The sequence below is a fragment of the Carcharodon carcharias genome, chromosome 20, assembly GCF_017639515.1.
Source record: "Carcharodon carcharias isolate sCarCar2 chromosome 20, sCarCar2.pri, whole genome shotgun sequence".
Lineage (NCBI taxonomy): Eukaryota > Metazoa > Chordata > Chondrichthyes > Lamniformes > Lamnidae > Carcharodon > Carcharodon carcharias.
The window spans coordinates 72,921,056-72,993,144 of NC_054486.1; the positions used below are offsets into that span (position 1 = coordinate 72,921,056).

General features: G+C 43.5%; 1 protein-coding gene across 1 annotated transcript; it reads left to right on the top strand.

Annotated features, from left to right (window-relative positions):
* Positions 1-13,913: 13,913 nt before the first annotated feature.
* Positions 13,914-18,873, top strand: LOC121292816 (exocyst complex component 3-like protein 2). The gene is made up of 4 exons (XM_041215247.1): positions 13,914-13,948; positions 14,040-14,192; positions 16,190-16,311; positions 18,349-18,873. Exons 1-4 carry the CDS (start codon positions 13,928-13,930, stop codon positions 18,545-18,547), a joined length of 495 nt encoding a protein of 164 aa, XP_041071181.1. The 5' UTR covers positions 13,914-13,927; the 3' UTR covers positions 18,548-18,873.
* Positions 18,874-72,089: the final 53,216 nt, after the last annotated feature.

Consider the following 72,089-nt stretch of genomic DNA (forward strand, 5'->3'; position numbering starts at 1 on the left):
ATTTTAAATAATTCAGAGTGTGCAGTGGTGATGCACACAATTGAGCCATATCATGTAAGATCTTTTCTTTTAAACAGGAATTTTTCTCAGATAATTTGCAAGATAACAAGTGTAAAGGACACTGAGTAGAGCACTCACCCCCTCCACATTGTGTGAACTCAATGTTATTATTATTATGCAGCTCTTCCTTGAGGCTCTGTAATTACAAAGCTGAAAAAAAGAAATATTTTTATTAGGAGCTTCCATCTTACTGAGGAGGCTTTAGGGTATTCCACAACCAACAACCTGCTGTGAAAACTCTGCTCACATTTTGACAAAAGTGACAAATTCCATCACAGCAACTGAGACAATCAACAACATCCTAAATTAAAAACAATCCACAGCTGTCTGAAAGAAAGATCAATTCACCCTATCTCTCAATGTTAATGGACCCTTTAAAACATTCCAGGATCTGAATCTGGATCTTTGCCAAAAACTAATCAGTTCTTCCTTGGGCCGTATCCTATCTGTATCAAGTTTAGTTGAAATCTGTCCATTAGTTTTTGAGAATCAGACAAACAGACTAACAGCCTAATAAACAGCAACAAAAAACATTACCTCTGCCCAGATTCAGTGGCTGAGGGAATTAATTTGGAAAAAATAAGGTTTAAAAAATCTAAAACTCAGAAAGGGGAATTTTACAGTCTATGATGCCAGCTGGAGCCTATCCTGCTGGTGATGGCTAAAAGGAATTCAGGCACACATGGGCATGATTCAATTATAGTGGAAATTCCTGGAATGTTTTTATCATTGGAACAACATTTCATCTACATAATGTAGCTTTGTATATGCATGCAACTCCTAAAATTAAAAAATATATTCTTGCTACTTTTTGCCCATGAAGTTATCCGGAATATATTGAGAAGTCCAAGGATATGTCTTGCAGCAAAGGCTTGGAGATTATAATAAGTTGTATTTACTTCAGAGATCTTGTGACAACAATAGCACACAACACAACTGAAGATACTAGAAAAAGTTTGGCTGTACTTATGGAAGTAGAAACCAAGAAATGTGACCAACTATTAGAAAAACTCCTTTACGATGTCAAGGTACAGTATAGATATTTTTTTGATTGGCAAACCAATTACATAGGCATTACCTTGCAATATTATATCTCTTCATAAAATAATTTTGCAATCAGGGCAGTGGCTGCATTAGTTACTGGTTCTAATAGGTCTGATTACCTCCGCTCTATTATTGATTGTTTTGATGTCAGCCGATTTTTCATTAAACCACTAGGAGGAAATCTTGGACAGTTTAACATACAATTCAGTAAAAGCCTGTTACCTATGTTCTTTGGTGGCAGGAAATAAGTTGTATTATCCACCCGTATCACCCCTTCTTCCCCTAACACCACTTGTTAAATTATTCATTTCCATTAAGAAATACAATCATAATTTCATCTCACCCATTTTCTTAAATTCCTTAACATACATTTCAGTGGAAGTCCTTTGCACCAACCAACTCTATTTTTTGTTTCTTAACCTTTTACTATCTTTTCTAAAATTGTACAATTGTATAAAAACCTTATGATATTGAACTGGCTGATCGATTTGTGTCCTCTTATTTCATAATGCTGGAAGATGAAATATTTTGATATTTAGATCAGTAGCATGGACTTAGCCGGCAGTGAATTTTGCCATTTAAATATTACAAGGTTCAGCATGCCCATTAGTCTTCCGCTGGAGATCACACTTATTGAGTCAGGTGTCCTTAACCTTACACATTATAAGGTGGATCTTGCACTGTTATGTTTGTGCTTAAGTTCCTGGTGTGGGATTTGATTCTGCAACCTTTTGACTCAGATGAGAGAGCTGCCAATCAAGCCATGACTGCGACTTAACTGAATAAAATAGACGTAAAGTCCCAAGTTTGATTTTGGGAAAGATACACAAATGCAAATTAGTAGGATTAGTGCTATTATTCTGGGAATCCTTATCTGTATTTGATTATATTCATTCAGGCAAGTAGAAATAACATCTCCAGAAATGGATGGTTCTAAGACACTGGTCACATTTACTGCTCCCACTGTGCAGATTCCCTAATGTGACATGAACAGTTGGATTGTAAATACTAGTTTGACATGAATCATTCTTGTTCACTATTATCAGCTCTCAAGTAGAAGGCCCAATTTGTTGATGCTTTAATATTTTTCTTTCAAACTGCAGCAATGCTACAGGCACTAGCGATGAATGACATGGTGCTTTAAAGTAAATGAGCCAATAGCTGCCTCTGCCACACCTCAAGTTGTGGTTTCCACCTCTACACTGTTTTCTGCAGATGGATGGGCTTTGTGCTCAGCCCTTTGTAATGGCCAGTAAAGTAATTTGCTGATTGACATTTTCCAACCAGAAATAAAAATAACGACTTGCTCCTGTTTTTGGCTGTGCTTACTAGTATCGTGGAATCTGCCATGAAAAGTGGATGAATGATAATCCACAGCTCTATGGTTCAGTAATTTATAGGGAATATGACAGCTAATCATTTCTAAATTCAACTCAGTCTAATTTAGATTTGAAAGGTTTCATGCACCCCCTTTAAATTTATTCTAATTTAGGCACACGTGGTAACTTAAGAGCAGCTTCAAGATTTATTTTATTTATTTGTTGAAGGTATGAGGGCATCATTGGCTGGACCAGCATTTATTGCCCATCCCTAGTTGCTCTTCAGAAGGTGGTGATGAGCTACCTTCTTGAACCACTGTATTCATGTGGTGTAGGCATACCCACAATGCTGTTAGAAAGGGAGTTCCAGGATTTTGACCAAGTGACAGTGAAGGGACCGCAATATAATTCCAAGTCATGATGATGTGTCATTTGGAGGGGGAACTTGCGGATGGTGGTATTCCCATTCATCAGCTACCCTTGTCCTTCTCGGTGGTAGAAGTTGTGGGTTTTTAAGGTGTTGTCAAAGGAGCCTTGGAGAGTTGCTGCACAGCATCTATTAGATGGTACAAAGTGCTGTCACTGTTTGTTGGTTGTGGAGGGAGTGAATGTTGAAGATGGTGGATGGGATGCCAGTCAAGTGGGTTGCTTTGTCCTGGATGGGGCCAAGCTTCTTGAGTGTTGTTGGAGCTGCACTCATCCAGGCAAGTGGGGAGTATTCTATCACACTCTTGACTTGTGCCTTGTAGATGATGGACATGGTTTGTGGAGTCAGGAGTTGAGATACTCACTGCCGAATTCCCAGCCTTTGACCTGCTGTTTTAGCCACAGTATTTATGTGGATGGTCCAGTTTAGTTTCTGATTAATTCAATTCAATTCAAATAAATTCCAGGATGTTGATTGTGAGAATTAAGCTATTGAATTTCAAGCAGAGATTGTCTCTTGTTGGAGATGGTCATTGTCTGGCATTTGTGTGGTACGCATCTTATTTGCCACTAATCAGCCCCAGCCTGAATATTATTCTTGTCTTGCTACATTTGGACACAGACTGCTTCAACATCTGGGGAATTGAGATTGGTGCTGACCATTGTGCAATCATCAGCAAAACATCCCCACTTTTGACCTTATGATGAAGGGAAGATCATTCATGGAGCAGCTGAAGATGTTTGGGCCTAGGATACTATCCTGAGAAACTGCTGTAGCAATGTCCCAGGACTAAAATTTGACCATAAGTAATAGTTTGTAGCATGGGGAAAGCTTCAGATTTAAACTTTGAGTTGCCTGTCATATTGTGGGTATGATCGAGTGACCTAAATGTGACAGCGTCCAGACTGGGCTGCACCTGCTCTATATGTGGCTGCACAGTTGTTTCCTGTGATACACTACATGTACAAACAAATTGCAACTGTTTGCCAGTGCCCATTTGTGGTGTGCTAATGCACTTTTATGTCATCAGGCACATTTGCATCCTGACATTATTATAAGGACTATTGTGCATTTATTTAATGACTTCTGGCAGCAATCAAAAAGAGGTAGTAGAGAAAAAGCACGTCTCCTTGATCATCATTCTTCAAATTCTGCCAATTTCAAGATGCAGTCATCAATGACTATGTGAGAATCACGCATCAGGAACCCAGAGGCACAAAAGCAATGCAATAAGCTCTTTACTCTTTACTCAAATTTGCAGTCATTGAATTTAGAGCATAAAACACTGCAGTGTTTGATTCAGATGAAGCTGGCTCACATGCCTAATACAGATGAGTTCATTTGCCTTCAACAAAAGCAGTGATTATTGCCTCCCCCACAACAATTAATCCTGATGCAATTACACAAATGGAAATGTTTAGCTAGGAATTTGGAAACCTTGGAACTCATAGTTAGTGTTGTGAAACTGAAAGACCATTTCTTTTAATTTAGCATGACAATTGCAGTGTTTCTGTATTTGCTGTGGATTTGTTTAGCATTTGATGTGGTCAGGAAAATGTCATGGAAACATTTGTGGCTATGCATGAAGTTTTTGGTAAAAGACTAAAAGGCCAATTTTTTATTCTCTTGTTCTACATAGGAACAGGAGCAAGCCATTCAGTCCCTCAAGCCTGTTCTGTCATTCACTGAGATCAAGGTTGATCCATGTTTTAACTCCATCCCCCTGTCTTGGTTAGACATCCTTTTATACCCTAGATAAACAAAAATCTATTATTCTCAAATTAAAAATGATTTATTGAGCTAGCGTCTGCTGCTTTGTATGAGAGAGAGTTCCACATTTTTCATGAAAAAATGTTTCCTAACTTCTCTTCTGGTTGGCCTGGCTCTGATTTTAAGGTTATGTCCCATTGTCCGAGGCTCCCTCACCAGTGTAATAAGTTTCTATCTATCTTATTAATTCTTTCAAAACCCTGAAAACCTCAATCAAATTTACCCATTATTACTTCCACCCGCTCACAACAGACATCAAAGGCAAGTCTTATGCAAAGGCAGTGGTTAAAGCGGCACAAGCTTTTTAGCTAGGTTAATTGTTTGGATTTTTGCTTAAACCTTTACTAACAATTTGGTCCGAATACAGAAGAAATAGTCGTGTTGCTATACTAGCTGTGAAATTATTGTTTCCAACATTCATAAGGGTAATTAAAGATGGACAACAAATGCTGACCTTAATAGGGACACACTTCTCATGAAGCAATAAAAAAATGAGAGAAGCTGACAATAAAGTCTTTTCAAGGTTTCAGAAGAACAGAGAGATCCTGAAACAAATTTGTAAAACGGCCCCTGTAATAATAACTTTCACTTCTCTTTTCGGGTTGCCAGATCAAGTCTAGTGCCATTCAGCACTGTGGATTAATATTGAGAAATGCATTAAAATAGTTCAATGACAATTTTTTGACAATATTCCATGCTCTTAAGTGCTACAAGAGGTGAATATAACAAAGCTAGAAGAGCAGAAAACGACATCCAAGAAGGGTACATAAAAGATACATAAATCCTTAGCAATTGGTGGCAAGAAATTAAGAAGGTCGAGAAAGGAAAGTTATTCTATCTACATTTACAACATGATGAAGCAGCTTCACCTTGACACTACCATTTACCCCAAGTTGATGAATATTGTGAAATCCTTTTGGAGCAATATCCTTGAGCACATCTCAGGTGATACTTCTTGTCTGGTCCATTATACAGCCACCAGCTCCAGGGAGGTGCAGGGTGATATTTGCCTCCTTCTGTTCAGAGAGCAAGCTGATCACACCATGTTGGAAAGAGCAAAGGCTGTACACAAGTACAACTGCTTCAAGTAAAACTCCCCAGTGTACAGCGAAAACAAAAAGAAGCTGATTAAAGAAACCTTTTTAAAATTCTTTCATGGGATGTGGGCATCACTGGCTAGGCCAGCATTTATTGCCCACCCCTAACTGCACTTGAGAAGGTGGTGGTGAGCTGCCTTCTTGAACTGCTGCAGGTATATCTACACCGCTGTTAGGGAAGGAGATCCAGGATTTTGACCCAATGACCAGTGAAGGAACAGCAATATAGTTCCAAGTCAGGATGGTGTGTGGCTTGGAGGGGTACTTGCATTCCCATGCATCTGCTGCCCTTGTCCTTCTAGGTGGTAGAAGTCACAGGTTTCAAGGAGCCGTGGTGAGTTGCTGCAGTGCATCTTGTAATTGGCACACACTGCTGCCACTGTGCATTGGTAGTGGAGGGGGTGGATGTTGCAGGTGGTGGATGGGGTGCCAATCAAGCGGGCTGCTTTGTCCTGGATGGTTGGAGTGTTGTTGGAGTTGCACTCGTCCAGGCAAGTGGAGAGTATCCCATCACTCTCCTGACTTGTGCCTTGACAGGCTTTGGCGAGTCAAGAGATGAGTTACTCATTGCAGAATTCCCAGCCTCTGATCTGCTCTTGTATACCACAGTATTTATATGGCTGGTCCAGATCAGTTTCTGTTCAATGGTAATCCCCCGGATGTTGATACTGGGGGATGCAGAGATGGTAATGCCACTGAATGTCATGGGAAGATGGTTGGATTCTCTCTTGTTGGAGATGGTCATTGCCTGGCATTTGTGTGGCGCAAATGTGATTTGCCACTTATCAGCTGAAGCCTGAAAGTTGTCCAGGTTTTGCTGCATAGGGGCATGGACTGCATCAGTATCTGAGAAATTGTAAATGGTGCTGAATATTGTGCAATCATTAGTGAACACCCCAACTTCTGTCCTTATGATGGAAGTAAGGTCATTGATGAAGTAGTTGAAGATGGTTGGGCCCAGGACGCTACCCTGAGGAACTCCTGCAGTGATGTCCTGGGATTAAGATGATTGACCTCCAACAACCACAACCATCTTCCTTTGTGCTAGGTAAAACTTCAACCAGTGGAGAGTTTTCCCCCTGATTCCCATTGACTTCAGTTTTGCTCCAGCTCCCTGATGCCACACTTGGTCAAATGCTGCCTTGATGTCAAGGGCGGTCACTCTCACCTCACCTCTTGAGTTCAGCCCTTTTGTCTTATGACTAAGGCTGTAATAAGGTCAGGAGCTGAGTGGCCCTGGCAGAACCCAAATTGAGCGTCAGTGTCCATATTATTGCTGAGTAAGTGTTGCTTGAAGCACTGTTTACAACACTTTCCATTACTTTGCTGATGATCAAGAATAGACTGATGGGACAGAAATTGGCCTGGTGCATCTTGTCCTGCTTTTTCTGTACAGGAAATACCTGGGTAAACTTCCACATTGGCAGGTAGATGCCAGTATCGTAGCTGTACTGGAACAGCATGGCTAGTTCTGCAGCGCAAGTCTTCAGCAGTATTGCTGGAATGTTGTCAGGGCCCATAGCCGTTGCAGTTTCCAGCATCTTCAGCCATTTCTTGATATCATGTGGAGTGAATCAAACTGGCTGAAAACTGGCAACTGTGATGCTAGGGACCTCTGGAGGAGGCCAAGATGGATCATCCAATTAGCACTTCTGGCTGAAGATTGTTTCAAATGCTTTAGCCTTGTCTTTTGCACTGATGTACTGGGCTACCCCATCATTGAGGGTAGTGATATTTGTAAATTGTCTAATTCACAACTGGATGTGGCAGGACTGCAGAACTTAGATCTGATCCATTGGCTGTGGGATCACTTAGCTTTGTCTATCACATATTGCTTTCGCTGTTTGTTTTGCAAGTAGTCCTGTTTTGTAGCTTTACCAGGTTGACACCCATTTTTAGGTATGCCTGATGCTGCTGCTGGCATGCCCTCCTGCACTCTTCATGAACCAGGGGTGATCTCCCGGCTTGATGGTAATGGTAGAGTGGGGAATATGCTGGCAATGAAGTTACAGATTGTAGTTGAGTACAATTCTACTGTGCTGATAGCCCACAGCGCCTCATGGTTGCCCAGTTTTGATTTGCTATATCTGTTCGCAATCTATTCCACTTAGCATGGTCATAGTGCCACACAACATGATGGAAGGAATCTTCAATGTGAAGACGGGACTTTGTTTCCACAAGCACTGTGCGGTGGCCACTCTTACCAATGCTGTCATGGACAGATGCATCTACGACAGGTAGATTGGTGAGGATGAGGTAAAGTAGGTTTTTCCCTCTTGTTGGTTCCCTCACCACCTGCTGCAGACTCAGTCTAGCAGCTACTAGGACTTGGCCAGCTCGGTCAGTAGTGGTGCGACTGAACCACTTTTGGTAACGGCCATTGAAGACCGCACCCAGAGTACATCTTGTGCCTTTTCCACCCTCAGTGTTTCCTCCAAGTTGTGGTCAACATGGAGGAGCAGGTGGTAATCAACAGGAGGTTTCCTTGCCCATGTTTAATCTGACGCCATGAGACTTTATGGGGCCCAGAGTTGATGCTGATGACTCCCAGGGCAACCCCTGACTGTATACCACTGTGTCGCCACCTCTGGTGGGATGCTAATGTTGGTGTCTGGAACATTGGGCAGAATTTTGCCTTTGTCGGGCGGGCTCGGCGGGCGGGAGCGGGAGCAGTCGGGAAGCCAACCACCGCCCGTGATTGGGCCATGGTCGCGATTTCACGCTGGCGGGCAAATTAAGGCCTGCCCAGCGTGAAATGTGCGTTGCAGCGCTGCCTGTGTGATGGGAGGGGGGAGGGGGTGTGTGGGGGGGCTGTGGAGGCAGGAGGGTGAGCGGGGAACTTCATGTATGTGTGCGGATGCGCACAGGAAAAGTTCCCTGAGGCAGATGAAGATTTAAAAAATTAAAAATAAAGGATTTTAAAATATTAAAAAATATGTCCCCTCATATGACTCTCACGTGAGCAGGCACATGTTATTAATGAAACATTAAAATTTTAGTTTAATTTTAAATAGCTGTTGGAAACCTTATCCTGCCTGTAGATGAGGTTTCCTAAAAAAACCCAAAGACCGCTTGGGCTTTTCGTCTGCCCGCCAACCATAAGGTTGGACAGTCAGTGAAAAATTGAATTTGATAATTACTTTCCTGGCCTTAATAGGCCTTTCAATTGCTAGTGGGCTTCTGCCGACTCCTGCACGCATCCGCTGACTGAAATATCACGTGAGTGCACAATGACCGCATGCCTGCCCGATGAGTGAAAAGTTCTGGCCATTGACTGTAAAGTATGATTCCGTGAGTATGACCATGTCAGGCTGTTGCTTCATTAGTCTGTGGGACGGCTCTCTCAATTTTGGCACAAACCCCCAGATGTTAGTAAGGAGTACCAGGGTTGACAAGACTGGTTTTGCCAGTATTTTGCCAGTATTGTTTCTAGTGCCTAGGTTGATGCCGGGTGATCTGTCCGGTTTCATTCACTTTTGTAGACTTTGTAGCGGTTTTGATACAACTGAGTGGCTTGCTAGGCCAGTTTAGAGGGCAACCATTTAAGAGTCAGCCACATTGGTATGGGTCTGGAGTCACATGTAGGCCTGACCAGGTAAGGATGGCAGATTTTCCTTCCATAAAGGCATTTGTGAACCAGATGAGTTATTACGACAATCGACAATGTTTTCATGGTCACAAGCAAAATGTTTTAGTTGCTGGGCAATATGATCGGCGCAGGCTTGGAGGGCCTGTTCCTGTGCTATACTTTTCTTTGTTCTTTGTTCTATTACCGAGACTAGCTTTTTAATTCCAGATTTATTAACTGAATTTAAATTCCACCAGCAGCCATGGTGGGATTCAAGCCCATGTCCCTGGAGCATTTGCCTGGGCCTTTGGATACATAACTACCTCACCACCCCCTCCCCCAAGCACTTAACTCTGTACTAGCTGCAAGAACTCTATGGATCGAGGGTAATCAGTAATCCCAATTTACTGCCTGATAAGTGCATGTGGGTAATCTGTTTTTAGATAGGTGCTTAGTAATAGCAGCATTTCATCCATCACCCCTGTCAACAACAGCAATAATAAGTGAAGAGGATATCAGTGGAGTGCATACTTCCATCACTCTGTGTTAACTCAGCATCATTATAATTATGTAGTTCTCCCTTGAGGCTTTTCCCTGCATGGTTGATACTATGTATCTACAAACAAAAAAATGTCTTTATTCAGAGCTTCTATCTCACCAAGGACCAATCCCCATCCAACAATCTGCTGTGAAAACTCTGCTCACAATTTGATAGTTTTGACCAATTCTTACACAACTGCTGAGACAATCCATAACATTCTAAAACAATCAACAATATTTTAAATAAAGCAACCCACCCCATACCCCAATGTTAATAGATCCTTTAAAAATTTCCAGGATCCGGATCTACATCTTTGCTAAAAACGAAGAATTTCTTCCTTGGGCCATATCCCATCTGTGTACCAAGTTTCTTGAAATCTGTCTATTAGTTTTTAAGATAAATTGTTTAAAAACAGGCTAACAAATGGGTGAAAACATTGCCTTTGCTTCACCTTCAGTGGCAGAGGTAACAACGAGAGAAATATCCATTTATTCTCATTGTCTTATGTTAATCTCCAGTTCTCTAACCTTGTGTTATGGACAGGAGTATGTTTAATTTAAAGCAGCCCCGATTTCTCTTCTCACCACCCATCCATAAATAGAAAGGTGTTATTGATTTTGATTTTTGATTTCCCCACTTTTTATAAGTGGTGGCATATTTTCCCCAAACCTTCAGATGTGGAGTGATCTAATCATCTACACACACATACACACAAAATATGGGAAGGGGTTTCGTAACATCCACCCCTTTTTGCATTCATACAATCAAAGAGGGATAGGAAAAGAAAAGGGTTCAGGGCAAAAACCACGATAAAAATAAATAAGAATTATTGTTTCACGTGAGTCCTGAGTCCAATAAGTCACTGTCCAAGGAATGCCCTTTCAGTTGGCTTTGTCTGGCAGAAGTACTCATTTCTTTCCTAGGAACTCGGTTGAAGGCTGGGGCAGGTGAAAGTGCAGCAAAGTATTCTTGCATTCTGAGAATTAGTTCACTTTGTTGGCGAAATGCAAGATTCTTTCCAGAGACCAGGATTCTTTCCAGAGACCAGGCTTTGAGAGGGTTGGAAGTTAGAAGCATGCTGCTATAGACTGTAGTCCCGTTATCTCTTCTGAGGTTAAACAGTAACTGATGATGAAACCCGCAAACTGTATCATTAAAGCAATTCAAACAGCTCAAGTCTCAGTCATGTGACAGGGTGGTTTTGGGTTGAGCTATTTAGCTAATGAGGCCCCTTGTTAAAACTCATTGTGTTTAGATCAGGCAACTGTAGAACCATTAGGACAATGATGAGGAATCACAAATAGCTCTGCCTTTGTCCAAAACTGGCTGGTGCATACATCTCATCTACTATCCTTTGCATTGGTTTAGCTGGAATGTTTATACAATGCAAGGAGTGTTACATTCCAGGGGTTGGATGAGTTAGCCTTTGTCCATTTTTAAACTGCTCAGAAACTCCCAGAACTACCATCATGTGGTCAGCAGCCGCCATTTTATCAGTTCAGCCATTTGTCCATGTTTTTAAAAAAGAATTTAAACAAGAGAATATGGAAGAGAAACAAATTTCTTTTCGATTTTTTTCTTCTTCGTGCCATCTCAGTGGGATTCTTGAAATTTAAAATTCTCATCTCGATGTTTTAATTCTTTCGTGGACTTGCCCCTCCTTATCTATATAATCTCCTCCTACTCTATAAATCCCATTCTTGCCTGTCTCAAACTCTCTATTCCTCTGACACTGACCTCATCCTCCCTCCTTTTTGCTCCATTATTGCAGGCTGTATCTTCAGCAGCATAAGTTCAACTCTCTGGAACTCCGTCCATAAACCCCTCTGGCTCCCCACCTCTTTGTCCTCCTTTAAGAACAGCCTGAAAAATCTATACAACTTTGGTCACTCTTCCTGGTATCTCCTTCTTTAAATTGGCATTTATTTTTTGGTTAACCCTCTATATAGCACCTTGGGACAAGTTTCCGTGCAGACCATGCGCAAGAAAGCTCCTTTAGGCTACTGTGCACTTAAACAAATTGTTTGCACACTCCAAAAAATAATTAGAGGGTAATTGGTGGTAATAGTAGTTTGTTTTGATATCTGAATCTTGTCCAGTGACAAGAATAAGTGAGGTGGCTGACTGTTATGACTTATGACTGAGATGGTCCTCTTCATTCTTGTGCTGGATCATGAGATGATTCTACATTAGTGCCACAATGCCTGATGCAGCCATACTTCTGCTGCTGAGTATTGCTCCACATGTCCACTGACCTTCTGGGAGCACACCTTTAGGTAACTATGAGGGCAATGAAACCCCTGCATAATAACTTTCCTCATCTGACTCCCTCCAGTTAACTAAAACAATTCTGCTTAAGTGGTCAAAAAAGACTGCACATATGTGGCTTGTGGACCCTTTCACAATTGCTACCAGACCTTGCAGCACACCCTGTTTACACTCAAAGGACTGCATTAAACATTAGTACTCTGATAGCAAGCTTTTATTGTATGCCAGCCCAATGAGGTGCAAATCGATGGGGCTCTATAGTTAAGGAAGGATTTAAACTGGCCCTGTGGCCAACAGGTTCCTGTTCCTCCACTGCCACAACCATCGGCTCCTGTGAACACACGTTCCATGATTCATCCAAAGCCTTCAACTTTGCTCCCACTTACTCTTCTACATCTTCAAAATGCACTGAATGGCAAGGTTATCTGTGGGATTCTCCTCCCAGTATTTCTGTTTCTTTCTGCTGTGAGGTGTCATCAGGTATCAAAAAGTCAATGTTGACATGGTGGAAATGTAAGCAGTCCATAAACAATACCCAAACACCTATCTCATTGTGGATGTGAGGACTGGGTGTGGATGCTTCATCTTGTTACAGGGGGAATGGCCTAGATCTTCACCAGGTTGGATTTACTCAGGAGCCCTTTAAAAATGGTGGGGGGTGGGGGGGTGGCGGGATTGGTGGGGTGGGGGTCCAGACTCTGGGATTCCCAACTCCATTCCTGGGCTGTCTAATTTTCAGGAAGGCCTTTAAAGGGTGTGAGCTGGCTGCTGTTAAAAGTCTGCATCTGGCATTCCCGACCTGGCCAGCTCCATCGTGGAGATAGGTATCTCCTTCTCCTCTGCAATTTTCATGGATAAGGGCCAGGTCTTTAAAAAAATCATGGTTCCTGACCCCTTAGAGGAGTCATTAAACCTTGTGTGCATGAGGGGACCTTTTAAAAGGTAAGTTCAAATGACCCCCTATGCCATGTCACACATCCCCCAACTCATACCCTATGCCCCCCTCATTATATATTGCTTAGCTGAGAGCCCAGACAGCTATTATAATATGAGAACAGCTGCTCCCCAGAGGAAACATTGTTTGATTGACGGCTTAGGCTCTCTGATTTCAGGGTAAATTTCATAATGTTTGTTTATGCACGTTAAGTGGTATCAAGGGTTTGTGCTTTTTGAAACTTCAAAGGATCTGAATAATTGGCACTTATGTTAGCTTCCACTTCAGACTTTTTTTTCAAGCATAGGAGACAGTTATCAATGGATTACACTTTTTCAAAGCTTTTTTTTAACACCACTCACTATATACGATGATTCTATAAAGTGTACATTGGGTCAATGGGCATGGAAGCGCCCGAGCTTGGCATAGGGAGTGGTTGGGAATGCATGAGGTTGCATGAATGGAGCATGGCGAGTGTTTGGAGGGTGAAGGGGTGAGGGCTGGATGGCCTTTGTGTTTTCTTTTTACTAGGACACAGCACCAAGGAGGCCTTTTAAACAGCCGGCCTCCACACTTCTTCCGGGGTCAGCTGACCCGATTCCAGCCTGCACTTAACCTCCAGCAACGAAGATCCCACCTTTGCGGCACTTTCTCTTGAGCCAGGTGGGCCGAGCAGGGAACTTTCCCGACTCCCCCCCTACCTGGCTCGAGGATGAAAATCCAAGCCAGCGTACCATAGGGATATGGATTATCAGCTCCAACATAATTACATTTTAATTTTTTTTTTGCTTTTAAAGATTTGCTTGACAGACAATCTGAAGGACGATGGACTTTCCAGGTCACCGAACATGGAAGAAGTGAGGTCTTTAATAACATGTTACTTTGCTCAATTTTCCAATATGAATAGAGCAGCCTGTAAGGTAATGTATTTGATTTATGTAAATATGACATATGTTGTTAAAGGCCATCCATCTTGTGGAAAATAAAGTTGAATTTTATTTTTTTTTGCAGACTTTGGTAGAGAGGGCACACTGTAAAATTGTTCAGGAATACATAACAGTCCTTATTAACAGTTCTCTGAGATGTGCATCAAATAACTGGTATCAAATATCTGATAAAATTATTCAGGACTCTAATCAGCTGCAACAATTTTTTGCAGAGCAGGTAAGCAGATTGGGCTAACTATCTTGTTAATTTTTCTTATATTTAAGAAGAAAAGAGCGATAAGAAAGAGGAGCAGGTGTAGGTCATACTCCTTGAACCTGCTTTGCATGTAAGGATTAACTAAGCATGCAGACCTCTTACCATAATTTAATTTAATATGGATTGAAGTGACTTTTTCCTTTTTCATTCTTTTTAAGTCCCCCAATCTACCATCCACTATTCTCTCATTAAAAGTTGAGCAGATGACCAGCTTTATGGCCTTTGCTGAACATTTAATTAACCAATTACTTGGAATACTGTGAAATGGTTTGCTTTGAATTGCTCTGTGATTTTATTCTTCCCTCCCTCCATTCCTGCCCAGGAAGCCTGTCAGAGATCAGGAGCTTAGCACAGTGTGACTGTGTGTCCTACCACTCAGTAGCACAAAATGGTGTACCAGTGATAGCACTGATAAAAAGTTACACACATTACAGATTTTATTCGTAAACATTCTGTACCTGTAGATGTGATTTCTTAAACTCTTGAGGATATAATAAATGCCATGCAAACCAATATGTACTTTTAAACAGTTACAAATGCACTTTTCTACCACATGGTTTGCGATATTCCCAAAAAAAAATGGAACTGTTCTTGGAAAAAGGCTTATTATGAAGTAGAAATGGGCAATGGGTATGGAAAAGTCCAAAATAAGGACCATCCTGTTCCATTGAAACTGCTGGGAACTGAGAGGTGTGTGTAATGAGAAATGAAAGTTAGAAAGGAGAAACCAATTTATATAAGATGCCAGTAAGTTTTTTGGAAACAACATGATCCTGAGAATCCACGGCTGCTCCAGCAATTGCTCAAAGTAACTTTGGCAGGAATGTACTGGCGTGGCTGAAAACTAGTCCAGGATGTGTATATGCTAGGTACTGCCATATTACTGAAGTTTCCGGTAGGGATTGCCATCAATGAGGTCTCTGCCCTCTCCAAATATGGTCAATTGATGTAAGGGCAGGTGGGATCAGGAGTGGAGACTCCAAATGTTCCAGTTTCTGCTTCCCAGTCCTTCACTGGGGATGATTGGCAACATGTATGAAGTTTACTGACTGACTGAGGGGCATATGGGGGAACAACCTAGGGATTCAGGCCACAATCCATCCAGTCGACCTGCTTCGGATTTATTGGATTTGTGACAAAGGGAAGTATCACAAGTATCTCCCTAGTGTTTAGGCACCCTCAGTGGTAAGCAAATAAAGAGGCCTCCTGCAGACACAACAAACTTTGACAGGGTCAGAAATAGGGTTTGGGGCAGATGCCAGACATAATGCCTCACTGACTTTCAGGACCCATCAGTTTACCTACAAAGGCTAAATTGATGCAAACACTATAGACATGACAAAAACAGAATTACCTGGAAAAACTCAGCAGGAATGCCGATGCTGCCAGACCTGCTGAGTTTTTCCAGGTAATTCTGTTTTTGTTTTGGATTTCCAGCATCCGCAGTTTTTTTGTTTTTATCACTATAGGCATGTGTTGTTTTGTGTAGTTTAAGTGTATTATCAACTCTATGTTTGGACTTTGTAGGAGGTTGTGCATATAGTATGTAGGGATAAAGAATTGGGGGAGATGTAGAGTAAAGGGTTAACGCTAATAATAGCTGCTGAGCATGTGCGTAAGGAACTATCTCATAATGATGTCTCTCAGAGAGACAAAACTGAGGAGAATCTAAGAGAGGAGCAGTAGCTCTGTCCTAATTTTCTGTAATCTTGTAGATAGTCAATTATGTAAATAGAAGTACTTTGAAGAAAGGATCTTTGCCTCCAATCAGGTCTCTTACTAAGAGTAAGACACCCATCATCTTCCAAGAGAACCCAACCATAACAAAAACTTCATTCTTTCTCTGAGCAACTTTAGATTTTGTAAATCCATATCCAACCATGTTCTTATGTATGGTATTGTCATTACAAAAGTGCAGTGATAGTCAAAAATATTTTGTCTGTCTTTAATATTTTCAGCAATCTAGTGCCGCTTGGCTAGACAAAGCCATTCAAGATGTGGCAGAAATAATAAAAATCAATGATATCGATGCATTAAAGATAGAGGTTGCTGCATTTGTTACAAGCTACCCCGATGTAAGGTAGGTAATCATGTGGAACTCAATATTTTTAAACATTTTTTCTGAGGTCTTAACATGCCAACTTGAAAAAGCTGACTGTTTCAAAAAGGCTGACAATATAAAAAAAAAACACAATTGAAAAACAGCCCTGATTAAAGACCAATGCCCAAAGCCATGCCTTCAAGGTGACAAAATAAATAAAATTGCATTCTATTGCTTTGGAATTCAGGACTTGTGTTAGTGTCATGCGTCACCTTCTGTTTGTTTACCTTTGAAAACGGAAACTCAAGTATCTTGCCTATGACATGAATGCAGTGGAATATGAACTTGTCATGAGGTTAGCTGTAGCGATATACGTAAAAAGTTTCAATGATTAAGAAGACATAGGCAGGGAGTCAATTTTGTTGGCCTGGTCTGCACTATGGAGTCTGACCAGACACATTATAGTTTAAATAATTGATTTAGATGCTAACAGATCTTGGTGTTCAGATTAAAGAAATATCCATTAATGTGGGAGCAGCACTGAGAAATTTTCAGGTCTGCAAACCACCATACTAAGAAATAGATGCAACAAAAAAGGACTTGGTTGAGGTTATTGGGCCACATAGCTAGGACATCCCAGCCCAAAAAAGGTAACTCCTTCTGAGATTTTATGATGCAAAGGTATCACAACAACCATTTTCAAAATAAGCTAACATTTGATGACCAGAAATAATAATAAGTTACAGCTTAATTCCATCAAAAGATATAAGGGGAGGGATTAATTCACATAGCATCACCAGCAGAATTACCTCAGTTCATTAGGGCAGGCAATGTGTGGGCCACTACCTGCCCTTTAATGTTGCCCTTTATTGTTCTTAAAGGTAACAATGCAGAAAGCTGCTTGAGAGTTGTGTAGGAAGCAGTCTGTGGCACTGTCTGCCCCAAGGAATCAACACAAGTCTGCATTGATGCACCATGTGAACAAATCTCTCCCCCCACCTTCACTTTCCCCTTTTGAAAACAAATTTAACCCTGAACCAGGTGCTTTCAAGTCACTTTGCTGTACAAACTTATTCTACCCGACAACTCATGCCATTAATTTCTGTTTGGGTGCTCCCAATCATCAACCATAAATTCTGTGGAAGATCCAGAAATCCTAGAGGAAGGTAAATATTGAGAAAATCTAGGCTGAAATTCTACTCCAAAGTAAAAAGGCAATTGAAGGTAAGAGATGGTAGCTCTTGGTTGAGCTTCTGAGAAATAAGAAGAATCGGCAAATGTTAAGAATTGAAAGAAGCAGTTTTTTATTCTCCTTTGAAAAACTTGGAGGAGATCAGGATTCAATGATTTAGCCATTACACAAGGCAAATGGAAGTTTTGTGTACTGTGGTCATGCACTCTGAGGAATGCTGAGTAGAATCGCTGTCAAAAGAGCAAAATGGGGAATACAGAGTAGATGGGAGAACAAAATTCTTAGAAACCCATAAATTGATGAAAATTAAGTCAGAAAATGATCCATTAATTGCAGTAAAGAAAGTGCATTTTGCAAGTAAACAAGAGACCTATGAATAAAGCTTTGGTAAAAGACCATTTATGACAATAACTCTTTAGCTGTGCATGATGCCAGAGCCTGTCAAAGACTTTGTTGTAAAGCCCAAGGTGACAACAAAATAAATTTCTAAATATCCTAGAGGTGCATACTATGGGAAAGAATATCACCAATAGAATGGCAGGCCACAATCATAGTGGCAATTAATTATTAGCACTCTCAGTGATCAATTGAGAGTTAAAAGAAACTTACATAACTTTAGTAATACTTTTGTAAAGTTAATAGGGACATATTTGAAAGGATCAGAAAGGTCATTGGTATAGGATGAAATGAGAAAATTTTCCAGGAAAAGGTAAGGTAGTGGACAATAAAGGAGACTGCAAAAATAATAAAGGACAGTCATAGATGTAGAGGTACTCAAATTTAGAATAAAGGAATAAAGTAATCAGGACCAGTGATTCTAGCTGAGTTCAGAAAATAAAGGATTGCTGTGTAATTTGTAAAATACTTCAATTTATATTTTAAAGGAAGGAACACATCAGCGCTATTCTGGACGTCAAAGGGAAGATTTCCAAAACAGATAGGCGGAGCATCCTCAAACAAGTGGATTATATGATGGAACTCAATGATAACCTTTTATCATGCAACAAATTATTTCAAGGGATAAATGTCTCTAAAATCCAATGGAGGAAGAATGGTTGTTGTATATTGTGCTGCATAGTATAATCAGAGAACAAGTAAGAAAAACAATCATTAAATGACAGCAGCATTGTGTATAAAGGGCATTTGAATCTAAACAACGCACAACATTGACTGAGCTGCAACCTCACTGACATTCGGATCAACACTTTTAATGTTAATTTGAGTGATGTTGCTGACATCAGAAGTGCACATATTTCAGCCTGTTCTTTAGAAGCTAAATAATCAGCTTTTTAACAGCCAGTGATGACAGACATCAAGATTCTGTAATAAGCACTTTTGGTTTTTGTACTAGCTAGCACCAGGCTGTGACTCTTTGGATATTCAGTTTCCGTGTCATGGGAATTTTATTTCTGGGCGTTTCTGCCTGGGATCTAGTTACATAAAGAAATAATTAACTAAATTTGCTGAAATGTTTCAATGGTTGAGATCTTGTAGGTGACTGTAAAATAAAAAATACAATTGTACAAGGTAGAACGATGGAAGTACCTATAGAAATATCTCACATTGTGACAGACATATTGCAGACATTTTGTTTTATTGACTGCATCCCTCTCCCTGGCAACAGTCTGAGGTTAAGCCAGTCTGTTCGCAATCTTGGTGTCACTTTTGATCCCGAGTCAAGGTTCTAACCTCATATTTGTGCTATCAATAAGAGCCCTGCCTATTTCCACCTCCATACCATTACCCAACTTTGCCCCTGTCTCAACTCATCTGCTGCTGAAACCCTCAGTCATGCCTTTGTTACCTCTAGAGTTGACTATTCCAACACACTTCTGGCTGGTCTCCAATATTTTACCCTTCCTAAACCTGAGGTCATCTAAACCTCTTCTGCCCCTGTTTTAACTTGCTGCAAACCCTGTTTCTTTATCACCCCTGTGTTTGTTAACCTACATTGGCTCCCAGTCGAGCAACATCTTGACTTTAAATTCTCATCCTTGTTTACAAATTCCTCCATGGCATTGCCCCTCTCTACCTTTGTAATCTCCTCCAGCCTCACTACCCACCGAGATACCTGCGCTCCTCTAATTCTGGCCTCTTGTGCATTCCCAATTATATTTGCTCTCCATTGGTGGCCATGCACTATCACTTGCTTAGGCCCAAGCTCTGGATTCCTTCTCTACAACATTCCACCTCCCTAACTCGCTTTCCTCATTTTAGGCATGCCTGAAAACCCATCTGTTTGACCTAGCATTTGGTCATCTGGCCTAGTATCTCCTTATGTGGTTCGGTATCATACTTTGTTCTATAATCCTTCTGTGAAGCATATTGGGACATTTAATTATGTTGAAGGTGCTATATAAGTTTAAAGTGTTGTTTGGGCCCTGCTATTCAGTGCTACTCTGTATTTGAGATTGCAGTATTTTTAAATTTGAATGAGCGTTGTAAACTAAGAAGTGTTTACCCAAAGTTTGTATAGGTATACATGAATTAAAAATATTAAACTGACAGTGAGTAGCTCTTTATTCTGATTTAAGACAGAAGTATGATCCAAAATATGAAAGCAAAGAAAATACAATAAAATATCTTGTTAGATATTTTTACCATACTCATTCACAAAGAAGAATTCAATTTAATCTTTGATGCAATATTATTTGTCCCTGTCCAATTTTATTTTTACAATAATATCTTAAGTAAAATTAAGATTCCATCCTTGGCTGAATCAGGAATCGTGTCATTGCGAACAAAAATCCATTTTGACAGCAATGACCTTTTAAAAGACACTGATAATACAATTGGTTAAAAGCTGTCTTCTTTAGAAGGCCCAGCAGTGGCAGCATTCATGTGAAGCACTTTACATCATCCAAGGGTTGTAAAAGATGTTATATAAGTGTAAGTTCTTTCTCTCTATAGATAGTTTTGCCTACAGGAACATTGACGATGAAAGAGAAAAGGTTTTGTACTATTTGGTCTTGTATCTCTTCTCACTTAAAAACTCCACAGAAATATACACACACACATCACTCACTATTTTCCAAATGCAAACTGTGTTTGAAGGAATCTCTTGGAGATAGTTTCTAACATATTTTCCTAACATGGTGTGGGCTTGGAAATGTAACCCACTGGCACTGCCACTGGGACAGCAAGGCAGCAGCTCACAGCATCTTGCATCACTATCACTAATGTTTCAAAGCACCATCACGGTTGTACACACCACACAGATACAGATATTAAACTTCAGGAGGTACCACTGGATGAGACAGAGCACACAGTTTGGGAGAGGCAAATTATGGTGTAAGAGGACCAGCAGGAATTTGTTGGATACCTTCACTGAACCTCTGTACTTACTGAAATGCAGTGATGTGGCAGTTGTGACATATTTCTGTGCCTTTTCAATGGGAAGTATAAATGATACATGATTAGCCAGTCAATATATATTTAGCAGCATATTAGCTGAGACTGTAATGCTAACTTGGAATGAGCCAGAAGCATAAACATTGAGGGAATTGGTGGTCTATGTTGCTGGTATCCTTTCAGAAGATGGCAAGTTCCTGCATCAACTACTTTTGGTCCAAATAAATTCCCATTGTTAATTTTATCTTGCTTGTTAACTGTTACAAGACTCTGCCTTCTTGCCTTTGTGGTGCCCCAGTTTCCATGGTATGTGGGAAGGCAGTGTAGTGATATTGTCACTGGACTGGTAATCCAGAGGCCCAGGGGATTGCTCTGGGGGGCCCAGGTTCGAATCCCACCATGGCAGAGAGTGGAATTTGAATTCAATAAAAATCTGGAATTAAAAGTCTAATGATGACCATGAAACCATTGTCGATTGTTGTAAAAACCCATCTGGTTCACTTACTTTAGGGAAGGAAATCTGCTGTCCTCACCTGGTCTGGCCTATGTGTGACTCTAGATCTGCAAAGTGGTTGACTCTTAAATGCCTAGGAAGCCACTCAGTTGTATCAAACCACTACAAAGCCAATAAAAAGGAATGAAACCAGACAGACCACCCGGCATCAACCGAGGCACCAGAAACGACAACGGCAAACTCAGCCCTATCAACCATGCAAAGTCATCCTCACTAACATCTGGGGTCTTGTGCCAAAATTAGGAGAGCCATCCCACAGACGAGTGAAGCAACAACCTGACATAGTCATGCTCATGGAATCATACACCACCATCATCATCCCTGAGTATGTCTTGTCTCACTAGCAGGGCAAACCCAGCAGAGGTGGTGGCACAGTGGTATACAGCGAGGAGGGAGTTGCCCTGGGAGTCCTCAACATCAACTCTGGACCCCATGAAGTCTCCTGGCATCAGGTCAAACATGGGCAAGGAAACCTCCTGCTAATGACCACATACTGCCCCTCCTCAGCTGATGAATCAGTATTCCTCCATGTTGAACAACACTAGGAGGAGGAAGTGAGGGTGGCAAAGACACAGCATGTTCTCTGGGTGGGGGACTTCAATGTCCATCAGCAAGAGTATCTGGGTAGCACTATTACTGACTGAGCTGGCTGAGTCCTAATGGATATAGCTGCTAGACTGAGTCTGTGGCAGGTGGTGAGGGAACCAACAAGAGGGTAAAAGCATATTTGACCTCATCCTCAGCAGGCTGACTGCCACATGTGCATCTGTCCATGACAATATCAGTAGGAGTGACCACCACACAGCCCTTGTGGAGACAAAGTCCCGTCTTCACATTGAGGAAACCCTCAATATTGTGCTGTGTGGCACTACCACCCTGCTAAATGGGAGCCTGTTTCAGGGTTGGGCTCTGGATACCTTTTTTTGACTGCGCCATATGGTTGGTGGCTTGCATCTGGTTTGTAATGAGCGTGTATTTCTTGCACAGCATTTAGAATGCTTGGGAGCTATTTAATGTCTGAAATGTCAACAAAACCAATAAATACTACATTAGCAAAAAAGTAGAATACAAATTAGGGGAAGTCATAATCAAGTTGGAAAATTCTTTAGCCAGACCAAACCTTCAGTACTGTGTCAAGGTTCGAGAAAGAAGGGTGACATTGGAATGTTGGAAGGAATCACTACCTGAAAACTTTCAACAGAGTTCTGCGTGTAAATTGTTAATTTTACACTTGGTGCAATATTCTCCATGCTGAAGCAATCTTTTAGTCATCATTCGACATTTGAAAACGATCAAGTGAAGTCACTGACTTGAGATGAATTCAAACCACATCAGTTATGAACATTTATTTGCCTGCAAGCATTTAGCTGACATCATTGGTGTTGAAATGGCCTGGAATGATACCAAATCAGTTCTCAGCTAGCTTCAACTGTGCTCAGAGGGGTTGTTTAAGTGCTCAAAGATAGGAATGTATAAGTCCCTTGAGTTGTTGGAAATTTAACTCAGTCCCTGGTTTAAGTGCAGGTACTAACAATTATTATGGGCCGGCCTCTACACATCCGCCTCCCAATTCCTGGTGTCACGGAAATGTACCCACCAAACCTTTGACATACCCCACTACTCCCCACTGACCATGCAACCCCACAACCCCCCAAACTCATCCCCCTTCCCCCTCTTATCTCCACTCCCTAACCCCTCCTAGCCCCGACCCCCTACGTCACTTCCTACCCCCTACCTCCCACACCCCAACCCAGTCCTTTCTTCACATCCTCATACCCCCTTACCTTCCCAGCCCCCTAACCCCCACCTCTTTGCTCCTCCTACCCCAAAACCTCACCCTCCTAATCTCCAACCCTCACCCTCCCTATCCACACCCTCTTCCTACCCCCTCTTCCTACCCCAACTTTCCTACCTCCAAACCCCTACCACCAATCCACACGCTCTCCTCTTAACCCCACACCCCTACCCCTCCTATACACGACTCTCTCCTACCCCAAACCCCCTTCCTACCTCTCAACTTTCCCATCCCCTACCTCCAAACCCTTCCCTAGTAAACTGGAACTTTAAAATTGATATCAGGAATGATCAACACTTCGACTGAACTTGCAAGTAGATGGGAAGGCTAGAACCCTAGAATGGTATAAGAAATAATTAGAAACATCAATGGAACAAGTCTAAGGATATTCCAGATTTTAATATGATATATTTTCACCGTTTTGCAGGATGCATGCAGAGTAGTCTGATGATATAAGAGGAAGCAAAATGAAACTGAAAGTTATATATGAGCGAAATGTAGACAGTAACTCATGATAAACATTGATAAAGATTGCCATTTCTGAGTCTGAACTTGCTTAATTTTAGCTAGTTGTAAAACAACAATAATATATTTGATTACTTTATGGGTTCATGATAATTTCTGAATTCTGTTAATGCAGGAATTGACATATCTGCCAAGCCCCCAGTCTTAGTGTGATCCAATTTTCTATTAATAACCCCACAGCAAACTCGAGATGGGATAAACTTAGAACGTTAGTTTGTTTTACGCACACACTCAAAACATGGGAAAAGGGTTCATGACATCCCCCTTTCTGCATTCATACATTAAAAGAGGGATGAGGAAAAGAAACAGGTATAGGCAAAGACCACAGAGAAAATAAGAATTATTGTTTCATGTGAGTCCAGAGTCCAGAATCAAAAGCCCAGTGGTGTATTCCTTCACAGAGGTCAGCAGACTGAAACTGATGCTGGATAATCTGCTTTTCCAGTAGAGATGATTTCCACGATGAAATGAGCATGTGGAGGTGAATTAATCTTGTAGGAAATAGTACAGAAGTTCCAGTAGAAACAGCGTAGATGGGGCCAGGCATTCAAACCTGGACAGAGTCCATTTTCTGAGCTGCTGCTTTGTTGATAGAAGATGGCCAAGCTTTGCAGCTTCATAAGGCAATATTACAGGTTCCACCAGCTTGGCCAGGAAAGGGGGTGGTGCGTAGGTGTGGAGGGTGGGGGTGGGGGGGTGGGTGGGGGATGGAGTTGGGGGTGGCTTCATGCGGCTTACACCTATTCACTTTGGCTTTGGCAAAGGATGTATATTCCTTAGTCTGGATTCTTGAGATTGTTATTGTTTTAACCATTGAGAATTTCAAAAGAGGTTTCAGGGTCCTTTGTCCTATCAGACCGGTAGTCTCCATTGGCTAGGCCTGACTTAAGTAACATAAATGACCTTTGTATAATTCCCTTTGAAGTTGGCCTTAAGCAGCTCACCGGATTGTTAGTGTCTCTTCTGAGAGAACGAGGTGGCAGATTCTCTGAATGCCAGAAAGTTCATTTTGATTGAATAATAGACAGCCATGGCTTCAGTCATTTTAGAGAGTGAGGTCTTAGCCCCCTGGCACCTCCTATTGAACAACATTGTTTGAGAAGCGAATTTGATCTGGCAAAGACACAGAAATGGCACAGCATGGCTTAGTGTGTTTCAAGATTCTCAGATGTAGCATCAGAGACCTTAGTGCAGAATTTGGAGAAAGATCCTCTAGTCATGGGGAAGAGAAGGCCCTCCAGACAAACTCTGAGAAGGTTATGAGACCAGATAGCCCCAAAGGGCAATTCCAGCCCCAAGGACCTGGATGCAGTGCCGAAAGAAGTGTGGTCATGAATGGTAATGGTTAGTAAATGCAGTTTCAAATGCTTTATCCCCCTACTGTGCAACTTGCCTCCACACACTGCACAATTCACCATCACCCTTCATTCACCTATGTCCATCAATCTTTATCAATCATGACTCACAACTCACATTCATAGCTTCACCTCATCCTCACATACTACAATAATGGCAAGCACCGACAGTATCACCATTATTAGTACCATAAAATTCAGGCCATTGTGAAAAGTTGGTGGTGTTCACTACTGCTGTTTATCATTCCTCTTACTGTTTTGTTCAATTCTTATGTTCAGTGCACAAAGAGCTCTATATTAAAATAGAAAGAGGTAACATCTCTGTAGACATTCTGCCAACCTTTGGCTTAAACTCTGGGCAGGATCGTCCCAGATTTGCAATAAGTATGACATTTTACCCGCTGGCTGTGCTGGCAGGTTTTCACACCGTATCATCCCAAACTCGTCACATTATTTATGCATTCGTGGGAAACATGCTGTTTCCATGGCGGGCGGGCTCTCATTAGTCTATCTGCCATCACCATGCCACTTCATCATTCTGGGCGCCATATTTAAAGTCCAGCCATGCACACACATCTCAGAGCTTCCAGCCCATGACTGCTGCAGGGAAGATGTCCATCAAAGGCAAAAAGACTGTTGCCCCAGGTTCAGCAACGTGTCACTGGAACGCCTTTTGGATGCCACGGAGTCCTGCTGGGATGTCCTCTACCCCTGCTCTAGCCGCAGGATGGGCAGCAGCGTGATCAACTAGGTTTGGGAGGCAGTGGCAGCAGTGGTCAGCACCAGCACTCTTCAAAAGAGAACAGCCACCCACTGCTGCAAGAGGATGAATGATCTACTTTGTTCCACCAAGGTAAGTCACTCTTCTCATCACTCTTAACTCACACACTCAGAAACCCAACACATATCCACAGGGCCCTCACTCACTGCCAGTTCAAGGGACATCACCATTCGCTCCCTCACACACACCATTATTGTCAGCATCCTGTCCATGGGACAACTCACCACTCACACATGCCAGACGTACCTATCATCTGGCCTGGCAGGCATGCTGCTTACACTTTCTCCATCTCTATTCATGCAGGATAAGTTGGCACACAACAAGGAGAGGTCGCAGACCAGTGGAGGAATGCCTGAAATGATGGTCCTCACGGACTTTGAAAACAGAGCCATCCAGCTGGCCGGCGAGGACCTGGACCATCCCTGTGCTGACAGTGAGGTCAGCGCTTCTCTACTAGTGAGGGTTCAGCAGTGCAACATCCATCAGACAACCATGCTGTGAGTGATGTGCCTTGTTTCACAGGTAACCGCCATGCACTAATTATCTCTCCTTGCTTCTGCAGGCACATCTGGAAAACAGCCGACAGTCCATGACCCAGGGCTTCCAATCAAGTCCCAAAGAAACCTCTGAAGAGGAATCTGGAGGTATCCTCCTGGAAGTCCTGTCACAGTGCTCACCCACACCCTCCACCAGTGCACAGACACACACCTTGGAATAGCTTTTGAATAGCCTCAGGATCACAATCTGGTGAGCACATCACACGGTCTGATCCACAGCAGGCAGTGGCAGAAACTTCCCTGGCATCCAACACTCGGAGGACTGCTGGAGGCCAGAAATTTGCTGAGTCTTAGTCAGATGCTGAGTCTCTGGACTCGGTCATGTCACAGTTGCTGGAGCTGCAAAAGCAAGTCCGGGGACCTCAGGAAGGGATGCATTCCTGCAGATTGCAAGGCACAATGGCAAAGTCTGTCTGCCTTCAGGCTGAGGTGATAGCACCGACATCACAACACACCAAGGTCAACACTGGTAGGGTGGCAGCTGCCATGAAGATCTTGGCCCAGGACATTGCTCCTACACTGCTGCCTCGGCTCAACTCCATCGCTGATGCCATCATTGGCCGCCAACAGTGTGTACGCAAGAAAGATGCCGGGTAGCTCGATCCCTCTCCAGCTACCCCTTCTCCTCAAGGGGTCAGCCTAGGGCTCTCGGGCATCCATAGGTAGGAGGATCAGCAGGTGCACAGCCTTAGGCCTCCATCCAGGAGACTTCTGGGGGGGTGGTTGGCCCATCCAATCCCCTCTTCCTGTGACCCACGCAGCTCCAGCTCCACAGACCGAGCACACATAGCTGGACCCCGAAAGCAGGCCGGGGCCCTCCAGGTCTCGACCCTCCAGACGATGCCCGGCAAGGTCATCACAGGCAGGATGTTGCATTCAGCAGGCTTCCTCCACCTCTGCTGTGGATGTCCTGGGAGCAGCAGGGTTAGGAAAGTTAAGAAGAATTAGTTTCACAGCCTGGGCATTTGTGTTAATTGCTTGTACGTACTGTTCACTATCGTCAATAAACTCCCAAGAATGTCTCTCTGCCTATAGCTCCTTGTTCTGATGAACAGTGTTCTTGTCTTTCAGATATGAAACCTTTCTGCACAAGAAAAAGGCAGGTATCTCAGTCCAGGGTCCCTTCCCTGTGTTCTGTACAGCTTTCTGACCAAAGTGATGGTCCAGCCTCACTCCCTGGACACATTACTGATGCCTGCACCTCGGCAGTGCTGGTCACTGTTGCCAGAATGTAGTGGGCAGGCACCACAGAGCTCCATCATTCTCTCTGTGTGCTCTCAGCACCCTTAAGGTGGGGCTGGCCCCATCTCTTCAGCATCTGTGACCAGTGACGCTGTGTTCCTGAAGGGCGCAGGTACTGAAGGCAGACAAAGAATCAGATGCTTTTAAAGTTTCATGGCTGCATCTCTATGATATGACGCTGATCACAGAGCGCAAGCAAGCTGCCCTCGGCCAGAGGCTATGTGAAGATCTATGGAGTTTCCTCACTGCATGTCATTATCATCCTCCTGCAATTGAGCGACAATTAGGGCCTCCACTGTGTCTCCACGACAGGAGCATTCTCGCACAGGGTATGTGCGCTGCCATAAGCCAGACTGGATTCAAACATTCACAGATGCAATGTGAGGATCTATGGTGTCTATCACTGCATGTCGTCATCATCCTGCATAAATCTTGCAGCTATGAGGGCCTCCTGAACCCGCCTGCATTGTCTAGCCAGTGCGAGGGCCTCAACCCCTTCATTGTTGCCATCGAGGGCCTCCTCATCCTCACCCTCATCCCTGTTGGTGTCCTACTCATCGGAGGAGACCTCCAGCTCCTCCATCTCCTCCTCAGCCACTCGTCTTCGGGGGAGAGGGCACAGTTGTAAAGGGCACAGCAGACGACGATGATGTGTGATACCCTTTGCGGACTGAATTGCAGGGCTCCACCAGATCAGTCCAGATCGGACCAGGCACCGGAATCTCATTTTCAGCATCCCAATGGTTTGCTTCACCAAGTTATGATTGCAGCATGAGTCTCATTATAGCATCACTCAGCTGCAGTCTGAGGCCGCTGCGCGGGTGTCATGAGGCATGGACTCTGCAGGTAGCCCTTGCCCCCGAGGAACCATCTCTGCAGCTTCTGTGGACCCTAGAAGCCTTCATGGATCTGTGATCGACTGAGGATGTAGGAGTTGTGCACAATCCCTGGAAACCATGTGCACACCTGCAGGATGTGCTCCTGGTGGTCACACACAAGCTGCACATTTGGTGAGTGGAGTGGGGAGGTGGTGTTGTAGTGGTATTGTCACTGGACTGGTATTCCAGAGGCCCAGGGTAATGCTTTGGGGACCTGGGTTCAAATCCCACCATGGCAGATGGTGAAATTTGAATTCATTAAAAAACTTGGAATTATAAGTCTGATGATAACCATGATACCATTGTCGATTGTTGTAAAAAAGCCATCTGGTTCACTAATGTCCTTTAGGGAAGGGAATCTGCTGTCCTTACCTGGTCTGGCCTACATGTGTCTCCAGACCCCACAGCAATGTGGCTGACTCTTAAAATGTCCTCTGAATAAGGGCAGTTAGGGATGGGCAATAAATGCTGGTTGGCGATGCCCACATCCCATGAACAAATAAAAAAAACATCCTTGTGGTTGATATAGTTCACCGTGTGTTTTGATGGAGATCTGAGCGCCACGTCAGTGCAGTCAATGGCACCCTGCAGCTGGGAAACCCAAGATCTGAGCAAATCCAATTGCTCTTGCATTCTGGCTGTCCACAAAGTTGTGTGCCCTCACATAGATGGCATCTGTGACATCATGGATGCATTTGTGGGTGAAGGTTTGAGCGATCCCACAGAGGTCACCTGTGGAGCCCTGAAAGGAGGCAATGGCATAGAAATTGAGCGCACAGTCACTTTCACAACCATTGGCAGTGGATTCCCTCTATGTCCCTGTGGCACCAAATCCTGCAGTAAATGGCAGATATGAGTGACCAGTTCCCTAGACATATGCAGTCTTCGGTCATTTGCAGGAATGAAAGATGGTGTCTATACACGCTGGGTGTTGTTAGGTGCCCACCAGTGATGCCTCATTGTGGCTCTTTGGCGGTGTGCATGGGAGTCCCAGCCGTCTCTTCTTCCTGAGGCTTCTGCTTCTCCCTCTGCACAGCCAGCAACCTCATATCTGTTGCCTTCACTCTCTGTAGGCCATCAGGCATATAGCTAGTTCACAAGCTCTATGATCCTGATGTACTCCTCCTGCAAGATGTAAGAGAGACAGCCATGGTTAGCGTGGATTTAATAAGAGCCTGTCCTGGTTAAGTGTGAAGGCCCCTTAGTGCTTCCCGGAGAGTGTGGGCCACCACTTGCATAGCCAGAGATTAGTGCATTGCATGGCTGTTGTAATGGCACAGCTGATGGTAAATGATGAGCCTTTCAAATCCGAAAGGGAAACTTGAAACAATTGCCACAACTGTTTTGCAATTTGTATAAATTTCGAGATGCGTGCATTGAATTCAGTAGTAATAAGGCCACCGAGTCTTATAGGTTTCTTACAAAACTAAATTAAAGCTTTATTAATAGAAAAAATGATTTTATGTACACACATAGATCTACAAATTACTACTATAACTTCTAGAACCCCTAGTTAATCTAACTCCCAGTTACACTTCGATAAGGCAACAGTAAGACACCTAGATTTTAAAAGACCCAGGCAAAGAAACAAGATACCCTGAACAATTGAATGCAAAGTGAGTTTTCTTAACTTCAGTTCTTTGTAGGCAACAGCTTGAGACATAGATGCTGAAGGCTTTTTACACTTGTTAGATCTTAGAATGCCTACCCTTACACACAGCTTTCACTCCTTATACATATTTTCTCCTTTGATTCAAATTCTTATTGTTTCACTATGTCCTTGGAGTTTATCTTTCTAATAATAAAAATCTCTCATAGTACCAATTTTACCAGTAATCTTTGGGAAAAATAAACACACTGTTTCTAAACTTCCCCTGGCTAGGTGTAATATTTCACTCCATCTTTTGAAATCAATCTAGTCTGGTTTATTTAAAAATACAAATGTTCCCTTGACAACTATGTTTACCTACATAACATTTCAAACCTAGCTTATCTTCTTTTGCATCAAAGTTTTCAGACCAGCTGCCTTTAATTTAATTAAGTCCCACACATACACATACACACAGACCCATAGACACAGACCCCACTATTACTCTACCTCTACCTTATAATAAATTCCAATAATATTATGAAAATTATCATATCTTCCTGACACTGCCCGAAACATCGCCCACCTCTGCCCCACTCTGCCCGACCGATTGGCGGCAGCTTTTCCCATTGCACTGCAGACTGTGTTCTCAGCTCTGGCACAGGTATTCTCCTAACCTGTGCTGCAAGGCTGCATTGTTAGCTTGAACCATGGGGGAGACTGGTCCAAATCAAGATGCTGACATTGCAAGGGGCTGTGAAGCCCTCCAGCAGTGAATGCTCCTGGCCAGCTTTAGCAAGGAGATTGTACAATGTGCCCAGTCGTCCAACTGTTCTGCAGTCCACTAAAACACTCATGACTTTGCAATCTGTGCTGCAGGGGTGGCAAAAAGCTTTAGAGCACTTGGTGGCACTTTGGTGCCTCTGCGTTGCTTGAGTGAACAGATAAGCCAGAAGCCTAACTCCAATTATATCAATGTGGCTGCATCTGAACTGTCTCAGCTGCAGAGGAATGGTCATTTTGTACAGGTTTCCCTAATGTGTGGCTGCTTCCCTCGCCCACCCTTCCCCTGCCCTGAATGCTTGTGTGCTACTTTCTACGATAGGGCTGCCCCTGACCCCTCCCCCCAAAACAAGTCACCTCAATGGCAAGGCTGCCCTTCCACCCCAACCCACCACCAATGCACCTCAAGCTTGAAGTCCAACAGGCGACCCTGGTGAGTGCTGCACATTGTTGCTGAGCGCCCCCAAAGTGCAGCTCGCCAAGTGCATGCCTTTTATGTGCCATTGTGAAAAGCGTTGGCGTGCTTTCCTGCCGACGTGGATGGACAATCCAGTAGGGGGGAGGGAGGGGTCAATTCTAGCAGGTTGACCTAATAATGATACGCAGATGTGTTAGAATAAGGGAACCGATGTCGGATTGCGGGAAATGTGGCCCGCCGTTGACAGGCTGTGTGGATGAACGTGAACTGGTTTCACACTGTCGTGAAACTGATCGCACCATATTTCCAGTTCATGCCACCGAACACGCCCGATGTCAGCGGGCACGGAAAACCCTGGCCTCTGATTCTATAGAGTCTTGACAGCCATCCACTAAAGTTATGCTGAGCGAACCCTTGTGAGAATAACATCCTGATACGTTTCTGATGTTGGGCATGTGTTATAGGAGTAACAAAATATTCAGGCAACCACAGCCTTTTCTCTATTTGCTTCTTATTTAAGCAGGATCACATGTTCCCTATAGGATTGATTTTGATTACGTGGGGCTGACATGAAAAGTTCATATTTAAGCCATAAGACTGGTCAAATGAATGGTGTGAAGAATTTTCCCCTCTCCAGCTGGACGGTATGTACCATTGGCCATTTCCTATTCCTGAGGGCAAGCGTCTTGAAAGCACCACAGCATTATGCACTTGTACAATTAAATATATTTGTAACATCTCTCTCGTTCCAGAAATTTGGTCAACTAATTTCACATTATAAAGAGTGCACAGAAAGTGTGTGGGAAGGAATTATTTGGATGGTCAAATGAGAAGAATCTATACCCTCTTTGTAATGTTTCTATTTTGCTCACCTGGTGTTTATTGCTGTGATTATGCTGTATATTTAGGCCAATACAGCACCTCGAAAATCTCACATGCCATTCTCTGAATAAAGTAAAGAAGTGTTGGAGTGAATGCAGTAATGCTGTGCAGATGGGTCTTTAACAGTCTAAGAATGATTCTATGGTTCATTGCCCCATAAATTGAGGGTCCTTGCTGGGGGCATTGCTGAATTTTTCATGCAAGTTTAAAACATATTTTAGCACCAACATCATGACACAATGATAAAAGCAAAATATTGCAGATGCTGGAAATCTGAAACAAAAATAAAAATAGCTGGAAAAACTCAGCAGGTCTGACAGCATCTGTGGAGAGGAATACAGTTAATGTTTCGAGTCCAAGTGACTCTTCATCAGAACTGAAGAAAAATAGAAATGAGGTGGAATATAAGCTGGTTGAGGGGGGTGGGATAGGTAGAGCTGGATAGAGGGCCAGTGATAGGTGGAGGCAAAGAAGAGATTGCCAAAGATGTCATAGACAAAAGGACAAAGGGGTGTTAATGGTGGTGATATTAGCTAAAAAAAGGTGCTAATGGTGACATTAAGGGTAGAAAGCAGGATGAGCAAGTAACAGATAGCCCTAGTGGGGATGGGGTGGGGGGAAGGGATTGAAATGGGCTAAAAGGTGGAAATGAAACAATAGATGGGAATACATTTAAAAATAATGGAAATAGGTGGGAAAAGAAAAATATGTTTAAAAAGTTATAAATTATTGGAAAAAGGGGGATCGGAAAGGGGGTGGGGGTGGAGGAAAGAGTTCATGATCTGAAGTTGTTAAACTCAATGTTAAGTCCGGAAAGCTGTAAAGTGCCTAGTCGGAAGATGAGATACTGTTCCTCCAGTTTGCATTGAGCTTCACTGAAACATTGCAGCAGGCCAAAGACGGACATGTGGGCATGAGAGCAGGGTGGTGTGTTGAAATGGCAAGCGACAGGGTGGGCTGGGTCATGCTTGCAGACAGACCAAAGGCGTTCTGCAAAGTGGTCACCCAGTCTGCATTTGGTCTCTCCAATGTAGAGGAGACCACATTGGGAGCAGCAAATGCAGTAGACTAAATTGAGGGAAGTGCAAGTGAAATGCTGCTTCACTTGAAAGGAGTGTTTGGGCCCTTGGACGGTGAGGAGGGGAGAAGTAAAGGGGCAGGTGTTTCACCTTCTGCGGTTGCATGGGAAGGTGCTGTGGGAGGGGGTTGAGGAGGGGAGGGGGTGATGCAGGAGTGGACCAGGGTGTCCTGGAGGGAACGATCCCTGCGGAATGCCGCTAGGGAGGATGAAGGGAAGATGTGTTTGGTGGTGGTATCATGCTGGAGTTGGCGGAAATGGTAGAGGATGATCCTTTGAATGCAGAGGCTAGTAGGGTGATAAGTGAGGGCAAGGGGGATCCTATCATGGTTCTGGGAGGGAAAGGAAGGTGTGAGGATGGATGCGCGGGAGATGGGCCGGACACGGTTGAGGGACCTGTCAACCACCGTGGATGGAAAACCTTGCATAAGGAAGAAGGAAGATGTGTCAGAGGAACTGTTTTGGAAAATGGCATCATCAGAACAGATGCGACGGAGATGAAGGAACTGAAAGAATGGGATGTAGTCCTTACAGGAAACGGGGTGTGAGGAGCCGTAGTTGAGGTAGCTGTGGGAATCACAACTACTGGAGTGCCACAAGGATAAGTCTTAGGTCCTCAATTGTTTACTATCTATATTAATGACTTGGAGGAGGGGGCGGAGTGTAATGTATCCAAATTTGCTGATAATACAAAAATAGTTGGGAGGGCATGTTGTGATGAGGACATAAGGAATCTACAAGGGGATAGAGATAGGGTGAATGAGTGGGCGAAAACTTAGCAAATGGATTTTAATGTGGGAAGTGTGAGGTCATACACTTTGGTAGGAAGAATCAAAAGGCAGACTATTATTTAAGTGCAAAGAGTCTCCAAAAAAGTGCAACACTGAGCGACCTGGGTGTTTTTGTGTATGAAACACAAAAAGTTAGTATGCAGGTGCAGCAAGTAATTAAGAAGGCAAATGGAATTTTGGCCTGTATTGCTAGGGGGTTGGAGTTTAAAAATAGGGAAGTCTTGTTACAACTGTACAGGCTGTTCGTGAGGCCACACCTCAGTTCTGTTGAAGGGTCATGAGGATTCGAAACGTCAACTCTTTTCTTCTCCGCCGATGCTACCAGACCTGCTGAGTTTTTCCAGGTAATTCTGTTTGTGTTCTGGAGTACTGTGTACAGTTTTGGTCCCCTTATTTAAGAAAAGGTATACTGGCATTGGAGGCAGTTCAAAAGGTATTCACTAGGCTGATTCCTGGGATGAAGGGGTTGACTTATCAAGAATGGTTAAACAGGCTAAGCATTTATTCATTAGAGTTTAGAAGAATGAGGGGTGATCTAATTGAAACGTACAAGATTCTGAGGGGGCTTGACAGGGTAGATGTTGAGAAGATGTTTCCACTATTGGTGGAATCTCAAATTAGGGGACATAGTTACAGAATAAGGGGACACTCATTTAAAACTGAGGTGCGAAGGAATTTCTTCTCTCAGAGGGTAGTGAAGCAGTGAAGTGTCTGGAATTCTCTACACCAGAGAGTTGTGGAGATTAGCTCACTAAAAGTATTTAAAGAGGAGGTAGATAGATTTTTGAAATACTGGGGAGTTGAGGGCTATGAGGAGCTGGCACGAAAGAGGAGTTGGAGCCTGGAGAAGATCAGCCATGATCTTATTGAATAGTGGGGTAGGCTTGATGGGCTGATTGGCCTATTCCTGCTCCTATTTCTTATGTTCTATGTTGTTAAGTACATGCCTTAAGAGTTTTATGATTCCACAGAAGATTTTGAAAATATATTAAACAGCATTTAGATGATAATGTTGCACCACCAGTCTAATGGTGGGAATATATCCATGATTTCATGGATATAGCCTACTGAAGTTATTTTTGAAGTAAGAAAATGCAGAAAGCTTTGTTACGAAGAAAGTTTATATCAAATGTTGATTTTTAATCCATCTGCTGGAAACATAAAATTGGACTTTTAAAAGACAGACTTTGTTAAAACAGAGGCTGGGATTTTCCATGCCCGCTGCCGATAGACATGTTCAGTGTCGTGGGTGGGCAATATGGCGAGATCAGTTTCATGACAGCGTGAAACCAGTTTGCGATCATCCGCTCAGTCCACCGATGATGGGCTACCGGATGTCGGGAACCTCATTGTAATGCATCAGCATATCATTATTAGGCCTGCCTGCCAGAATTGTACCCACTGCCACTGGATTGTCCACCCATTTTGGCGGAAAACATGCCGATGGGTTTCACAGCAGCACATTGGCAACGTGCAACCTGGCGGGCTGCACTTTGCTCGGGATTTCAAGATTTGTTTTGCCTACCTTGCTTCGGGCAGCACTCGCAGTCATCAGCGCCAGGCTTCACAGACAGCACCACATCACTTTTAGGGGGGCTCACGACAAGTCTCTATCTACCAGATCAGCCCTAAGATAGATTTTAAAGATAGTTCTCCATATGAGCTAACTGAGTTACCATCGAGATATACAAGTATGTTTGAATTACTGGCAGTTGGAGAGAGATCACATGACCAGTCCAAGTCCCTTGTGTGATTTAAGGGCATGATGTTCTTAGCAGAACTGGACTAGCAGTTCAGCTACGTGAAGCTTCTATTCTCCCTCTTTTTCCATCCAACTAATAAGTTTGGACTCTGTCTATTAATTTGTCTTCACCTTCATTCTGCAGTAGACAGAGATTTTAAAGAAAGAACTCAACTCTGTGTCTCCAGAAGAACAATCAGATCCAGCGTCTACATCTTTAAATCAGAAGCATCAAGACCATTGAATTCATCCTGAAGCCAGTAGACTCCAAGATACGAACTGTGGACTTCATTTATTTCTTACAGAATCTAATTTGGCCAATTTATCTTCCCCTACTCTGTAATCTGTATTTGTGTGTGTAGACTTCAAGTCTGTGTATGTGCGTGTGTGTGTGCGTGTGTGTGTGTGTGGTGGTTGAAATATATTTTATTACTTTACTCAAATCTTAAATAGAATATAACTAACCTCCTTCTTTGTTAAACTCAAGAAAATCTGTCCTATTGATTCTTTCATGATCACAGAATGTAAACGGTTATTAATTGGCAAATATATCCTTTTCCAAAACAAAAAAATTATATGTTGTGGTCAAACGACAATGGAGTAAAGAGGGGAACACTTCAGCCTCTCCTCAGCTCATTGTAACAACTTATCCACACAGCAGAAATTTATTCATCTTCCAGCTGATGGATCATCTCGAGGGAGCAGATTGCTCCACATTTCCTTAACTTTGTTTTTAGAGTGTGTGAGAATTTTCTATTAATATGAAGAACTAAATTATACCGTAAAATATTAAAATGAAACTAAGTGCTGGATTTCTTTTCCCTACAGACTTAGGGGGGCTTATACTTGGTGCTTATCCGCACTTCGATCATACCCATTCTCCTGGGTCTGGAGAGGGTGCAATTACATATTCATAGGCCACTCCTGCCTTAGGTGCTAGTGATTCCAAGCTATATGGTGGCAGTGCTTAAACCTTCCAAATGTTAGGAAAAGTATTAAAGGGATGCCAAAGCCTAAAGACCACCATATTTCCCACTGAGAGCCTTGGCTGAGACTGAGAATGCTGATACTGAGGCCATGAGCAGGTAAAAGCTAGGGTGTAAAATTTGGTGGGGGAAGTCCTTTTAAACTACTAATCCTAATCTTTTTCAATACTACCAATTGTACCATTAACAACATAAGGTATTTCATGAGTTGAAGATCATCCTCAACAGTAAAGACTAATTCAAAGTACTTATTTAATATCTTCCCAATACCCTGAGAATATCATCTAACCTGTGCTAGAGATTCCTTTAAAGGCCCAAAAAGTCTTGATGGTCCTCTGAATCCTAATGTAACTAAAAATCCTTTTCTCATTACTACCAATATGTCTACTCTCCCCCTTTTCATTAATCTTTAACTGATCTAACAGAAGCTTTAGTTTTCTGTAATCGTGTATGGTTCTTGTGTTCATTGTCCTGGCAACTATCTGACTTTTTGCTTAAGCCTCATTTGTCTTTGTATGTGATCAATCAGCCATCTTGGCTTATTCTTGCCATATTCCCTTCTTCTGACTTTAAAGACGCATGTGGTTTCTACGTCTTATGCAACACGCAACATCTCCTGCAAAGCTTATCGCTAGAGGAACCCTGCACCGTTGCAGATCTTGTCGAATTCAACAAAAAAGCGCAAAAATGTGTCCAATTCTTGCTGGGCCATGTATAGACTGTCCGTGGACATGATAAGAAGAACAATGTTCTTAAATGCATACCATTTACATTCAGTATCAGTCCTGTCTCTACTCAGGAGAGCTGACCAACTGACCTGTTTCCTAATCACTTCATGGCTTTCAGATAGCACCTAGAAGCATGACAATAGGCACCCACACAGAGTACCTCCTCCTTCGTGTCCCTGATATTGGATGGCCGGGGAGAGGGAGGTCTGGAAATCTGCCTACACTCTGAAAAGCTTTCAGAAGCAAGTATAGGTGTCTGTAGGCAAAAAAATTCCTACCTTCACAAGTCTTCAATAGAAGATTTCTAGCCTCCTTTATATGAGGTACACCTCACTTCTGTCTCTAACAGCAGATCTTCACAGCTGCTTCACTTCATTGAAACAAGTGTAACTTAGTTCAATTGCATAAGTGAGGTGAGTCTAAGCAACTCCCATGCATAACACCATTGGCTCTTGGGCAGCTATATGTATATGAGGCTTGTGGCGACTAGCAGGCCGAATACAAAAACACGGGAAAAGCATTAGTGACAAAAATAATTTTCCTGTGAGTTTCTCCCTGGAAAATTACCAACACTGTTCCCACGCTCTACAGCTCTGGAAACTGTGAGGCAATTCATCTGCAAAAGGTACAATTTCATACACTGAAAGTAACTTGGGAATTTTTGTGTTTTATGGCTTCCAGCACAAGCTATTGCATTAGCTTGAGCTGTAGCAACCTTGGCAATTGCTAACAAATCATCTCAAGGACAGCTGCTACGCTAAGGCTACGCATGTGTTAACTTTTAACAGCTTTGCCCTGGCAACCAGAAAAAGTGTTCCAGCTCTGGGAACAGTTAGCAGCAGCAGTGGGCGAGCCAATGATTTTCTAAGGTGACTCAAGTTCAAGTCAGTATTGGTTTTGCTTTCAAAAGCAGCTTCAGCTGAACTAATAATTAAAATTCCTCTAAGGCACTCCTGATGGAGGATTAAATAAATTGCAATGGTTGGAATGTCTTTCTAAATGAGAGACGGCTGATATTTCAGCTCGCGGTTCCAACTAAAAGAGACATGTAAGTTCACTCTTGCTCTGCTTGGCATGTGGACTGGGAATCTCATTGCCTGGAGCAACAGTGGCCTATGATGCACCTTATTCATATTTTCAAAACAACTCGTTTGAACAGAATGAAAATACATGGGTCTGAAATTCTGTGTGGGTCAGGGAGGAATCCCTTCAGCTCTCTGGTGTGGGGACAATATGTGACAGAGTCCATTGTCATTGGGGTTCTGCCGCATTTTGTGCCTTCTCCCCTTAAATATGAGTGCCAGTTATGGATGATGGGCAGGCTCCTGATGCAGCCTGCCCAATCTCTGAACTGGCAGCTCTAAAGCCTCAGCAGTGCCACAAGGAGAGGTAGTCGCTGCTGAGGAACGCAGGTAACCTGGCATCTTTCCCTTGCGGCAGGGGTGTGATCAGTCTTCTGTCAGCAAAATAAAGGGATTCCTCCCTGTTTCCAGGGGAGGCAATGGCATTGTGGACTAGTATTCCAGAGACCTAGGGGAATGCTCTGGGGACCTGGGTTCCCATCCCACCATGGCAGATGGTGAAATTTGAATTCAGTAAAAATCTGAAATTAAAAGTTTGATGATGCCAATTGTTGCAAAAACCCATCTGGTTCCACTAATGCTCTTTAGGGGAAGGAAATCTGCTGTCCTTACCTGGCCTGGCCTACATGTGGCCCCCAATCTCTTCAGTATATTCAACCAGTTCCTGAAGGGGACAGGTGCTGAAGACTGATAAAGGATAAGGTGAATTTAAAGTTTCACAGCTGTGTCTCCATGATATGACCCTGGTCACAGAGCACAAGCGAGCTGCCCTCAGCCAGAGTCAGACGTTCACAGAAGCTATGTGAAAACCTATGAAGTGTCCTCGTTGCATGTCATCATCATCCTCCTGGAACTTAGTGACTATTAGGGCCCCTACTGCATCTCCATGACCTGAGCCTGAGCACTGAGGGTATGTGCACTGCCATCAGCCACACAGGAGTCAAACGTTCACAGATGCAAGGTGGGGATGTCAGGACTGTCCTCACTGCATCTTGTCTTCATCCTCCATGAATCTTGCGACTATGAGGGCATCCTGAGCGCACCTGCCTTGTCTGGCCAGAGCAATGGCCTCATTGCTGGCATCCTTGCCATTGAGGACCTCATCATCAACATCCCCTTTGACATCTTCCTCATTGGAGGAAACGTGCAACTCCTTCATCTCCTCCTTAGCCAGGTCCTACCCCTGTTGCAGCGCTAGGTTGTGGGGCACGCAGCAAGTGACACCCTCGGTGGGCTGTATTGCAGTAATCCACCGGACTTGTTGAGGCACTGGAACCTCATTTTCAAAATGGGGAGGCTGTGGCCTAGTGGTACTGTCACTGGATTAGCAATCCAGAGACCAAAGTAATGGACCTGAGTTCAAATCTCACCACAGCAGACGGTAGCACTTGAATCCAATAAAAATCTGGAATTAAAAATCTAATAATGACCATAAAATTGTTGTAAAAACCCATCTGGTTCACTATTGCCCCTTTAGGGAAGGAAATCTGCTGTCCTTGCCTGACCTACATGTGACTCCCAACCCATAGCAATTTGGCTGACTCTCTGATTAGGGCAATTAGGGATGGGCAATAAATGCTGGCATAGCCAGCAATGCCCACATCCCATGAACGAATTAAAAAAAGCCAATTGTTTGCTCCATCAAATCCAGGTTGTGGTATCAGGCTTGTTATACTGTCACTCCGCTGCAGTCTGAGGCTGCTGCGTGAGTGCTGTAACCACATCCTCTGTGGATAGCCCTCCTCCCTAAGAAGCCAACCCTGCAGCCTCTCTTTGCCCTGGAAGATATCAGGGACCTGAGACCTGCTAAGGACATAGGAGTTGTGGATGACCCCTGGGAATTGTGCGCGACCTGCAGGATGCATTTGTGGTTGTTGCACACCAGCTGAATATTCAGTGAGTAGAAGCCCTTGTGGTTGTGATGTATTTGACTGCTTGTTGCCATGGAGATCTTAGCACCACATGAGTGCAGCCTGATGGCACCCTGCACATGTGGAAAGCCAGAATCTGAGCAAATTCCAGCATCGTGGTTTTCCTGATCCTAGGTGAAATTCACAATGTTATGTGCCTTTGATTTTTGATTTCCCCCTTTATAAGTGGTGATGTATCTTCCCCAACCCCTCAATTTTGGAGTTATTCAATCCTTTATTAATAACCCCACAGCAAACTCGAGATAGGGTAAAATCAGAGGGTTAGCTTATTTTACACACACTCAAAACACTGGGAGGGGTTGTTGCTACATGTCCTCCAATGCACTCATACACTAAACGAGGGATAAGGGAAAGAAGGAAGTACACGGCAAAATAAGAATTATTGTGTTATGTGAGTCCAGAGTCAAAAGTCCAATGGTGTATTCCTTCAGAGTCGGCCAGCTGAAGACTGATGCTGGATAATTCACTTTTCCAGTAGAAATGATGATGAGATGGGCCTGTAGGAATGAATTAGTATTGTAGGCACTGGTACAGAAGTTCAGAAGTTCTCATAGAAACAGTGTAGATGAGGGCCAGGCAATTTAAACCTGGACAGAGCTCTGGTTCTGCTGCTGTTTGGTTGATGGAAGATGGCAGATTGCCTCTTTCAGCTACACAAGTCAATATTACAGGTTCTAGCAGCTTGGTGGGGGTGTCATGTGATAAAACTCCCACTTCTCCATCTTGATTTGGACAAAGGATGTATATTCCTTGTCTGGATTCTTCAGATGGTTAAAGTTTCATCCATTAATAAGTTTCAGGGTCCTTTGTTCTCACAGGTGGATCATCTCTGTTGGCCAGTGCCTGGCCTTAGAAATGTAAATGGTTGTTGTACAGCTCCTTGGGATTTGATCTTGCCAGTCACAAGGGGCATTCGCACCTCTCTAGCGATGTCGAGGTTGCTGCTATTTCTGTAGGCCAGAAATTCCTTTTGTGTGAGTCAGAGCCAGTCCTGGCTTCAGTCATTTTAAAGGAAATGTCCAGTTTTATTTAAAAATAATTTTATAGATTAGCCAGGATGATATCTATATTTTTATAAAAATATTGCTAGGTCTTAGCCCCCTGACAAAAGTCATATTTTGATTTTCAACAGATCAATTGGACTATTATATATTCAAAGGTTAGCCAATTTGTCACTCTTCCATATCCAGTCTTTCACATCTCAATGCCCCAGTTTACAAAGGCATCCTATTTCCCTCTGGATTATGTTTATAGAGATGGATGTACTCTATCAAACTTCCTACCTTTTCCAGGCCATAATGGCACTCCTCTCTCTTTCCTCCTCAATTCAAGCTGGTACAAGTCTTTTCTTCCAACCTAATTGAACTGGTCCATTTCTTGCCTTCTTCCAGTTCATTCTGATATTCTCCCAGTCCACTCTTTCTCGTTTTTTGGGAGATGCCCCTTTGTTTGACTCCAAGATGCCACTCCCAGATTTTGCTCTTTTCTTATGGAACATTGTTCCTAGGTTCTGTCCTCTTCCCTTTCACCTTCTTTACTATCTGTTCCACCTGCCCTTCAGTGCTATCCATTTCCACGCCTTCCCTCTCTCCTTCATCTCCCTGCTTTTCCCCTTTATTGCCCAACATTCTTTTTCTCATTTCCACCGCATATTCCATCCTTTAATGGCCATTCATTCCCCTTTTGCTTCTATCAGCCTTGGCCCAGTGGTAGCACTTTCACCTGTGTCAGGAAATTGAGGCTTCAAGTCTCATTCCATAGATTTCAGCATTTAATCTACAATTCAGTATATTGCTGATGGAGTGCTGCAGTGGTTGGATGTCTTTTTGTCAAATAAGACATTAAAGTGACATCCTGTCAGCCCCCTCAAGCAGAGGTGAGAGAGTCCAGGGCATGATCTGAATAAGAGTAGGGCGGGCTTTTGTCCATGCAGGTTGATGTAAGTTATGACTAAGGGCAGGATTTTGGTCTTTGGAGTTGGGATTAACATTATTTTATGACAGCCTGAAATAACTAACATGAACGTTTAGCGTAGTTCTAACCTTCACTGCTGCTGGCACTTAGTGTTGATGGTAGAGGCAATTTGTAGTTTGTTTATAAATTAGAACACAATCCTGATTCCTTTGTAAAGCAGCGATTCTCCCAAGTCAGGGGTGAGTAGGAGCACCTATGTTTGTATATTTTTGAGTGAGGGTAGTGGTAAGTGGGTCCACGCAACTCCAGCCTCTGTTGCTCCCCTTAGATAAAAGCAAAATACTGAGGATGCTGGAAACCTGAAACAAAAACAGAAAGTACTGGAAAAACTCAGCAGATCTGACAGTTTCTGTGGAGAGAGAAACAGAGTTGACGTTTCGAGTCCGTATGGTTTACAGGCTCGAAACATCAACTCTGTTTCTCTCTCCACAGATGCCATCAGACCTGCTGAGTTTTTCCAGCATTTTCTGTTTTTGTTTCTGCTGCTGCCCTTCTTGTTTCTCCAAAAAGCAAACATTAAGGGGCAGACCCAGAGAAATGTGCTTGGGAGGCAAGGGGAGGAAAATGACAGCAGAGTACACACCAATGATGCAGTGGTCAGTAACAGCAAACAATCAAAAAGAGCTGAATAATGAAAGTTTTAATGAGTCCTTTAATAAAAGCTGCTGGCTATTTTAAATTGATCTTGGCATTTACTGTTGTGCCTATTTGGATGTCCAGTTGACACAGGGGGTAATGTATACTGAATAGTAATCAGCCAGTAATAATAGACTGAGATGTATAACTTCATCAACGTTACTACCATTTATTTTGAATATGTCCATCCATTTTAGGACAGCTGATGGCAGTTGGAAATGATGCCACAAAATTGGAAAAGGGTTTCTGGGCATTATTAAGAAAAATATTCAAGTTTATAATTGTCTTTCTGCTAGCCTTAACTTGTTTTACTTTTGTGTGTACATTTGAAATTGTTATAAAATAACGATTTTCCTCTGCAACATATGGGTTCCTATTGGGGGCATGTTTAAATATGTGAACTCCACATTCTTTGCAATATTCAGGCTCAAACTTGTGTCCTAGTACATCACAACATTTCTATTTCGATGCCAGGTCTGCAGGTTTTTGGCCCCACCAGCTCACTGTTATGAATTATACCAAACGTACACATCGAGCCGCTGCAGTAGGGCCATAACTCGTGGGACCGTCCTGAGAGCTGCTCTTTAGAATGGCAGGGTCAGCAAGCTTCTTCAAGTGGCTTATTTGAAGCCAATTGCAGCAAGCACATTTTCTGTGACTGCACGGTCGTAGATAAACGGCAGAATGATTTTCTTCTTTATAGATAACGTTTTACACTTTTTGCATGGAGTGGTGTAGTAAGACACAATAAGTAGAAGCAATGTGTTGAGTTAAACTTCTAGGTAGCTTCATTATACATAAAAATCAAATATACATGTATTTTGCAATGGAAAGAACATAAATGCCTACTAAATGATGTGATATCAATGGACAACTTGTAATTGTGCTTGGTCAACTGATTGGTCCTATACATAGATAGCGAGATTTTCCTCAACATTAATGCTGAGATGACAGTAGGTAAACCTGGTAGGATTCCTTGAGATCAGCCTGACTTACTTAATCAACAAACATAAAAACAACATAGATTTATATAGCACCTTTAACATAGTAAAATGCCCCAAGGCATTTTGCAGAAGCATGATCAAATAAAATTTGACATTGAGTCAGATAAAGGGATATTGGCCTGGACTTTCATGTTCAATGCAGGTAGTGGGAACTGAGAAAATTCCCAGCTTGACCTACCCACCTCGGGAGAAAGTGACTGCAAAGGTGGGATCTTCATTGCCGGGGAGGTGGGTGTGAGCTGGAGTCAGGCCAGTTGACCTGGAAAAAAGGTTGGAGGCAGCCACAAGGACTGCCAGGCGTCGAGGTGGGTTGTTTAAAAGGACTTCCTCTAAGTAAAACAAAAACACAAAGGCACCCCAGCACTCACCACTCACACCCCCTCACCCTCCAAACACTCCCCATGCCCTATTCATGGCACCTCATGCACCCCACCCATTCTGCCATGCCCCCTATGCCAAGCTATAGCACTTCCATGCCCATTGACCTATTATACACCATGCAGAACTAATGAATCTTACAGTGACAGTATACGTTAATAAAAGCTTTATAAAAGCAATTCATTCATAGCTTTCTACTATGAGTAAAAAGTCATTGCACTTAGAAGGCAATAAAAGTGTCAATCATTCAGACTCTTTAAAGTATCAATAAAAAAAAAACACAAATACTTGAACCCCCCAACTTAACATTGTGTAAACAAACATTGTGAAATTGAGAACAGAGATCAGAGAGCTTGAGCTGTCAATCAAACAGTGTTTTCCTGGAGGTGCAGGTGTTTCAACAAGCACATTAGATATTTGGGCTCTCAGCCAAGCATACATAATGAGTCTCACAGTCAGAATGTGATGCACAGCCTCTCCTGCAATTATGTGGGCTTACAGCAAGCTAGCCCTCTCTGGCAGGCTGTATTATATCCAGCCCAATGTTTCAGGCTGATGGCCTTTCATCAGAACATTGGTAGCATTTGCTTTTCATCTTGAAGGGTTGGAAGGCTGGTGGAGGTTAGAGACAGGAAGGGGAGGGATGAGGCTATAGAGGGATTTGAAAACAAGGGTGGGAGTTGGGAAGGATTTTTTTAATCCACAGGCAGGGAAGGCTGCCTTGTGGCCCCAATGATTTCCATTGAGGGATTTCCCCTCCAGCAATTGGCCTCTCTTTTTTCCATACCTCCTGAATGCAGCAGGCCCCAGCCTGCCTTTTTATTGGCCACCACTCCTGCTGACACTGCTGTAGTTGCTGAGCTGCTGGTCCTCTGATTGGGCCAGCAGCCCCTGGGGCCGCTGGGCATCCTGAGTAGGATGGCAGCTACCTAATTAGCTACCACCTCTAAAATTAGGAGGGAAGTCCTGCTTGCCACCCTTGCGTGTCGCTGACATGCATTTCCAGCCATTGTCGGGCAGGCCCCGCACACCGACATGTCAAATAATGCGCAGTGCATCCTGATGTTACCGTGCACCATTCGGATCTTCTGATTAGTGGGTGCGCACTGGAGTCAGCTGCACACTGCCGAACAGTCAAAGGCCTGTTAAGGCCGATAATAAATTAATTAACGTCATTGTCAGGGCTGCCCATCCAACCTTAAGGTTGCCGGGCAGGCAAAGAGCTCAGGTGGCCTTCGCATTTTTCATGAAACCTCGTATTTGGGCACGATGAGGTTTCATGAAGGTTTTATTAATATAAATAAAAATTTTATCCAAATTCATAAACATGTCCTAGCTCATGTGACACTGTCACATGAGGGGACATGTCTGAATAATTTAATTTTTTATTTATTCCAACTTCAGCACTGAATTTAAACTCCATGAGGCAGGCCGCGAATGTCCCCCCTCCCTCTGCTCGCACAGGTAGCGCTGAGCGCTACTGGGCACGCGTCACACTGGGTGGGCCTTAATTGGCCCGCCTGCGTAAAATGGCGGTGTGCAGCCGATCACAGGCAGCGATCGGCTCCGAGCCCACCCACGCCTGCTCCTGACCGGCCCGCCCGATGGGGAGAAAATTCTCCCCGCAGCAAGATTTCACATTTTATGACTTTTTACTGTAATAAATGATTAAAATGCCAATAACTAAACATTAATTTTGTGGGCCATACTTTAAACAACAGAAAGGAACTTCTATACTTATCACACATTAGGGTGACCAGATTTTCAAGAGTCCAAACTAGGACACATTGAAAAGCCTTGAGAAGTCAAGGGCTCTGTGATGTTGTGTATATTGGGCGAGGGTTGGGGGGGGGGGGGTGGGGGGTGGTGGGTGGGTGGGGGGGGGGGAGGGGGGGAGTGTGGGGAGGGGTTGCGGCGGGGCAGTTTCAGGTAGGAGGTCAGATGATGACATCTCCCAGAATATGTCTACTCAGAGTTGGCAACCATACTAAAGCACCCAGTTATTTAAAGCAGCAGTTACAAACCACAGACTTTTGTTTCAATGACAATTCTGCCTCATTTTCTTAAAAAAAAACTGATCAAAGGCTTTGTTTGTCACAAGATACCAGAATCCTCTATTCTGCTCTGACTTTACTATGCATTGCATCACTCTATACCGCCAATCAAACAACATTTCTAGAAAGCATTGGAGGTTTATTCAACTCCTTCTGATGAACAGGCTGCAGATTCTGATATGGTTAAGATGGCTGTGATTAATGCATATACGTTGGTCCCAGAAATGTACAGGCAAAAAATTAGAAATCTGGGAAACAGACTGAATTAGCTTTTTGTGGAATTTGCTAGAGAGAAAAAAAAACACTCCAAAAAAACAGTACCAAAACCATCTGTAATAAAGTCATCCAATGTTTTTTAGACATTGTAACTTTGTAACAATTTCTGAAACAAGACAAAATACATTTCAAATTCTTCCTCACTGTATTTAAGCAGAAAATGAATATTCCTTGAGAAATTAAAACCGAGAGTTAAAGCTGACCCCTCTTCAAATCTACTTGTTGCTACCTGTCCACGCAGCTGTGATATAGGGAGTGACAAGGTATTGGAGGTGTTGGCAGGCTTAAAAGTGGACAAATCTCCAGGTCCGGATGATTTGTGTCCCAGACTGCTGAGGGAGGCAAGGGAGGAGATCTCAGGGGCTCTGACCCAGATTTTTAATTCCTCTCTGGCTACGGGGTAAGTGCCAGAGGACTGGAGAACAGCTAATGTGGTTCCACTATTTAAGAGGGGTTGTAGAGAGAAGCCAGGGAACTACAGACTAGTAAGTCTCACGTCAGTGGTAGGGAAACTATTGGAGAAAATTCTGAAGGAGACAATCTATCTCCACTTGGAGAGGTAAGGCTTGATCAGGGATAGTCAGTATGGCTTTGTCAAAAGGAAGTCATGCCTAACAAATTTGAATGAATTTTTTGAGGAGGACCAGGCGTATAGATGAGGGTAGTGCAGTTGATGTAGTTTATATGGATTTCAGCAAAGCCTTTGACAAGGTCCCACATGGGAGACTTATAAAGAAGGCAAATGCACATGAGATACAGGGTAATTTGATAATGTGGATTCAAAATTGGCTTAGATGTAGGAGACAGAGGGTGATGACAGAAGGATGCTTTAGTGACTGGAAACCAGTGTTCAGTGGTGTACCACAGGGGTCTGTGCTGGGTCCCCTATTATTCGCCATTTATATAAACGATTATGTGGGGGGTAGGATTAGTAAGTTTGCGGATGACATAAAGATTGGTTAACAGTGAGGTTGAGTGTCTTGGGCTACAAGAAGATATAGACGGGATAGTCAAATGGGCAGATAAGTGGCAGATGGAATTTAACCCTGAAAAGTGTGAGGTGATACACTTTGGAAGGAATAATTTGACAAGGAAGTATTCAATGAATGGCATGACACTAGGAAGTTCTGAGGAACAAAGGGACCTTGGCATGTGTGTCTATAGATCTCTGAAGGCAGAGGGGCATGTTAGTGGGGTGGTGAAAAAGGCATATGGGACACTTGCCTTTATCAATCGAGGCATAAATTACAAAAGTAGAGAGGTCATGTTGGAGTTGTATAGAACCTTGGTGAGGCCACAGCTGGAGTACTGTGTGAAGTTCTGTTTGCCACACTATAGGAAGGATGTGACTGCACTGGACGGGGTGCAGAGGAGATTCACCAGGATGTTGCCTGGGATGAAACATTTAAGTTATGAAGAGAGGTTGGATAGACTTGGGTTGTTTTCATTGGAGCAGAGAAGACTGAGGGGTGACCTGATGAAGGTGTACAAGATTATGAGGCGCATGGACAGGGTGGATAGGGAGCTGCTGTTCCTCTTAGTTGAAGGGTCAGTCACAAGGGGACATAAGTTCAAGGTCAGGGGCAGGAGGTTTAGTGGGGATATGAGGAAAAATGTTTTTACCCAGAGGGTGGTGACGGTCTGGAATGCACTGCCTGGGAGGGTGGTGGAGGCAGGTTGCCTCACATCCTTTAAGAAGTACCTGGATGAGCACTTGGCATGTCATAACATTCAAGGCCATGGGCCAAGTGCTGGTAAATGGGATTAGGTAGATAGGTTATGTGTTTCTCACGTGTCGGTGCAAACTCGATGGGCTGAAGAGCCTCTTTGGCACTGTGTGATTCTGTGATTCTGTGCTGACCTCCAGCTCTGGGGGGAAGAAGATTTTCAGTTGGAACTGAAGAATGGGTGTGAATTGACTTTCACCCATGAAAGGTACCAGCTCTTTAGCATTGTGATCCTCTGTGGATTCTGTCTTGGACTCAGGCAAGTCATCCTCTCTAGAAGATTCTTCATGGACAACAGGAGATAGGCTAGACAATACATTAGTAGATTCAATGGAACTAAGATCTGAATGCTACTCCGCTATCTAAAAACACAGCTGACTCCTCTAAAAATACAACAGAGACTTCATAAGGTGCATTTATCAAGGGGAATGATGAATCATCTTCTAGGACCCAAGACACCACACAGTACTGCAAGTGGTTCTGCCTCATCATTCTCTAGGAAGATTCAATTCAGGCCCAGCAGATCTTCATGGGAATGGTCACTTTCTGCTGCAGTGTCTTCTGTAGCTACCACCTCTGGCCTTACTTCATGTAGAACTGAGAGATTAATAACTTTGGTCTCTGCTCTGGGCTAGTGGATGGTGTCTCTGTGAAAGAAAGAAGCTGACTGTTGAGTGTATAAACTTCCTCAGTGTCTGAGGGCTGAATTTCCACTGCTTCTAAATAAAAGGCTGAAGATTGTTGCATGAAAGACAGTGAGTCATTCAAATGATGTGCGTCATCTGTTTTCTTTTAGGATTCCTAGAAGTATGCAACATTGTCACTCAATAAGGATGTACATTGATTGTAAAGAACATAGAGAAAATCAATGTCCCTTGTAACTGAGAGGAGCAATAATCCTGCCTTTGATTGGAAAGTTGATGCCACCTGGGCTTTGTAATTTGATGTCTGATGGATGAAGGATTGTTGGTGAAGCCTGTCGGGATCATTTGTTAATATGTTAACAGCAGCTCCAGTATAAATTTTAAAAGTAGAATTGAAGCCTTGAACTTGGACTGTAATTGACTAATAGTTTGGATTAAGACTATCAATGTCCCAAAGGAATTCAAAATTCATCTTTTTCTTGATTTTCCATTTCTTGGATGGCATGTGTTTCATAAATACTCTCTGTTCTTCAACTTCGATTAAAATTGTTGAATTTGCAGGAACACTTGAAATGTCCAGTTTTGCCACATTGGAAGCATTCCATGCCCCCTGCTGGGCAGTCTTGGCATCTATTTTGGGTTTTCATGCCACGATGCAAGCATTTCAAAATAGCTGCCAGTGTGGAGTTTCCTTACATTTTGCCTGGTTTGGTGGGCTTTCTTGTGGGTGGGGCCACTAACTGAGGGCCTGCAACGGAGTAATGTGAAGCCTCAGAATTGCCCTGAATTATAGCCCGATAAAATGCTTTAAGCTAGGCTTGCGTCACTACTGTACCGCTTGATCCAAAGTTATATCACCTTTGGTCTGCAGAAAGTTGGAGAGCTTTTCATCCTGGATATCCACAGCTATGCAATCACGGATTAGCTCGTCCTTCAGTGCTATGTATCCGCAAGAACTAACTGGGTGATATAGGTCAGTTAGAAATAATTCCATTGATTCCCCAGGCTGTTGTGATTGCTGATTAAAACGTGCTCATTCAATTACTAAATTTTGGCTTTGGGCTAAAATAAGTGTCAAAGGCTTTAAGAAAGGACTCAAAGTGGAGTCCTGCACTCCTTGCCTTAAGACAACATCATCTGCTATTGGATCTACCTCATAAAGAAAGGAACTAGCTTGAAGCTTTTGCCCCTTTTCATGAAGGCCTGATGCTGCTTGGCACAGGAGAAAATGGCATTTCCATAACTCCCATTGCTGGCCTCTCTGCAGGCCCTTGAGACAGTCAAACGGACAGGGCAAGGGGAGAGACTGCTCACCCGGTTCAGTCATCGTTACCTTTCTCCAGTGTGCCTCCTTCGTCTGCCGGATTTTTGAAAGAGATGCTTTCAAAGGTTTCTTCACTCTGTGGTTTCTTCGATAACATGTGTTTTTTTAACATCGGTTCCCCACTGCTGCCACCATTTTCTGAGATGGGTTCTTCTATCTTGGACTCTAGGCATGGGACTTGGTTCTTAGACAGGCTGTAGACATACTCTGGTATCTGCTTAACACTTATTTATTAATACTACATCTAAACAGGTTACAGAGTGAGCACATTGCTCCTTGGCATGATTCCAACCTCTCTCTCGAGTCTAACACATGGCTGACTGATGTCAGTGGTACATCATCATCTTTGTCATACATTAGCATATCCCATCTGTTAACCCTCAATACTACAAAACCCTGTGCATTCATCTCAGCCTGAGTATTTGAAATCCTGCAACAGCCCCAATTTGTTATGATCCTTGCAGTGACCTTAAATGCTTAAAAGAAATTTGAACTCCAGTTAATAGCTGAAAATAGGTTTCATGACTTAAGATTTTTATTGTAACAAATGACTAAAAACACCTTTAACTAAACTATTTTTGTCGGCAGCTTATACTTTAAATTACAGAAAGGAACATTCCCCTTGTATGCTTACCACACAACCCACCTTCCACGGAATGACAGTCCTTATAGCAAACAGCTTAAGTTATATCCAGCTTCCAATGGGTTCACATTTTCCTGTTTCTTCAAGTAGTAACTTCGAGTGACTGTCTCCAGGCGCTTCCGTACTTTTTTGGAAAGGTTCCCAAATTCTCCACCAGCAATAAAGCTGACTCTGATGTTTCTTCTTCAATCCGGCCATGCCAAGACGAGTCTTCCAGATTCCTTAGATGGCTGTGGAATGCATCTCTTTGATTAGAGACTGAATCTGCTTTGGTAGCTCGCAAAGGACCTACAGCCATTTCTTTCCACTGACCACACCAACTGCTGTTCTTACCCTCCCTCTCTTTTCCATTCTGCCCCAAAAGCATAAAGTCGGCAAATACACTTACTGTTAGCACAGCTGCCCTTGCCCTTTGTTCCCAGGTGTAAGAATGTACCACCTTACTTAGCCAATCCCTTAACTTAGCCAATCTTGTTGTCAGGCTGAAGTCAGATTAGTCACAGATTAGTCCCTTCATTTTCACCTAAGTTTAAAGACACAGTCCAAAATATGCTAATCTTATAAACCACATAATTATAACAGAATGCAGTTACAGCAGGCAATTAGGAAGGTAAGTAGCATGTTAGCCTTTATTGCAAGAGGGTTGGACGACAAGAACAAGGGAACCTTGCTACAATTGTACAGGGCTTTGGTGAAACCACACCTGGAGTACTGTACACAGATTTGGTCTCCATATTTTAGGAAGGATATATTTGCTTTGGAAGTAGTACATCGAAGATTCACTAGATTGGTTCCTGGAATTAGAGGATTGTGTTATGACATGAGGCTGAGTAAATTGGGCTTATATTCTCTGGAATTGAGAAGAATGAGTGGTGTCTCACTGAAAAATCCTAAAGTGCCTTGACAGGGTAACTCCAGGAGGTTGGTTCCTTTGGATGGGAAATCTAGAACACAGGGGCCCAGTCTCATGATAAGGAGTCAATTATTTAGCTCTGAGATAAGGAGAAATGTCTTCATTCAGAGTGTTGTGAATCTTTGGATATTTTGACCTCAGAGGGTTGTGGTTGAACCATCATTGAGTATAGTCAAGGTTGGAATAGATAGCTTTCTGATTTCTCAAGGAATCAAAGGATATGGAGAGTGGGCAGGAAAGTGGAGTTGAGGCAGAAGATCAGCCATGATTGTATTGAATGGGCAGAATGGATTCAAGGGGCTGAATGGTCTACTCCTATTTCTCATGTACTTATATTTTTATCCCCGATTCAAATTGCTCCACTACTGCCAATCATTGGCCACCTGCCCTAAGAACTCCTTATGTGACTTAGTGTCAAGTTGTTTGATAACACTCCTATGTAGCATCTTGGGACTCCACCATGTTAAATTCATCATATAAATACAAGTCAAAAACAAAAATACCTGGAAAAACTCAGCAGGTCTGACAGCATCTGCGAAGAGGAACACAGTCAGTGTTTCGAGTTCGTATGACTCTTCAGAGGTGAACTATAAGCTGGTTTAAGGGGAGATGGGACAGATAGAGCTGGATAAAGGGCCAGTGATAGGTGGAAATAGCCAAAAGATGTCATAGACAAAAGGACAAAGAGGTGTTGAAGGTGGTGATATTATCTAAAGAATGTGCTAATAGGTGACATTTAGGATAGAAAGCAGGACAAGCAAGGTACAGATAGCCCCAGTGGGGGTGAGGTGGGGGAAGGGATCGAAATAGACTAAAAGGTAGAGATAAAAAAATGGATGGAAATACATTTAAAAATAATGGAAAAAGGTGGGGAATGAAAAAATCTATATAAATTATTGGAGAAAAGGGGGTTTGGAAAGGGGGTGGGGATGGAGGAGAGAGTTCATGATCTAAAATTGTTGACCTCAAGATTCAGTGCGGAAGGCTGTAAAGTGCCTAGTCGGAAGATGAGGTGCTGTTCCTCCAGTTTGTGTTAAGCTTCGCTGGAACATTGCAGCAGGCCAAAGATGGATATGTGGGCACGAGAGCAGGGTGGTGTGTTGAAATGGCAAGTGACAGGGAGGTCTGGGTCATTGTTAGGGTTAGGGTTAGGTTAGGGCTGGTGGGGTGATAAGTGATGACTAGTTAAGGAACCGAGGTTTTCCACCCACGGTGGTTGACAGGGCCCTCAACCGTGTCCGGCCCATCTTCCGTGCATCTGCGCTCACACCTTCCTCTCCCTCCCAGAACCATGATAGGGTCCCCCTTGTCCTCACATCACCCCACCAGCCTCCGCATTCAAAGGATCATCCTTCGCCATTTCCGCCAACTCCAGCATGATGCCACCACCAAACACATCTTCCCTTCACCCCCCCGGTGGCATTTCACAGGGATTGTTCATCCCGGGACACCCTGGTCCACTCCTCCATCACCCCCTACACCTCAACCCCCTCCCACGGCACTTTCCCATGCAACCGCAGAAGGTGCAACACCTCCCCTTTACTTCCCCTCTCCTCACCGTCCAAGGGCCCAAACACTCCTTTCAAGTGAAGCAGCATTTCACTTGCACTTCCCTCAATTTAGTCTACTTCATTCGCTGCTCCCAATGCGGTTTCCTCTACATTGGAGAGACCAAACGCAGACTGGGTGACCGCTTTATGGAACACCTTCGGTCTGTCCGCAACATGACCCAGACCTCCCTGTCGCTTGCCATTTCAACACACCACCCTGCTCTCGTGCCCACATATCCATCTTTGGCCTGCTACAATGTTCCAGCGAAGCTCAACACAAACTGGAGGAACAGCACCTCATCTTCCGACAAGGTACTTTACAGCCTTCTGGACTGAATATTGAGTTCAACAATTTTAGATCATGAACTCTCTCCTCCATCCCCATCCCCTTTCCAATCCCCCTTTTCTCCAATAATTTATATAGATTTTTCTTTTCCCACCTATTTCCATTATTTTTAAATGTATTTCCATCCATTGTTTTATCCCTACCTTTTAGCCTGTTTCAATCCCTTCCCCCCATCCCACCCCCACTAGGGCTATCTGTACCTTGCTCGTCCGGGTTTTTACCCTTAATGTCACCTATTAGCACATTCTTTAGATAATATCACCACCTTCAACACCTCTTTGTCCTTTTGTCTATGACATCTTTTGGCTATCTCCACCTATCACTGGCCCTCTATCCAGCTCTACTTGTCTCACCCCATGCCCCCTTAAACCAGCTTATATTTCACCTCTTTTCTATTTTTCCTTAGTTCTGTTGAAGTGTCATACAGACTCGAAATGTTAACTGTGTTCCTTTCCGCAGATGCTGTCAGACCTGCTGAGTTTTTCCAGGTATTTTTATTTTTGTTTTAGATTTCCAGCATCCGCAGTTTTTTGCTTTTATATAAATACAAGTTATTGAAGTTGTTGTTGTAAATATCCTTACACAGTAGCTACCTCTGAGTTAAGAACACAACTTGCTTGTATTATTAACAATACCCTGAGGTCCCTCTCTAAGCACTAAGTTGCAAAGCTGCTGCCAGAGGTCATTTTTGTACACCACTAGATGTCTTTCACAGACTCATATAAACAGTAAGATCCTGCAACTCATCCCTGAAATTTTGATGATTCCCGGAATCCTGTATGAATATGAGATGGACCAGCTTTAAATCAGATCAAATTAGTTCACTTGGAATGTCCCTGCAGGAAATGACTGTGGCTACAAGGGTAATGTCATGTTAAAAATATGAGTGTGTTTAAAATAAACTAGGCTGTGTTCCAGACTGAAGTTAAATCTTTTGATTTCTGCTGGTAATGGCTGATCTAAATCTGTTCACAAGGAGATTTAGTGATAGGTTTGGGTCTGTCAGATCTGAAACACCCCAGGCCCCTGTACATGATTTGTGGGGATTTCCAAATCCAAGGATAATTTACATTATTTCCAGGAAGATGAAGAAATGGCTTGATGATTTGCTAACGTTATACAAAATTATTGCAGGATCTCAAGAAATTTATTTTTTCATCTGTACATGACTAATTATCTTCAGCAATTTGCGATACAAAAACTTAAACATGGCTCGCTAGCCTCTTTATTTGCTCATTCATGTAATTCGTCTCCAAAAGGCCACACCAATGAATATCAGTCATTTTCATGGGCAGTTAATGCTGTGGTTCCAAGTCATTCTCTCCATTGATATATTTTTATTTATGGTTAATATAAGCCATTCTCGCTAATTTTTTTCCTCTTTTGCCTCAATGCTCCTGAAGGTTGAGATCAGGTTACACTTTGCTGGCAGCCCTTCTCATAGCAGTTTGACTTCCTGGGGATCATAACCAAGCTTGATCATGTTTTTCCTACTATTCACATCAAGCTCTTTCCAGCAAGGATTACTAAATTAGCAAATAGGAACACATGACCTGTCAGAATGGCATCCCTAACTAACTAATTCAGCACTAACCCTGTCCATAAAGGCTGCTATCATGATTCTGCACTCTCAACAGACAGTCATGCTCAGAAGGAATATATTGCAGGAAATCACAGGAACATTTGGACATTTTAAAATTGTTTGCCAATCTAAAACACAAATAGTTGCAAAAAGAAGGAAAAAATATTGAAACCAATCCACATACAAAGAAGCGGAACAACTACAGGAAAAGGAAATAACTTTCCTAAGGGAAGTAACTGAAATAGGAATTACATATTGGAGTATTAAGCTTGAAATGGATGGATGCCCCACAGAGTTTAAAATTAGACACAGGGGCAGGAGTTTCTGTCTTATCTGATGAAGCAAGTTCGCTACAGCCATCATATGTCAGGTTACAAGGTCCAGGTGGGATTACACTGAAAGTCATAGGCCAACACTGGCAAAATTAAAATACAAAGATAGAGAAATCATTGAACCTTTGTACAACACCCAGAACCAAAAATTATCTTTGTTAAGCAGGAAGGCATGCTTACATTTGAAGCTGATCTATAAAGTTGATGCAGATGCCAATGAGCACATTCTGGAATGAATTTCTGAGATTATTTACAGGCTTGGGAAAATTGAAGATGGCATGCCATGTTACCCTAAGAGCTGATGCTAAACCAATTTGTCTCTTCACACCGAGGAAAATCTCTCACCTACTCTTGGACAAAGCCAAGGGGGAAACCAAGAACATGATACCGCAGGGGTTATCTCACCAGTAACTATACCAACAAAACGGTGTCCAGGAATGGTCATTGTCCAAAGACAAATGGCTCAATTAGAATCTGTATGGACTTGACTCAACTAAACATATCGGTGGATTGTGAGATCCACCCGATGGTCTCCATGGATGAGAACCATGACAAATTAGCTAAGTGCACCCTATTCACCAAATTAGATGCAAAAAACAGATTTTGGCAGTTGTCTTTGGATGAAGAATCCAGACTGCTGACCATTTTATAACACCATTCGCTTATTATTGCTTTATTAGGTTGAAATTTGAAACTGTGCTCACTCCAGAAATATTCCAGAGAACAATGTCTCAAACCCTAGAAGGGATGGAAGAAGTAATATGCCATATAAACAGCATGCTCTTGCATGGCTCCACATGACCATAGAGTTAGAGCAGTCCTGAAAGTTTTACAGGATGCAGGTTTAACATTGAATGAAAAAGGTGAGTTTGCAAAACATATGATTGTGCAAGCCTCAGGAATAACAGTCGACCACAGAAATGAAAGGTGATTAAAGAATTCCCTTAATCCAGCGACATTACAGAACTATAAAGATTCCTCAGGGTTGTTGACCAAGTAGGCAAGTTCCTATCAAATTTGGCAGAAATCAATGAGCTATTGACTCAGCTGCTGAGTCCAACAGTGGCGCTGGAATATGAACCAGCAAAATACTTGAGAAGATCGAAAATCTTCCAATTTCCCCTGAAATTCTGGCACACTATGACCCAGAACTACTGACCATGGTAGCAGCAGATGTATCATCTAGGGTGTCTGAGTGCAGTATTATTCCAAGTACAAAGAGATGGTAAACATAGACCAGTTTATTATGCCTCAAGGTCATCCACAGACACAGAAAAACAATACATTAGAATTGAGAAGGAAGCATTGGCAGCAACATGGGCATGCAAACGAAATTCTCAGACTACTTGATGGGATTGCGATTTAAAATTGAAACGACCATAAGCCACGAGTCACTCTCCTGAACATGAAAGTGATTGCGAAGATGCTGTCTAGAATCTAATGCTTTAGACTGAGGTTATTAAGGTATGATTCCAAAACTGAGTACGTTAAAGGAAAGTACCAGACAACAGCAGATACACTAGCAAGAATACCAGTTGAAGAACCAAAATAGAGGATTTGAATTTCATCAAGAAGGTGGAAGCATCTACATCACTAATTACTAAACACCAACAAGCTACTGCAAAGAAGCTGCAGGAGATATACAAGTGCAACAGCAAAATGATGTATGTGTCCAGATAAAAGAATTCTGTCTGGAAGGATGACCAGACTATACTGCTAATAACCCAGTACTATGGCTGTACTTCGAGCAGGGGAAGCACCTTACAATCATGGATCATCTCTTAGTTTTTAAAGACAGAATAGTCATTCCAAGAACATTTCTGCTTGGTATTCTTCAAATAATTCAATAATTTAAGCAGTTGAGAAACCAATTTGTGATTGTCCATTCTGCCCATCATTGGTGGGCTGCGTTTCCTGCCACCAGACGTTGGGAGTGTCATTTGAATACATTTGCGTCTAATTATAAGCTCTGCTCAGGCATGTCAGCATGCACCTGGCGAGCTGCATTTTGCTCGAGGTTTGTTTGCCTACCTTTTTTCGGGCAGCATGCGCAGTCATTAGTGCCAGGCATAGCAGATGGCACCACATCACTTTTAGGGAGCTCATGGGCAGGTATCTAACTACCAGACCAGCCGTAAGGAGGGTGTGGCTTTTCAGCGGCTGCAGGGAGAGGGTTTGCGGGGGAAGAGGTGAAGTGGCCTCAAGAGATTGCAGGGCTAGGGCTGCACTGGGGAAGGAGGGTATCCCAGGGTGTATGTGAGGGTACATGTTGATCTGTGCAAGTGGGCTCAAGATGGTGAGGGCTGAGGAGGCAGTCTCCAGAGGAGATGAGGCCAGATAGTGATGTGAGGCTGTGTGTGTGTGTGAGAGAGTAAGCGGTGACGTCCCTTGAGCTGGCAGTGAGTGAGGTGCCAGTGAATGTGTGATGGCCTTGTGAGTGTGTGAGTTTAGATGAGGAGATGGTTGCCTTACCCTGGTGGCACAGATGAGATCATTCATCCGTTTTCTGCACTGGGTGACTGACCTCTTGTGCACAACATTGGCATTGACCACCTCTGCCACCGCCTCCTAAGCCAGAGCGGTGAGACTGATGGGCCTCCTGCAGCCAGTCTGGGGGATAGAAGACATCACGGTGGGCCTCCATAGTGTCCAGAAGTGCTCCAGGGATGCGTCACTGAATTGGGGAGGCTGAACTCTTCTTGGCTTTTGGAGTCATGTCTTCACCGGTGCCCACCTATGCTGCAAACATTGAAAAGTGTGTGCGCAGCTGCAGTTTAAATATGGCGCCCGGCGTGATGAAGCGGCGAGGTAAGAATGTGGCGGGAAAATTGGAGGCCACCTGTCAGAGAGATGGCGTATTTCCTGTTGCTGCATAATTAAAGAGATGGGAATGGGACGATATGCGGCTGGTGGGTAAAACTTCCTTTTTTCTGCCCACTACTGCACTTTGTACAAATCTGGGATGATTCACCCACAGTGTCCAAAACTAAAGAGTATTTCAGATGGGATCTGATTAATGTAGTATATAACTGAAATATCACTGACTTCCTTTTGTATTTTAGCCCCTGTGAGTTTAAAGCCAAAATTCTATTAGTCGTTTTGATTTTGAAGGACTTTGATTTAAGTACGTAAATGAGTTGTTTGCCCTCTTCAGTCAGTCATCCGGACTGCCTACTTGGACAATGTCCACAAATTGGACGTGGTGGGTGGCTGAAAATTAGGCCCGTATCTGTAATAAGAGTATGCCGTCCAAAGGCATAATTATGTCTGTCTCGCAGGAGAACAATACTAAACTCTCATTCCTCCCTTTTACAGTAACCAAATATGGAACATTTCCAGACTTTAAAGCACAACTGTGTCGCACTCTGCTGCACAAAGCACCCACAGCATCACCAGGAAACAGGTTTCAAACTAAAATAACAACACATCTAAAATCTAGTTAACGACAGGCATAGGAACGCTGACACAGTGCAAAGAAGACCATTTAGTTGAGACCAATGAAATGTTCCAGAATTTCTAGATTCAAGGCTTAAACAAAGGGCATGGTAGATATAAAAGGGCCTTTTTTCAAATTAAGGGTAGCAAAACATAAATGATGTGCCCGTATGGAAATGACAAATCTTGACATGCTGTTGGTAAATGGTAAACAGTTATGACATAGGAACCCACACGTCAATAAAGTGGAATTTAAGCTTGTCAACTTGAAATAAAACAATTTTTCCTTGACACTCCATATGGTATGCACAACTTCTTTAGTGAATAATTTCCATTTTAATATCTGCAGCTGTTGGAAAAGAGTAAACTATTCTAAAAATGTTTTGCAAATTGCAAATTGGAGAACAACCAAAAGGTGAAAAGCATGCCACCTGTACAAACAACACTAAGAAAATTATGTTAGGAAGAAGTCATATGGGTCAGGATTTTGCTAGTCTCCAGGAGGCAGGCTGTGAGGTCAGGGACCAGTAAAGTCTTGTGGAGCTGCGTTGGATGGGACCCTGACACAGTCCTGCTCTCAGGGCATTTTGCTGACTCTGGGATGAGAAATGGAGAGGCTTCTTGCTCCAAGGAGGTGGACAGCCAATTTCCATAATCAAAGGCTGAATTAAGAGCCATTTTATGGTACCATTGACATTTTCCTGGGGGGGCAAAACCCATCCTCCCCCACCACATGGGGAGGATGCCAGTTAAATGGAGGCAGTTGGGGTTGGTAATGACTTAATGAAATAAAGTGGGGGCTGTAGGGAGGAAACGCTGTGAATTAGTTTTAAAAAAACTTACCTGCTGTAGGCCACATCTCCTGCATTCTTCAGCAGCAACCACCTCTCCTGTTGGCGCTGCTCAGGGCTTTGAGGCTGCCACCCCTCTGATTTGGATGGCAGCAACAGGAGTCTGTACCCTCCACCCCCCCCCCCCCACCCCCCCACCCCCACAACCTCTCACCCTTAATTGGATGGCGGGCTGCAGGCGGCCAAATTGGAGGCCCCCCTGTGATAAAATTGCCAAGCAGGTCCCACTGCCTGCAAATGAGGGCTCAGGACTCGCTTTGTACCTAAACATTGGGGTCCTGATTCCCCTCGAAAAATTCAGCTGACTGTGTCGATATTCGAAATAAAGACCCACGATAACATCATCACATCGTGTGAGGCTGCTGCAGAATCTGATAAGTCATTTCTATGTCATTGACAATGGTGAATATGTATTCTTATTGTAAATTTCATAAGTCCCCTATATAAGCCAACAATCAACCTTGCAAGCCCTTTAATGATAAGGTCCACCCTCAATTACTGTAACTTCAGGAAATAACTCAGATGCCTTTATAACGGCCCAGAATTTCATGAGATTTAGTACCATAGGAATGGCACTTACCATTGCTGTCCAGAAGGGAGTCCAGGATATCAGGCATAAGTGAGTTATATTAGTTTTTACTCCAACCCAGAATTCCCTGGGTTATGTGCAGCACTTTGCCGCTTACCTCATTCAAACAGTGAGAAGTGACTTGTTCTCATTCCAATTCCTATAAATATCAACGGTGAATTAAAATTGAAAATTTCCTGAATTAACTCCTGTTTATTTATTGCTGAAACTTAGAGCTGAATATTCCAGATGTTGAATGTTCTTTTGGCCGTCTGGACCAGTTACTGGTCATTAACCCAGCTGTCAGAGCAGCACACCTTCCAGGTCAATTTTCCAGAAGGTAACCAATTAGCAGGTCACTTGTGGGTTCATTATTCAATTAGGGACATTGCGTGGGTTGAAGATGAGGGAGGGCCAATCAGCACCCCAGTAGACTTCACAGCGGTTGAAGTACCAGTGTGCTGCTGAGGTAAGAGCCCCAAAGGCGGATGGAGATAAATGGCTGCAAGAAAAAGTTGAGAGAGCTGGCAGATATCTCTGCACCCCGAACACTGTCTCTTGCAATGGCAAGCCTCTGCCTGGGAATACCCCCAGGCCTGTTGTTTGGACCATTAAATGGTCACACTTCATCTTATTTTCATATTGTCCCAACATCCCGCTGTGTCGCCACTCCCTCCGAGTAGCCAAGCTTCTGGAGCCATGCGATGCTATCAAAGTTGCATTGCCCTTGGAAATTTTCTACTAATTTCCCACTTAACATGCTTAATTGGCCTCCCACTGCTGCTGGCTGGGTTACCATCACTGCACAGAAACTGCCTCTGGGAGAAGCCAGAGGAGGCGGAACTGGCATGATGCATCATTTATCTCCAAATTTGCTTCCTCCACTGTAGGATGATGTGTACATAGCATGCAGAGGGGGACATGTGGAGTAAAGGGTTAACTCCAACACTATCACAACAGCTGCTGAACATGTGCATGGGGAGACATGTGATAACGATGTCACACAGAAGAGAATGAGGAGAATCTGAAAAAGGGGCAGTGGTTCTGTTCCACTGCTTTGTAATCATGTACAAAGTTGAGCATGTAAATAAGTGTTAATTTGAAAAATGATCTTTGCCTCCAACTAAGAATAAGATGCCCAACATGTTCCACGATGACCCAACAACTACCACAGATCCACCACCTCCAAACCCACCTCCAAAAGCCTTGTAAAAATTCTCTTAGAGTCATAAACAATGGTGTTGTTGTGCTATTTTCTCAGTTATACAAATGTCAGATAGTGTGTAAAAAACATTAAATTATCAAAGCAACCTATTGGTTTCCAGAGTAAAGATAGTTATATCCCAATTAACAGTGCAAAAAAACAATTTCTTATGAAATCAGCTAATATGAATGGACATCCTGGCTCTTCTGAAGAGTATTTTGAATTCAGGTCCACCCTGATGGATAATAAATACTCAGTATATGTAATTTATAAAAACACTGGGGACGCTTTGAATGCCCTCTAATCATATCCCACAGAAAATGGGTCCACCCAACGAATCATCAGAGTTAACATTACCCATGTGCTTTCCACTGTTTGGACTCAACATTCCATACCATTTATTTAACAATGTTTGAGCAGGTTTTTATTTATTAAAACCCCAATTCCAACAGTAGTAGCCATCTATTGGGCTGACGTCAAAGAGGTCATTAACTGGTTTCATAGGAAACAGGAAAATAAACACAGGAAATTGATTTAGCTAGAATCCCAAGACAGTTAAAAAAATTTCTTCCTTTTCCTATTCTTTTTGTCTATGGTGCATTTTATGTAAAATAAATGATGTATGTAAAATTATGATTAAAAAACTAAAGTCAGGTAGTTTCTTCCCCTCTAAAGATACAAAATGTTCTTTTAAACATTTATAATCAGTCTATATACATACAAAAAATGAAGTACATGCGAATACAATTACAAAACTGATAACGATCACAGCAGGAAACAAACCATTCAGAATACCATATAGCTGGTAATTTACAAATTCAATTAAATTGTTATGTATTTTGTCACAATGACGGGAAGCTGTGACTGAGTAAGGTCAACTTATAACTTCACCAGCTAACCAAAAACATATTGAATTGTTTAAAGAGGACCTGTTTTTTTAAAAAAATAAGAAAAAACACTGACCAAATATGGCTACTACCTGTCACCTGATGTCTGGTATTATAAATTGACCACTTTTCTGGAAAGTTCCAAATGGATTGCACTGCAGACCTGCCCTAGGATGTTGCATGGAGTTTCACATCTGGAGGGTGTCAAGGTCCACTTCAAAAAGGGACCCTTGAAAGGAGGGCATTAAAAATGCAACATGATAAATCTTAATCAACAGTAAAGATAATGGGAACTGCTAACCAGCCAGATACACCCAACAGACACCTAACAGCGCTGTGGAAAAAGAAATAACCCCATCTCCTGTCGGTTTCTACTATCTTGATATGTGTCAGAAGTTTCTGAGCTGAAAGGTCAAAAATGTGATTATTTCTTCTACAACAAAGACTGCAAGACATGTTAAGTAAATTCTCTTTGTGGAATATACAGACAGGAAATTTAAGAACTACTTTTGCCATGCCAGAAACAGCGAGAAGTCATCTGGAAAAAGCTGTTGAAGGGGGAAGTAAGGAGTCTCTCTCCTTATTAAGAAGCAAAATCCTACTTCTTAACAGCCTAAAAATCATACTCAGAGATAGTGACTGTCCATTGGAAAGAACCTCGGGAGGAACCCATCATGGGATTAAAAGGAATTTAACTGATATAACAGCTAACTTCAAACGGTTGCAATGTTCAACAATCTGCACCTCAAGAGCAAACAAAGGATATTCTTTTAACTTTTATTTGGACTCTAACCTTTCTTACTTCTGAGATGTGTGCGTGTGTGCGTGCGTGTGTGTGTGTGTGTGTGTGTCTTTTATTATTTTTTCCTGGGTTTAGTAACTAATAATATTCTTTCTTTGACTCAAGAAAACCTGAATTGATTGGCTCCCTATTAAAATGTAAATACATTTGGATTGAAAAAGGCATTTATGAGGAGAGAATTTTGTTGCACCCAACCAAGGGGACTGAATAAGGGGGCCGGGGGCGGGCGGAGGGGAGGGGGGGAGCAGTTCACTCCTCCTCACCCAGCCATAACAATTTATTAAGTGTCTGAAAGGATTTTACATCGCCTGACAATGGCAGCAAGAGATCAAGTAAGTTAGCTGTTCGCCCTATTTCTCATATTATTTTCTACTTTCTTTTTGGAAGTGGTAATTTCTAAAACTTTTGTTCCTTCCTGCTGAGGCATTGAGCTGAAGGAACCCAAAACACACAAACATCTGAAACAACCACATAAAATATTTCTTTGTATGTAGCAGACAGTGGCCATGGACTGTATTGCTGTAGCTTTGTTGATAGCACACTTGCCTCTGGGTTTGAGAGTTATGGGTTCAAATCCTACTCAAGAGTTGCAAGGATACATTTTTGGCTGACACTCCAGTGCAGTAATGAGGGAATGCTGCACTGGCAGAGGTGCCATTTTTCAGAAGAGACATGGGGCTGGATTTTATGTCCAGTGAGCTGGATGTAGAAGCGGACAAATCTTCTGTTCCTGCCCAGCCCCATGGCCCACAGCGATTGACACCCATTGGGATGTTAATTACCTTGAGGTGAGACTTCTGCCCCTATCTGGGGAGAAGCAGGCCATTCAGATGACTGGCAGTTCTTTGGTCTCAGCAGCGCCACTGGGAATGGTAACAGCTGCAGGGACTCCTCAACAACATTTTTCGTTGGACATACAAACATACAAGTTAGGAGCAGGAGTAGGCCATTTGGCCCCTCAAGCTTGCTCCGCCATTTCAGTAGATCATGGCTGATCTGACTGTGGCCTCTACTTCCTGTCTACCCCATGTACCCCTTGACTCCATTGTCAGTCAAGGATCTATCTTACTTAGCCTTAAATATATTTGATGACCCAGCCTCCACTGCTCTCTAGGGAAGAGAATTCCACAGACTAATGACCCTCTGAGAGAAAAAAATATTCTTCTCACTTCCATCTGAAATGGGAGGCCCCTTATTTTTAAACTGAGCTCACTTGTTCCAGTTTCTCCCATAAGGGGAGACACAGGTGGGATTTTATGGTCCCTCCCACCGGTGGGATCTTCCAGTCCCGCTAAAGTTTGAATACAAATTTGAAAGTGCAGTGGGGAGAGGTGAGGAAGCAGGGGAGGGCAGAAAATTACAGTCATCTTCCCAGCATCCACACTGTCAAGCCCCCTCAGGATCTTATATATTTCAATAAGATCACCCCTCGTTCTTCCAAACTCCATGGATACAGGCACAATCTGCCCAACCTTTCCTCATAAGATACCTACTTTATCCCAGGAATCAGTTGAGTGAACCATCTCTGCACTGTTTCTAATGCAATTATATCGTTTCTTAAGTAAGAAGATCAAAAGTGTACATAGTACTCAAGATGTGGTCTTAACAATGCCCTGTACAACTGTAACAAAACTTCCCTACTTTTATATTCCATTCTCTTGCAGTAAATGACAATATTCCACTTGACTTCCTAATCAGTTCCTGTACCTAACTTTTGGCAATTTGTGTACCAGGATATCCAGATCCCTCTGTACCACTGAGTTCTGCAATATCTCTCCATTTAAATAATACTCCGATTTTCTAGTCTTCTTGCCAAATTAGACAATTCACATTTTCCCACATCATATTCCATGTGCTAAATTCTTGCCCATTCACTCAATCCCTTTGCAGGGGAAGTAGTGGCATAGTGGTAATATCACTGAACTAATGATCCAGTGGACCCAGGCTAATGCTGTGAGGAGATGGGTTCAAATCCCACCATGGCAGCTGGTGGAATTTGAATTCAGTTAATAAAAATCTGGAAAGTGAAGGCTCATCTCAATAATGGTGACCATGGAACTAGCATTGTCATAAAAACCCATCTGGTTCACTAATGTCCCTTAGGGAAGGAAAGTTGCCATCCTTACCTGGTCTGGCCTACATGTGACTCCAGACCCACAGCAATGTGGTTGACTTGTAACTGCTCTCTGAACTGGCCTAGTAAGCCGCTCAGTTCAAGGGCAATTAGGGATGGGCAACAAACGCTGGCCTCACCAGCGACTCCCACATTCTATGAAAGAATGAAGAAAAAGACTCCTTATGTCCTCTCCCAGAATCAAGGTAAGTTTGGGGCAGTCGGGGGTGGGAATAGTCTTGCCAGGGCCAGGCTGACAGGCTGGAGTGAGGGGGATCAGGGAGCCAAGGTGAACAGGGCAGAGGGGGAGGAGAAATACAGTAGTGTTTGGAGGTGAGGTTCCAGTTGAAACAGGGGACCTGTAATAGAGGAATCCCCCCCTTTCCCACCTGAAGCACAAACACTGTCACCTGCCGGGTTTCCCACCCATCGCCAGCATCAGCCCTCGAAATTGCAGCAGAGGTGGGAAGTGACCATATGAAATTGCTGTGGGCACAGGGGCAGGCAGGTAGGTGATGGGAAAGGTGTCCATGGCATTTTATGGGCCTCGCCGCCTACAAACACACTTGCAGGGGAGCATAAAATCCTGCCCATGAAATCAAATCTTCATCTGCTTTCTTAGGGAGATGTAAAAGATCCCATGATGCTATTTTGAAAAAGAGCAGAGGAATTCTGTCCTGGTTAATATTTATCACACAACCAACGTCACAGCAAACAGATTAGCTGGTCTTGAGAACACTGTTTATGGGACCTCACAGCGTACAAATTGGCTGCTGTGTTTCCTAAATTATAACAGCGGCTATAAATCAGAAGTACTTCATTGGCTGTAAAGTGCTTTGGGACATCTTGAGATTACATAAATGTAAGTTCTTTTTTCTTTCTGTTTTTCCTTTACACTCATTGTGGCATATCCTGATTACAAATCCAGGAATCTTTGGAATAACTTTGCAATGGTGTGCAAAATGGCAAAATTTTCAAAGCGCATTGCCAATCTCACTACAGACAACTACAGCTTTCAAAATCCCAAAGCCAGTGTCAGGCCTACAGCTTTTAGTGTATGCTCCTAATGCTGACCATTTCAAACCAAAAATGAGCTGAAACAAATATCCAGGCCTAATATTCTGCTAATCTGACATCATAAATATCTATTTTACATTGATAACATCATTTTAAAATCCATGCCAGTGTTGTCGAGCTGTGCTTTTACCTTTGATGTACAATAATAAGACCATCATTGTCTTATTTTCCCTAAAAGATGACAAGTCACATAACTAGTATAGATGATGAGCAAGGTCAGACTGTAGCCAATTCTACTTTGATTAATTTCCATGGGGTGCTTTTTATCAGTGTATGACAAACAAGTCAGCATTGGTAGATCTTGTATGATGGCTGAAGGAGGAGTCAGTGTAGGATTTATCTGAGTTGGCTTTCTTGGTTGGTACTCCCATTAGGCAGTTTAGGTGCCAGGGTTCAGGACATCTGCACAGGGCTGGAGAGGAATTTGGAGTGGGAGGCAGAGGATCCAGTCGTTGTGGCCCATGTAGGAACCAATGACATAGGCATGACAAGGAAGGAGGTTCTACATAGTCAGTATGAGGAACTAGCCACCAAATTACGAAGCAGAACCTCAAAGGTAATAATCTCTGGGTTATTATCTGAGCCATATAAATTGGCATAGGGCAAATCGGATTCGAGAAATGAGCGTGTGGCTCAAAGACTGGTGTGGGAGAAGTGGGTTCTGATTTGTGGGGCACTGGCACCAGCAATGCGGAAATCGGGGGCTGTACCATTGGAGTGGTCTACACTTGAATCGTGCTGGGACCAGTATTCTAGTGAACTGCATAAGTTAAGGAAGTAGAGAGAGTTTAAACTAAATATGGGGGCGAAGGATCAAACTTTGGAAGATATGGTAAATCAAAGAGTAGAGACAAGGCAACAAAGAAAAGCATTAATATGGGAAATGATAAACTGATTGTGACAGGAAGAAATAGAGAGTACAAATGTAAGAGTATAAGCAGATAAGGAGGAAGGTTACAAAAATAAAAAAAGCATGAAACTAAAGGCCCTGTATCTGAATGCCTGTAGCATTTGAAACAAAACAGATGAACTGATAATGCAAATAGAAATAAATAAGTACGATCTGTTAGCCGTTACAGAGACGTGGCTGCAGATTAACGTGGTTTGGGACCTCAATATTGAAGGATACGTGACATTTAGAAAGGGCAGGAAGTGTAGGAAAAGCTGGAGGAGTGGCTCTGTTAATTAATGATGGTATTGGAACATTAGAGAGGGATGACCTAAGTTTAGTAAGCCAGGATGTAGAAGCAGTTTGTGCAGAGATGAGAAATGATAAAGGCAAGAAGTCACTTGTGGTAGTGGTGTACAGGCTCCCTAACAGTACCCACACAGTATGATGGAGTATAATGGGATCTGATCAGAAAGGTATGGCAATAATCATGGGGGAATTTAAATCTACATATAGACTGGAAAAATCAGATGGGTAAAGGTAACCTTGGCCATGACTTCATAGAATGTTTTCGGGACAGTTTCTTAGAATAGCACATTCTGGAGCCAACCAGACAGCAGGCGATACTAGACCTGGTATTGTGCAACGAATTAAGATCCATTAATGACCATATAGTGAAGGCACCACTATGTACCAGTGATCATAATATAATTGAATTTTACATTCAGTTTGAGGCAGAGAAGAGTGGGTCCAAGACTAGTATTTTAAACATAAATAAGGGTAATTATGGGCAGAATTGCCCCAGATTTGCACTACATGCAGTAGCGGGTGGGAAAAATACGTTTTACTGTTGGCCACAATGGCCGCTATCATCCCAATCCCACCTCATTAATCATGTATTCCTGGGAAACACACCGTTTCAATGGCGGGTGGGCTCTTATTCACCGCCATGCCGTCACCTTGCCACTTCATTACACTGGGAACCATATTTAAAGTACAGCCCCGTGCATACCTCCCAGTGCTTCCAGCCCAGGACTGCTGCATAGAAGACATAGTGCCCAAAGGCAAGAAGACTGCAGCCCCTAGGTTTAATGGCACATCCCTCTAGTGCTTATTGGATGCAGCGGAGGCCCGCTAAGATGGCCTGTACCCTGACTCTGGTCACAGGAGGGACAGCAACATCACTAATCCAGCATGGGAGTTGGTGGCAATGGTGGTCAGCGCCAATGCTCTGCAAAAGAGGGCAGACACCCAGTGTCATAACAGGATGAATGGTCTCATCCATTCTGCCAGGGTAAGTCACTCTTATCACTCTCAACTCACACATTCACAAACCCATCACACATCCAAGGGCTCTCACACGTCAAGGAACAACACCACTAGCTCTCACACACACCCTTACATCTCCATCAAGTTTGCATCCTCAACCCGTCCATGTCTCCGCTCATCACACAAACATTCCACAGTGCCATGTGTCCTGCTCACACTCTCTTCATCTGCTTTCATGCAGGAGAAGCTGGCTTTCAACAGCAGGAGTCCCAGGCCAGGGGTGGAGTGGCCCACATTAGGCCCTTCACTCATATCGAGGAGTGTGCCATCATGCTTAATGGTGAGGATGTGGACCATGCCTACGGCAACGGTGAGGTAGGCGGTGAATGCCCTCATGAGGACCCTGTACCACATCATCCCTCTAACAATGCAAATGTGAATGCTTTCTCTCCTGCTTTTGACTCTGCTGCCATACACTAATTATCTCGACTTTGGTTCACAGAGAGATCTGCCAAGTGACCGATACCCTTAGCTAGCCAGTCCCTCCGCCCCATCCACGTCCTCATCTCCAGCCAAGAGGACTCCTCTTCCATTGAAGAGGAAATAAGCGGCCTGGAAAACCTGTCACAGCGCTTACCCACATCCTCCATCAGTGCAGAGACACAGACCTCGGTGGGACCTACATCTAGAGCAGGCTCGGGTTCATGATCTGGTGGTCACCATGTGGACACGTGTCTGTAGCAGGAGGAGGCAGATTCATCTGAGCTCCCTGGCACTTGGAGGACTGCTGGGGAAGAGACAACTGTGAGGTTCGAGTCAGATGACGAGCCTCTGGATTTGGCCTTCCAACTCATCCTGGAGAGTCAGCAGAAGGCTGAAGGTCAACATCAAGCAGTGCTATTGGAAGCCTTCAACAGAATGGCATGTGAGTTGGAGGTGTGCGTATGCCTGTCCTCTGATGACATGGTGCCCATATGTACAAGTATGGAGGCCTCCATGGGGAGGATGGCAGACGTCATGGAGACCTTGGTCTAGCAGAATGTGGAGATGTGTGTAAACCTGCACTTCATCACGATAGCCATAGGTGAGTTCCTGCAGTGACGATGCAAGAGGGAAACAGGGCACCACCATGTACCTCCAGGTGCTCCTTCCTCTCAAGGAGTCAGGCTGGGGCCCTCAGGCACCTGGAGCACCAGCTGGACACTCCTGGGTCATCCATACAGAAATCTCAGAGGCTGTCTGCTCCCTCTAAATCCACTTTGCTTGTGACCCCCTCAACCTTGCCCTCTGTCAGCGCGGAGGGAGGAGCTGGCCCACAGGAGGACAGCTAAAGAAAGCCAGGGCCCCCCAAGACCTCAGCTCTCCAGAGGACCCACGCCAAAGGCATCAGAGGCAATGGTACCAACCATTGCACAGGCTGTCTCCACCCCTTCTGCGGCTGCCTAATGAGCTCAAAAGTTAAGAAATCCTGATCACAGTTGGTTGCACGGGTGAACACATTTTGTCACTTTACAATATGGAAATATATTCACTTTCACTGAATAATGTGTAACGGTGTCTTTCAGCTTTGTGAACACTCCCACTATATCCCCCCTGCACTCCCCATGAGCATTTCAGTTCAACGAGTGATTCTGGAGGGAGAAATATGTGTGTGTGTGGCAGGGCCTTTTGGAGACTTGTGCAAGCAGTCTCCCAAGCACGAAGATACTTCCCACATCATCTTCATCTCAATGACTCGAGCATTTTCAATGCTGCCTGCTGGGGCTCTCTTTCAGTTGTCCATCTAAGCTGACCTGTATCTCCACCCACCCACTGATCACACACCCATGCAGCACCTGTTCTTGCCCACCATGACTCTCGTTTTGCTTTCGATTTGGGAAGCACGGCAGTGTTACAGTTTTGCTAGCGCTCCTCCATCCTTTCCTCTCCACCAGTCACCCATTTCCTTTCCCCCATCATTGTTGACCACCTGGCATTACTTCCCACCTCCCCTCTGTGACTTACCAACCACAATCTTTTTCTTTCGGGGATGTCCAGGTGAACGTGCGCGTTCCCTTCCTTGCAAAAAATCCCATCACCATCCACTTTAACCTCCATGACCTCCTTATTCCCACCTCCAGGGCCTGTGTCTGCCTCCAAGTCCCCACCAACCACCCTCACCGTCCCTTCTACAAATATCATCGCACCCTCACCCTCCTACCCTACCACCTCACTCTGTCCTTGATCATTCTCACCATTCCCTCATACCATGGCCACCCTCAGTTCTCTTCCCAGGAGGCAGTCATAGACTCATCAGAGCCCTCCTTTGCACGTTCACCTGAACATCACCTCCTCCGCAGTCCTCCCCCCTTGGTACTCCTTCCCCCTGCCTCTCCAGACTCCCCCCGACTTAGTCCTTTCCCTCTCCAGACTCTTTCCTCCAACCCTACTTCTTCTTCCACCCATACTCCTTCCTCCCCCTGGACTCCTTCCCCTCTCCACGCGCCTTCCTCTCCCCAGACTCCTTCCTCCCCCTGGACTCCTTCCTCCCTCTGAACTCCTTCCCTTACACCTTCCGCCCCACTTCCACCTATCTCCCCAGTTGCCATTTTCTCCCCCGTTAGCCCCTCCGTGGTCCCTCCCCTCCCCTCCCTCACCCCTGACACCTTCATTCTCCAACTCCAACCTCACCCTGCTGACACCTTCGGTCTCCTCACTGCCAACCTCGCCGACTCGACATCTTCATTCCCCCGGTCCCTACCTCATTCCTCCCCTGACACGTCTTCCTCTCCCACCTGATCCTAGACCTCCCTCTCCACCCCCTTGACCATTATCCATTGTGAGCAGACCCTCAACGGTGACTTTCCAACTTCGGTGAGCTGCTTCGCGGCAGAGCTATGTCCATGAGAATCCACCCAGCTTCCCATGGACGTTCTTCCAGGGTCCTGTTGTTGTCAGGCTCCAGCAACATCAGCTCCTCGGATGTCCGCGATGTCAGTGATGGTAAGTCCTGACTTCTGCACTTCACAATTGTCAAGAAGTGTTGTGCACTGGCGTGTTTACCCACCGACGTGGATGGATGATCCAGCATGGGGGGATGATTCTGGCAGGCTGGCCTTACTATGAAATGCAAATGTATTGCAATGAGGTTCCCAAGGTCTG

Excerpts from the sequence above, each read along its gene's own strand:
- LOC121292816 (XM_041215247.1), top strand. The coding sequence starts at position 13,928 with ATGAATAGAGCAGCCTGTAAG. Across the intron at positions 13,949-14,039 it reads TGAATAGAGCAGCCTGTAAG|ACTTTGGTAGAGAGGGCACA; the intron begins GTAATGTATTTG and ends TTTTTTTTGCAG. Across the intron at positions 16,312-18,348 it reads ACAAGCTACCCCGATGTAAG|GAAGGAACACATCAGCGCTA; the intron begins GTAGGTAATCAT and ends TATATTTTAAAG.